Below are 72089 nucleotides of genomic sequence, written 5' to 3'. Positions count from 1 at the left end.
TGATTTTAAATGTATTGGCTGCCCAACTCCAGTGGACTGTGATAAAGGAAAAAGTTGGGAACTGCTGATCTATGAGAAGCCTACAGCAGAACACGTGTGCAGTTATGAGAGGCATTTGATCTCTCCATGAATTTATCTAATCCCCTTTTAAACTTGTCCAAATTGTTAACCATCACTACATCTGGCAGTGTTTACTTCCAAAAATAGCAGATTTGAGTTTTGTGAATTAAAATAAGCCATTTCTTTTACCTCTCTTGAATCCTAGCATTCCATTTCATTAGAAAATGTGGAGTTCTAATATGTCCACTTTTACCACCCTACATGGTAAATATATCACATCTCCCAGCTAAAGTATTCTAAATTTTATTATCTATCTTCATGGGGAATTACTCCTTTAACAAACAAACAAATAAGCAAACAAAGCAAACATCAGTCTGTCTTTTTTAAAAGGAGAGTTTTAAAAACATAAGATAACAATGAAAATAAATGCTGACACCTGATACTGATCAATGTTGATCAATCATTCTTTTTTACATTGGTGTTCTATTGATATGAGCACATATCAATATTACAGTGACTTTTGACATGAATGATGTTTATGATATATTTATGATAGCCTTCCTTTATGTAATTTCTTCTACCCAAAGGGGAAGAGGGAGAGAAAACCCTCATTAGGAAGAACCTGAAGCTTCTACACGTTCCTTCTCCTGAAGCCAATACAATTACTTCAAAGTAAATAGTTCCTATTATTAGCACAGCATAGAATGTTACAGTGTTTTGCCTCTGCTGTCCACTTGGTTCAGCAATTTTGAATTCAATAGTCTTAATAACTGGCTAATAAGGAATAAATTGTACATTGTATTGCACTTGTGCTTGTGAAGCTTGTTACGAACAAAGCAGACACTACAAGGGGGAAGAGGAAGCAAAGATGGGCAGTTCAAGAGAGACTCACTTGTAATAATATTTATTCAAGAGTCCCACAGAGTTGATTGAGACTACCCCCATGAAATTCTGCACAGAATTGTAATTTCTTTTTGCCTTGTCCTCTTTTTGTGTGGGGAAAGAAATGAAAGTAAATTTGTATCTCTCTCTCTCTCCCTTTTCTGACATTTGTAGAACCAAAGTGTTCCATGGGTGGATATATGGGAAGAAGCCATTTTAAAGACCACCACTGGTCTTACACCCTTCTTGTATTACAGATGGATACCTCTATTCAGAGGAGATAAGTCAGCATATCTCTTTCACTTATTTGATAGGGTACCAGATCAAGGGTACTGAACTCAAGACAATCACTAGATGCCATCAAAGGTTAGTTTTCTGTATCTCTTTGCTGCCAACTGGTAGTTGTCTAAACCACTTCAGCCCGAATATAATAGCTCCACATTTGGCCTCCTGGTCTTTCAACAGATCTCTAGCGAGGGAGCATTGAGCAAGTTAGCCACTGAGATGTTGGAAGGTAGGCAAATATTTTCTGCTGTCTTCTCTCTTCATTTAGTCTTCCCACAAAGTGGGAAGCTTTATTTCTCTGACTTCTTCTGAAATTCTTCTGAGCCTGGAGGAAAATCTTTTGAAAGCAGAAACAGTTTTGTTTTATAGAAGCCAATGTGATGGCCTCATTCGCAATAACCTTTAAATGCTACTCTCCAAGATAAAATAACTAAGAGCACTAAAAGTTTGTCATTAAAGAAAAAAAAATGTCAGCCAGCTCACTGAAACTTCAACACCCAACGCAGCCCTTTGCAAAGCTGCTGATGTCTTTGCAGGTTCAAAGGGAAACCATTTCTATTATTTATTTAATGTTTAGCATCTATTCATTTACACAGCAACACAAAAGAGATTCACAGCAAAACTTTCAATCCATTTGAAGAATTCAATTCCTAGAATATAAACATGGGGAAAATGGGGGAAGGGAAAGGAGTGAAGATGAGGGAAGCAGTGAAAAGGACATAGAAGTATAAAGATTTATGAACGACAGTGCTGCAAAGTTCAGACTAGGTAGATAACATTTAGTGCTGACATCATGCCCATTAAACGTTATTCATCCCAGCAAATGACTGCTTTTGAAGGGGAAAAAAAGTTAAGATGGCTCATTCCTGTTATTATTTAAATACTCATGTAGTTTATTGCTAGAGTAAATAGGTTTATAACCTTCCAAAATGAAGCACAGACATCTGCTCAAAGCAGTGCTAAACATCTGCTTATTCCAGCAAAGCATATAATTATATTTAATGGCACAGAAATGTTTGATGGGTTGCATCCAACTTTCCCAGTGAGACAGTTACACTGGGAAACTATTTATTGGATTAGGCCAATAAAATATCAGGATTGGGCATGATGCCCCTTCCCCCCAGTAAGACAGGAGTAGCCTGATATTTAGGTACTAAGACAGATGCTATTGAGATTTGTAAGTTTACATGTAAGCCAGTTTTTAATTAGCATTTTTTTTTAAACAACAACAATCCTGACTGCTAAAATGGGTATCTTCTACCTTGTCATAAAATTTGAGACTGATATTTAGATGCCGTAATTCAGTTTCACTCAAATTCCCAAAATATGGGAGACTGGAGGCTAAGGTTTCCTTAACCACAGATGGTCTCCATTGTCAGTGTTTACACTGAGTTTTCTTATAAATTACTCCCAGTGCACCCACACGTTTCCTGAACCTTTTAGTCCCCAATCTAAATAGGGAGGGTTGAGCACCTAGGACCAACTAAGAGGTCATCTACATGTCTCTCTAACTGTGCCTTGAAGATGCTTAGCTGATACTTGTTGAAAGACACCTCTGCATGATGTCACCTTCTTTTCATCCTCAACTTATACAGTAGCTGAGGCTGCCTAACTTTGTATTTTATCTGATCCAGTGTGAAAATTGTGTTTTCCATCTTCTCCCAATGTAAGCCTTGCTTAATATACAATCTGCTGGGCTCTAGAGGCAACTGTATGATGATGTTCCACTGGGATCTGCCCACTCTTATTGGCTGTTTTTTCACAGCAGCTTACCTGACCTCTTCCCTCTGGTCACTGCCCTCCACTGCCTTTTTCGTCAGTAACATTGGACTGACCTGACATTTGGCTGCTGGTGGAAGCTACTCACACTACTCCTTTTTCTATAGATATGCTCTGCACTCTTGAGAGAGAGAGTTCTACACCTTTCCTATGGAGGAAGAAACTCTTTAAAAAAAAAAAAAAGGGGGACTTTTCTGCTCAAAAGGTTAATTTCACCAGGAAAGAGAATTGTGTGCTGCCAATAAACGTATATAGTGTACTGCTCCTCACTGCTATGTGTTCTTATGCCAGCTCCTGTGCTAAAGGATTGACAATAAGATTACCAGGAATGACATTGTTCTTCATTGTTGGCCACCTCACACGATGGGAGCAATCATGGAGTGTGATCCTCCTGGCACTTCTGTTATTGATCCTTATACTGGCTACTGTCAGGTCCTGTTCAGATAACATGGGTGGTTAGGGCAGCCATTTTCTGTAGTGGACACCACCCAAGTATTAATGCTTTATTTATTTGTTTGTTTGATTGATTGATAGCTCACCTTTAGTTTGCACAGCTCAAAGTGGTATACATAATGCTCCCTCCTCTTATTTTCCCTACAACTACAATCCTGTGAAATGGGTTGGATTGAGTGGGAATGATTGGCCCAAAGTCACCTAGCAAGCTTCTGGGTCTAAGGGAGGACTAGAACTAATAGACTCTCAGTTTCTAATCTAGCATCTTAACCCTTACACCAAACTGGCTTTATGATCTGCCAAGCAAAAAATAAATAATAATAATTGTCCAAAATGAAGCATTTCCAAGAGAAAGTCAGGGGTGGGGAGGCATTTCTTCAATAAGACTGGCTCTCTTGGCTTCTTGATTGATTTTTTGTATATTGAATTTGGTTGGGGCATAGCATTTTGCCTATTCCACAGATGTAGCTAGTCCCAGACCAGATTTGCCATGTTTAACAGCCCCTCACTTAAGCCTTTAACAAGAAATAGCTGTACACTGATCACTCATTGATTGTCTTAACTCTGTAACATTTATTTTTTTACTTTCCTGGCAAAAATCTTAGGTCTGTATTTCAAGGAAGAAACAATCAACATGAAACTGAAGAAATCATTTCCTTTATTATTAACTCCTCCTAAAATAACATGAAATTACTGTTCTTTCACCAAATAAGTCACCCACTTTCTTTTTAACCCCCTTAGCTGCATCCCCCTTCTCCACCCCATTCCTCTAATTCCTACCCAGTTCCCCAACCCACCCACCACATCACCTTCCCAACCACTTAGACTGATTGTGAACACCGTTCACAGGGGATTGAAGATCGTCTTTTCAGTCTAAATCAGTGTCTGCGTGTCTGTGGGTGTCTATGTCTGTGGGTGTATAGTATTAAGCTCATGTTTCCCCCATCCCCAGTCATCCCCATACCTTTTAAATATCTATAGAGTTAGCAATCATTCTATATCTAGCCTAATAATCTTTAACTATTATCAAATTTTACTTTAAAGAATAATTTTCCTTTACTTTCTCTTCTTTGTTTAAAATAATGAAGTCTACTCCTTTACTTTCTTCAAGTCAGCTAAAAGATTATCTTCTATCAATATCGAAATAAGCTTTGCAGTTGCAGCCCAGTAGATGGCTCCTTTTGCAAAAATAGGAGCAGAATAAAACTGACTTTCTAACTTTACCAACAGTTATTGCCGTTGGCTTCAGTTAAGCTGAGAAACAGGTAGTTTGAGCTACTACTGAGAACTTCATAGAGCCAGTGAAGGATTTATTTCCTGGACAACTCCGGGGGGGAAAAAGCAACTTCCAGCAATTTTAGAAGTATACAATAATGCCTACTTTATAACTGGAGTAGAAAAAGGAAATGTATGACTTTTTAACATTGTTTTCATCTTGCTGTTGTTACAGGATCTGTCTAAAACTTGACTCACCAACCAGATTGCACCAAGCAATAGAATTTTAGGATTTTCATAGCAGAATCTTTTGCTTGATTTGATTTGCTTTGATTTGGCATTATTTGCATCTTTAACACTCAGTGTTCTGCTGACCTATTTGATGTCAACCGTATTTCACTTTGGAGGAAGGATGAATCACTGTAGATGGTCAACAGCCTGATAAATAATGGCCCACCAATGACTCATTTATCCGTCACAAACCAAGAGATGATTTCTGTTAGCAAAATTTGAGAGTTTTTGACTCACCCCAATTCGGATTCAGTCCGGCAGAAGATCAGACATGAAAATACCAGCTGAGATTTTAAAGTTTTATTGAAAGATTGCCAATAGAGTCAGCTGGGTCTCCCCTTAAGACAGAGAAGAATCCCGATCACACCCAAAGAAGATTTTTTTACATGTTTCTTACAAAGAGGTACAGAAATTAACAAATGATTGGCTGAAATTGGCATAAGTTTTGGATCCTCCTTATTATTGGGGGAAACTTATCTTCCTGATGACCTATTGGCTACTAGTCAGAGTTCGGGGGCACCCTCCTTTGATCTTCTGAATTATATTGTTTCCTAGAATGCATATTGGGGTCACTTCCTCCCATATCTTTATGGCCTCGACACTTAAGGAGACAGGATGTCTGCCTAAAGCCTTTCAACATAACAGAGATGAGGGAAATGTGTGAAGGTTCATGAACATCAGTTTCCTTGTTATCCCTTTGGATTTCAAATGTAAGAAAATAAAGATGAGAGAAACTGAGAGCCCTTTTTCATAAGGTTTCAGTATGCCTCATGTAACCCCAGTCTCTACTATGCCACAACATTTGAGTTAAGGTTTCTATTGCCATAATTGCTCTATATTTTTCCCTTTTATTTTTAAGACAGGCATAGTGCTTGATGAGATAACTGAAAAGTTCTTAAGTTTTCCTGTGTTTGTATATTCTGCACAGCCACTTTTCTTTCTCATGGGCATGTGGTCATCACCCTGCATGCCATGGTATGTGGGAATGACCTTGGGAGGCAGAAGGAACCTCTGCAGTCTAGACAACAGTCTGATAAATGAAATTTCAGTCTGAAGGAGGAGGATTGGTGAAAACCTTTCAGAAGGGACTGTTCCTAGTTTTTAGGAGAGTAAAAGTGAGGGATGGAAGGGGTACTTTGAGACTTGTAAGATCCTGTTAATGTAAGCTTACCATAAATATAGAGCTAGTATTCGACTTCCGGGGAAGCAGTGGCAAACTGAAGATGGCTTTATTTTCAGCAGAGCCAATGACTGTGACAGAACAAGAAGCCAACAAATGAATCGGCGCCTCAAAATTCCTCCCTGGACAAAGGGAAGGACTTGAGATTGCCCATAGAGCTCCTTACAGAGGCTCCCCACAATTAGATAGTAAAAGTCTGCAGAAAGGATAGTTGCAACCCACCTGCCTTCTATAGAAGAACTATATACTGTGAGGGTCAAAAGGAGGGCAGAGAGGATATCTGCAGACTCTTCCCATCCTGGATATAAACTGTTCCAACTTCTTCCTTCAGGACGGTGCTACAGAGCACCATATGTTAAAACATCTAGATATCAGAATAATTTTTTCCCTTGTGCCATTGCTCTGTTAAACACTATGTGACTCGATATGTGCTGGACAGTGGCTTCTTCCTTTGAAAAAGTTATTTTACTGTGTAATGTTACTGGTTATTATTTTTCTGTTGCTATCCAAACGTACTGTTGATCTTGCTGTTCGTCACCGAAGACAAATTCCTTGTATATATTTTATACTTGGTCATTAAAGTATTTTGTATTTGTATTGTATTAAAACAGTGGTCTCCAGCAGGTTTTAGAGCTAGGGGAGCCGGAAGAGTTGGCTTGCCCAAGCCACGGTTCAAAGCCTTCAAAGAGACACTGGGTTTGCCTACTGCCTTTCTTAATCACTTCTGGAAATGGCTTGTAAATTGCTTTTTAGATACTAAGAACCTTCAGAAAGACAAGTTTTATTTCACTGGGTGATTTTCCTTCAATCTTCAATGAAAGACGTTTCATGTAAGTTTAAGAACTTAAAGATTTTTTTTTTTAAATAAGCAGCAAAAGGGTGATTAGAATGTTGATTATAAATGGACTAAGGGGCTAGATTGACTGGAAATAACATTTTGAAATTAACTATAAGAATCCCTCCTGTGGCTTCTTTAAAATCCTATTAAAATATATGAACTTGAAGTTAAGTGTAAGAAATACTTCCATGGGGAAGTGGTGTGGATCAGAGAAAAACATGATAAAAGGAGACCTTGAAGGCTGGTTACTAGAGGCAACCAGAAAGAACTAAAGATCGCAATTGAAGGAGAAGACCCATTAATACAGAATGGAGAAAACTATTTTAACTCTGGAAGAATTCAAGAATATTTGGCAACAATGTACTCAGAGCTTTCCCTTAAGATTGTCTGATACTATAAAAATGGATTTTAAAGAGGAGCTAGAAGAGGATACAACTGGGAATCAGGCTGTTTTGCATATGGATTTAAAAATGATAGAATACAAGAATGATATTCACAAATGTTACACAGAACTTACAAAGGAAACCAGTTGATGTTTTAATAGCTAAAAGGGACATACAAATAATAAATCAGAAGAATGACTTTGATGTGTGGATTTCAATGCATAAGAGTGACTTAGTCGATTTTCTTATTTTGGACTTACAAAAGAGATGTGTTATACTTATGAAGGAGTTTCTGAGAAAAGATAAAGAAAGAATGAAAAGAAATCAGCTTTTGGGACATTATTTAAAAGGAATAAACATCAAGGGTTTTAAAACCAAAAAGAAGGAGTATAAAGTTGGTTTGTTTGATCAAGGTTAAGATATATGGTATTTTTTCTTCTAGTAGTTTTTAGTGGATTTTTCTTGACCAGGACTGAATGACCAGGCCTTAAAGATTTGCCATTAGATAAGATATAGGGAGATTTTTTTGCCATATGATTAGAGAAAGAGATGGGTTATGATGTTGAATTGAAAGAAAGTGTTAAATTTGCAAAGGAATTTCTGAGAGAGGACAAAGAGAAAATGATGAGAAATTAATTTCTGGGATATTATTTGAAGGGTTTAAAGATTTGGATTTTCTGGTAGTTCTTAATGGATTTTTTTAAAATTAAGTTTGAACAATGAGTTTTTATAGGTTTACTTATAGATTTAAGATAAAATATGGGACAAATATTTTTTTTGGCATTGTATTTTCAGAGAAAATGATAAGTTACTGTATAAAGTAAAGTAAAGGAAATGAAATTGATTTACTTGCTTAATGTTTTATAGATAGATAGATAGATAGATAGATAGATAGATAGATAGATAGATAGATAGATAGACAGATAGATAGATAGATAGATGATAGATAGATAGTTATTTCAGGTATCTCTTAATGGACTTTTGCTAATTAAAATTTAATGATGAGGTTTTATTATTTACTAATAGATAAAATACGAGATATGGAATGAAGAGATCTTTGGTTCAAATGTTAGAGGATGTGATAAGTTACTGAAATTGTTTGTACTTGTCCTGATGAAGGGGAAAGTCATTTCTTTATATATTTTTTTTCTTTATTCTTTTTTCTTTTTCCTCCCCCACTTTTTTTCTTCTTTTCCCTTTGCACTTTTTATTCTTTCATTTTTCTTTTTATATTTTTCTTAGTTTGTATTAGTTTTTTATCTCTGTATTTTAAAATTTAATAAAAAATTATTACTAAAAAAAAAATAGAGCTAGTACTTCTGGTTGTGCTTCTTGTCTGGACTACCTTACAAGGCTAACATCTTGCAAGTCTCAAAGTATCTCTGCTGTCCTTCACTTCTATTTTCCCAAAAACTAGGGAGGGTCCCTTATGAGACACTTTCACCATCTCTCCTCCTTTAGACTCAAATTTCATTTATCAGACCGTTGTCTAGGTTGCAGTTCTTCCTCCTGTCTCCCAAGATCATTCCCACATACAATTATACTGCATTACTTTTACCAGAATTGAACCTGCCTATCCAGCCAGGTCAGCTAAAGGCAGTCTGCTGAAACTCTCCCCTCTTTCTAAAGAATGACGCAGGGCAGGGATGAGATGGCAGACCTTACCTGTAGTAGGACCCACCTTGTGAAATATACTTCCCCAGAAGCACATATAGTCTCCATTTACTGCAGTTCTTAATTTCAGTATGTCTTTGGCCTCAGCTGATTGATTGTGGGCACCTATCTTGGGTTTTGATCTTTGATATTAATTTAGGCTTTTATCACTAAGGATTCTTGTTGTTGTTGTTTTGAAGTTGTCCAGCACCCCAGATTCCTTCAGAATTAATGGTGAAAGTGGGATTTATAAGTTCTGTAAGATAAAGGCAGAGAGAATTAATCACTTGGTGACTCACCAGTCGGAGGTCACACAATGTAATATTACAACTAGGGGAATGAAAGAACTCCACTTCTATTGCATATTCAACATTTTATTTTCTTAAAGTCTTGTTCTGTTTTTTTCATTTATTCATAAATATTACATCCTTCCTTGACTATTTATGGTCCACCAACTTCAAATCAATAAACCTGCATAATATAAATAAAAATTAGTTGCATGAAATATAACAGTTACATAAAATAAATTAAATTTTAATTAACATAATAGCAACCAGGAAGCAAATAATTTTGGATGGCCTAGTTGATTTTGCTGTGTTAACAATTGTTGCAACTTGTTCAGTGATTAAAATATTGAACCCTTTGAGGACAATGGTCAGTAAGACATTGAAAAAGAGCCCAGAAATAACAGTCTTAAGGGAGATATATTAATATTTGCCTGACCTTCTTATTAAAAAGTACACAAAAAAAATAACACATCGGACCAACTTCATTTTTCTAGTGTTTATTCTTATTTTTTGTCCATTCATTAATATTTGTTATTCCATATTAATTAACTTTTTTTTTCTTTATTTTTTCTTGTAGAGTAGATGACGGTAGGGTTAGGAGGATGTATTGGCCTTTAGATTGTGAGCTTCTCTCTCTGACACTGGAGAGATGCAATCATCTACCTACCCACCCATGGATGAGTATGAAAATGTACTCATTTGTATTCATTTGTTCCCTATGATTTTAATTTCAGAATAAAGAACAACTGAACCCATATGGCCCATATTTAATTTGAAGGCAGCACATATCTCTGATTACGCCATATGTTGACTACATATTAACATCTTTTGTGGCAAACAATGCCTGTTCAGAGTAATAGCAATTCTGGATAGGTGGACAAATTGCTCATGTAGGGAGGGGGGAACACTATTAGATAATCTCCAAGTTTTTGTTAAAAAATAAGTCAACTATCACCTCAGTCTTAGCAAGGCTATCCAGTGAATAAGGATCAAGCATGCTTCTTAGAGCACCCATTCTCTGTGGACAGCAGAACTATAAGTAACAACTTCTCAATGACATACCCTCAGTCCTACACCTTTCCACAGAAGTTGGCTGATTATTGGTTCCTAGTGGCTAATAAAACATATTTATTTATTATTTATTATTTCCATTTGTATTCTGCTTTTCCACTCCTATGATGTTGCAAAATGTATAATAGGGTTTTGTCTTAAATTCAAGTCTTCCTTAGACAAGATCTTTCTCAATTCCAGCATGTTCCTATATCCCTGTTGGTTGATCTTCAGTCCTGAGTCCATGGACTCTCCTCCTGGTTTGTCCTTCAGATCTGATTTGCCTTTTAGCTCTTACTTCTGCTTTGTCTCTTGGTTCCTCCTTTCCAGCTCTTGGTTCCCCTCAGTACCTCAGGAAAAATGAACTCATAGTCTAGCCTTGCCAGTGGCACATTTTGCAAAAAGTTTGATTCAGATGTTTCTAATATGCCAGAATCTTCTAGAGGTAAATGTCTCCCACATTTCAGTTCCTAACCACCAGCATTCTCCATGGCCTAAACAAGCCATCTGTAGTTTGATCACATTTTGCACACCTATCATCTTTGTCACTGGCCTCATGAGATTGTGCATGCTTTTATTTACTGCCCAAAGCCATAGGCAGCTGGCAGTGCCAAATGGTAGTTGTTTGCTTTTCATTTCAGCACTGAAGCAAATATTACAGCTTCTAAGTCTCTTTTCTGTGGTTTCTATTGTCTTTTGTAAGCATTGTGCAAATTGTCACACAACATTTGGAAGGCATGTGCTTCTAACCTTAGAGAAAAAAATGTCAAAGAAACCATAAGAAACAAGATAGCAAGGCATTAGGTGGAGACAAGGCCATTTTCCAACTTTCAGGATTTCTAAATTCATCTGTGAAGCTTTCAGGTCCATCTCTCAATGTTTCCCAACCATCTGAGAATATTGCAATAAGGTAAGCTGGTACCTATTACGAACATGGAAATGAAATGCCACTTTTGTGAATTCCATGCATCTAATTAACCGCAGCCCTCTGGTGCAGAATAGTTACAAACTGGCCCATAGTGCAGAACAAGCTGTCCACTCCCTGATCTATTCATTCACCCCTTTGGCAGGTACCTACCCATCAGGGAACAAACAGGCAGCTAAGCCAACATTTTCATTTTCTTGCAGCCAGGAATTTTCAGCAAAGGCAGATGGCAGTCAGGAATAAATGTTGATGTTGATGGTGGCCCCCTGGATTGATATAGTATGGAAACAATGTGCCAAATAATTTGAGTACCTTCTGGCCACATACCTGTTCTGTTCCAACAACTGTGCTATACACAATGCTAATATTAGCAGTGGCCAGTGCAAAATGGGAGAAAATATGGAGCCTCTTAGAAGTTGTCCATATCTTCAGGGATACTGAACTGCTTGTTGTGTACTGTTGGAAAGGCTAGACAGATGTCCATGTTTGTTCTCTGCCTCTTATTTTAGCAAAACTTTAAACTTTACACTCAGATTCAGATGCTTAGGTTTCAATGAAATCTGGAAAAGACATAAACCATTGAACACTAAGTGATACATTTATCTGCCGTGTTTGTTTTATACTGAGAATTATTCAAAGTGATCACAGAAGCAGGATTTTCTAGTCCTTTATCTATAGATACTGTATATGTTACAGAGTAGAAGGGGGAAATATCCTACATGAAAAAATATCCCCGCATAAAGAAAATATACAGAAATACATTGTGTGTGCAAAGTTGGGTATTTGCAACATGACTATTAAATTAGGAGTACTGTATTTATCAGCATATAACATGCACTTTTTTCCTTAAAATTTGCGGCTGAAATCCTAGCTGCGTGTTGTACGCTGATACTCAAATGGTGGGGCTGGGAATGTGGAGCCTTCATTTGAGCCAGGTCGCTAATCGGGGCAGCTCCGCAGAGCAGGAGGTGAGCGGCAGGTGAGGAAACTCAGGGATTCGCGCAAGCGATGGGGAGTGCTGGTTTTCACTCGCTCACCCGCCACTCACCTCCTGCTCTGCAGAGCTCAGGTGCTCGCACAAGCGATGGGGAACGCCACCTCTCTTCATTCAAAGAGGCGCCTTTTCTTTCATATTACGTATTTACCTTATAAGTGGTATAAATATTAATGAACAAAACAGTTGCTGATGAGAATTAGGCCCTACAAGTTGAAATTTTGTATCTCTTGATATATCATCATGGCCTACAAGGAATCAACATGCATGTTCACATATGAAGATGCATCTCATGCTATTTATTTATGAATTACCAAAATACAACTGTTCTCAAATGTTTCATGTTTAATAAGTAGCACAGAGAAAAATGCTAAATGTGGCTGCTACTGTTCAGTCACATCTCCTATATCTTCTTCATATCTAGTAAAATAAGATTTCTGATTCAGTGTCAATCACTTAGTATTTCTTTTCTTCTTTGTTGGCTACCACTAGTAAAGGGAGAGAAAATGAGGAACACAATTACATCATATCACAATCCCTCAAACACAAGACATTACCAGGACAATATCTGAAGCAAAAAGTCAAGGATAACCATGTGCTTAAGTCTGAAACAAAACCTGGCACTGAATCAGTCATGACATACCTGTATGATATTTTCATATATTTAAGAATATTTAGAATCAAATACCACCTACGGAAATTTGTATTCTGTACTCTTGGGTCAATAAAACATCTGGTACTTAAAAATACTCTGGGAAAAAAGAGAAGAAAGTTATTATCACTGCTGAAACTGCCTTTACAAAATAATAAAGATGCTTTAGGCCTAACAAGCTCCTCTGGTGTTTTTGGAAAATGAATTATTGGAGATACTCAGTGTTCCAGGAAAATGAATCACATTTCCATTTGCTCTTTCACTGTCTAGCACAGTCAGTCACATTAAGGCTCACAAGAGGAATGAGAGAACAGTTTCTAAAGCAATGTGTTTAAGACAGGATAATGTCACAGTGAGGAAGCCCTTCATGGTCATGGGGATTTGCTAGCCTGAAATTGTATTTATGTTTGCATATGCTGTTAAGGATGCCTATATCTAGACACTATATATCTTTTGCTGCTTTGTAGGAAGCTACATACAAATCCTGGTCTGTTTTGTAGAATATTTTGGGAACCATTCTTTGCTTCATCCTTTGTGAGAGGCGGTAAAGAAGCATTACATCTCCTCATGCAATATATCCAGCTATCTCCAGGATAGAATGTAACATGTGATCCAAGATAACCACAGAGAGAGTTACAACTTCCTTAGATGTAATCTAATTTAATCCAATCTAATCACAATTGGAGCAATGTATTTCCCAGCATCTTTGGTCATCAAATGAATACTGTTTGTGAGGGCAAAAAGTTATGGCTGATAAAAAAGGAAGTCTTGTTGAGTTCAGTTTGATTTCTGGTGATTCAGCTCCAAGGAGAGCTGACTGAGTCACCCATTAAAGCCAATATGTGACGTTAGTTGCTGGACTGGTGCAGTCTTGTTGCTTCACTTTGGCTGCTTCTTTTTAATAATTCCTCTGGCTTTTCAGTAATCTTCTGTGCATACACAGCGTATGTACAGAAGCCTCTGGTCTTGTAGCAAAGCAGCCAGTAGAGGCAGATCTGGATCATCTCAATGTTTCATGGGGCAAAACATGTCACCTCTATGACAACTTGACACACAATATTAGAGGTGCCTTAACATATTCTTTCTCTAATGGGATATATGCCATCATCTTCCAGCAGTACCCCTCTTAATTCTAAGTAGGACAAACATACCAGATTTTGTGCAAAAGAATTAATGGACAGAAATTTAGCATCAGGACTCAGAACAAGGACAAAATAATATCAGAGCATTTCAGCGTCCCAGAACACTCTAGGTCTCAAAGTAGCCATTGTGGGAGGTGTGTGTGTGTGGGGGGGGGTCTAACAGCAAAACTGAGTGAAAGATTGCTGACATACATCAAAAGATTTCAGGCTATCACAAAAGGTTTCAACAAACACAATGGGCTTTTAACTTATTACAATTGTTAATTGATAAGGTACTTGCAATCTGTTTCACATGGAACCTGCGTCTGTATAATCAATCTGTCCTCCTCCTCCTCCACTGCCTCTTCCCAATTAAATCCTAAATCAGTTTAGCCACTCCATGCATCTGATGAAGTGAACTGTAGTTCATGAAAGCTTATGCCTTTTAATAAAAATTGTTAGTCTGAAACAGTGCTACCAGACTGCTTCTGATTTTTGAGCTCTAAAGTGAATTCCATCCGCTCCCCTGCTCATATCAAAAGCACTAAGGTAAATCATTCCTGTTTTGCACAGTGGCTACATATTCACCCTCTCACTCCATACTGGGAATTATTTACTTTCAGCATGTGGGGAAGATTTTGCATATCTGAACTGACCCTTATTCATCTCTATAAATACTGCTGGCCTCACTGGAACTGACTTAACAACCCTCCAAACTCATCTTTGCATTTGAAATGCTGATAATATTTTGAACATGCACAGCAACTCAACAATGTGCATGTGCTAATTAATGATGTTTAAATGCAAAGTGTGATTCCAGCCTTTGCTGAGGGATAACAGATTGTTGAAGTTAGTACTTTAAAGCCTCTTAGGCAGGTCACATCACCAGATCCTATGGAAACAGTACCAGACATGCTGCAACTGGTCCTTGCTCATATCACATAAAATGACGTTGCTGTTCTTCATTATCACACACTAGAAAGTATGCTTCATTAACCATATGGAGTTTCATGCCTTTACCCACAGTTTGAGGAGTGATGCACATCAGCAGAAGAACCGGGACTTCATCTGCAGCTTTTGCTTGAAAAGATGGCTCTAGAATTATTTTGGTGGGTCAGAATGAGATCATGATTGGCTTTCATTTCATCTGGAACACACACAGTGCTTCCTGTTGGAGATGGCAGAAAGAAAAAGCTGCCATGGCCAAAGGCTGCTGTTGCACCTGCAGGAGAGCCATCAATTGCATGCCAAACACAGCCGCCTCTTCAAGGAGCAGCAAACATTCACAGGCATGGAGGATTCCAAAATGTGAGCAATAGCTCTGGTGGAGACATCAATTCTCTTCCCTCTGTGATGTTGCCTCTTTTTCCACTAGTTTTGTTGTATCAATATGCTGCTGGGAATCCTGATGTATAAAAGAAGAGAGCCACAAGCAAATAACAAGGTGACTGTGTCACTCTTCTCAGGTAGACCAGACAGGAAACACAACCAGATGAGCTAGTTCTAAGGTTTAACAGAATACTGCAAGTTTGATAGTACACATCTCCAAAATCTCTTTTACTGTCTGAGAAGTTAGGGAGCTTCCTTTCTGAGTCTCTTTCTCTGCCCATTATGCAGCTGCGGGCTATGCCCTCTCTTATTTGATCGTTCCCTAGGCAGTATCTCTTCCCCCATCTCCCAAGATTATTCCCACATACCATAACAGACAGCATGTATTAACCTTTATTTCTATGGAAGTTGTCTGGCAGAAAACAGAGCAGCTAAACTCCATTAGGTTTTCAAGAGATCGCTCCACTGTGCTTCACTTCATACCTGTGCTCTTCTTAGTATGAACAGCTGTGTGCTTTCTCTCCAGTTGATTTTAATTCTGTTCCTCAGTCTAAGCACTCAGAAAGTGGAGCAAAGGGGTGTAAAATATGTTTGGAGGTCAAGTACGAGCCTCAAGCTTTGAATCCGTCCTAAATTTGACTTATGGGGGAGGTATGGTGAACTAAGGACGATAACCACAGCAAAGATCAAGGAACTGGTGAGTAGAGCACTTCCATGGAACCTCTCCGGATAAGGAGAGGTTAGGAGATCACCCACATGTGCTTCAGATAGCTGTTTCACGCAAGGAGACCACGGGACAGAGGTTTTCCGTGGGTTTGAGCACCGGGAGATGACAGAATCAGCCATATTGCTCGCAACCAAGGTGGAGTCTTTTAAAGCACAATAAGTTTGCAAACCTCACTTTCTAATCACTTTTGGAAATTGCCTATTAACCATCTTAAAGCTATTAGAGACCTTTGGAACGACAAGTCTGAAAAGTCTTGATTGGGCAAGTTTATTTTCAGCTCTGAAGAAAAGAAAAAAATTGCCTTAAGTCTTGAATGAAAGAAAATTTTAATCATAAGCTTAGGTCAGGTTCAGCCCAAGAAACCCCACGAGACAGTACTGGAACAGCTCAGTTACTTTATTAGCTCGCACCTGCTAGACAGAATCTCGCCAGACTAACTCTAAACTCCCAAAGCCTGCAACTAAACACTACAAATTCTTTAGGGTGGTGCCAGTCTCATCCTCTTCGCTTTCCCAGGCTCAGGCTGTGGGCTGAGGAAATGCTTCTGTCCTTGAACCTCCATAACACTTAAGAATTTCAAAAATCTGAAATAAATAGCAAAAAGCTAAATAAGACCCTAACCCTAACTCTAACCCTACTAAAAATTCTTAATAAAAGATAAAACTATGCCTCGGTGAACTGTTCCTCTGAGAATGTTCTACAAAGAATTTCACTTTTTTTTTTTCAAATAGAAAAATTATCACTTTCACCTATGATCAATCAAGGAAATTGAAATTTTAAAACATGTTAAGAGCCTTTCCTCATTGGTTTATTACTTATGCATTTGCTATATCATATTCCACTTTGTTGCAGAGAGCTCAAGATGAAGTACATGAGGTCTGTGCTCTGGCAGAGGTCCAAAGGCAACATGGTACTTCAGAGAATACAGAACACAAACGTAGTCCCTATCTGCAACTTATTAAAGCAGTTACATCTTTTCCTGGAATCACATGGTTGCCCGTAGTGCAACCATGGGCAAAGATGTGTTTGCTTTAAGGAGTTCCACACAGGGGCTATGTGCATGTTCCCACTTGCTCCAAAGTATCTTTTTACTTTTGAATGTGAAGCTCTGCAGAATTCTGATGATGTCATATATAAATCAGTTGAAGGCTAACATGCTGGCTTTTTTCAGCTGGGGAGGCTACAGATGGGAAAGGCAGAGGGGACATGTTACTGCAATGTTGCTTTTTGATATTTGGAGGCAGCATGCAGCCTTTGGAATCAGGTTGACCATTCCTGTGTTATGGACTACTTTTCAGGAAAGGTTCTAAGTATACAACCCAATAAAATGACATTATCTTTAACCAAAGAAGATTCTGGTCATTTAAATTCACCCTTGTTCAACAATGAAGATAAACCCCATTTTCCCCTTATCCAGGAACAGAAAGCTCATTTGGATCTGTGAGAGAAAAATTTTAGTAGCCTTTTGTATGTTTTAATGTTAGTTTTGATTACATTTAAAAAAGCCAAGTTAGCTGAAATATGGCCTGTAGGGCAATACCAGGAAATAAGTAAACTTGCAAGACTAAGCAGACTTGTTGATGGGAACAGACGTGACAGGGACGAATAGAACAGGAAAGTATGGTAAAATTAGCACCAAGGAAGTTATAGTCCAGTTGCTAAACCTAGGAGTCATGTCTGTGGTTTGTGGTTTTTGAGGATAAAAGGGATTGCATCTGAGGGGGTCGGCGCCACACGGCTAAGCTGTCTTACCTGACCGCTTGCTTGTGATGGTGGGCATTGCAATGTGAATCTAAGTGAGTGCCTTGTATGCTATTGGTTGAATTTTACTTGCTTATTGAACTAACTTTTAATAAAGCTTTTAGAACTTTGAAGTGACTTGTTTTATGGTGTGTCTGCCTCCCGTGTTTAACGTGGTTTTTTCCCTGACAGATCTGACTTAATCTGATGACAGCATTTTATGTGGAAGAGGATGCATCATTCTGGAGCAACACACAGCTAATGCTGGAATGGACCATTAATCATATACACAGATCCTGCGGAACAACTTTTTCCATTGCCTACAGGTAACATCTACATGACATCTCAGACATTCCTTTAAAACCTCAAATGGTTAACCCAGGAAGAAAGAAAATTGCTCACAAAAGATTCACCAACTGATACACACACACACACACACACACACACAATCAGATCTTTTTGATCTGCCCTCTGAATATTATGAGTTGTGCTTCCAGTGTTATGCACATGCATACACTCAGCTCAGAATGACAACTCATGCTTTCCAGATATCCTTGCATTAGCCTCCTATATCTCCAGCTGAAAAGACCTTATAAAACACAGGGGGAAAGTAAACTAGGAGAACATTGTCCAAGTTGACAACAGTGGGAAAAAGAAACTAGTAGCCTGGTTGAGGAAACTGATGGATTTGCCAGTCTATCCAAGGAACAGTATCTAAAAGCCAAATGCAGCACAAAGAAGAGTAACTGACAACATAGTTTATATTTCACATTTATATTTTAATCATTGCATATTGTATATATTGCATTATATTTATATTTGATAATCTATTTTATATTATAAAATATAGGAGCACAAGGAGAACCATGGAGGGAAAACTCCTACTCAGCTCCCCACATTTTTGAGTTTTTTCTCTTACCAGATGAAAAGAAAAGAAGTGTTTTTTCTAGGATAAGCATGTATTTTCATTCTCTTCTTAAATTTGTCATTTGGCAGAACCTATGTACCCCAGCCTTACACCACATCAGTCTGACTTACCAGTTCTACTTGAGTTGCCAAATATGGACAGAGTTGGGACAGGAAGTTTGTCGTTTCTAGAAATTGTGGTGCTTTGATGAACAGCAGCCTGACACACTTAACCACCTTCCACCCCAATCAGTCTGCCCTTTCAGATCATAACATTGCAAGGACATCTTAACCTTCAGAGGGCCAATCTGATCTGAGTATGCGTCTCTTAAAAATATATATTTTCACAACATTGAAATCTCCAAGTGTAACTCAGCTGCAATTCAAGATTTTCTTCATTATGGCTTGCAAACAGTTAAAAGATAAAACAAATGTCCTTTTTGCTAACCATTTTCTACGTAAAACTAGTGATGGAAATATTTATATATTTATTTTATAGAAAATAAGACAGTCAATAACAGTTATCAAAGTCTTCTCTTATCCTTCTCCATTCCCAAGTACTGCTTTCAAATGATTGGTGCTTCTAAAAAATAAAGCTATTCTACATCATTGCACATTTTTATGGAACAAAAAGGACCGTTAGGTAGCTTTGTAATCAGTTCCTGCAACTGGTTGGTTAGTCTTCCAGAGAAGATGATTGATTGACTGATTGACTGACACATTTAATTTGTTATATATGTTATATTTGGAATTCCAGATTCCATAATAAGGCCTTTCTTTCTATAATTCTTTCCACCTACTTTCTTTTTCATTCTCTTTCTTTTATACCCACATACACACAGCAGCATTCCCAAATTATTCCTCTATATTATTGTCAACCATTCCACTAGCATTTGCCTAAATATACATAAAATAGACACTGATTTGGTTCACACATTGCACTAATCTATGGAATACTGTCAGTTATTTGTCAGATAAGGCTGGTTTGCTAAGCAGACCATAAATCATGGTTTACAAGCTATACTGATGGGTTCCAAGTACATGCTAAGCCAAACCCACCAAATCGCATTCTGGCTCAGAGTGATGTGTCAAATCAGTCACTGACTTTATCCAACATATCATTTAAGAACTTAACCAAACATAAAACTTAAAAACAATTAATTCTACTAGCTTAACCTTAACTGATTATTGATTTATTCCCCCCTCCATAACTAGCATGTCCCTATTTGTGCCTATCATTATAGCAAGCAAATGATTTGACAGAATACTGTAATATTAATTAATGCAATGTTTCATGTTTCAGTTAGAACTGAAAGCCTGAGGTTCACATTTCCAATCAATCATGGAACTTTCTGAATTATATTAAAACTTACTCCCCATTTCTCAACCTAACCCACCACACAGGTTTTTTGTAGGATAAAAATGGAAATAGGAGAATCATATAATCTGTTCTGAACTCCTTAGAACACTAAATTCCCAGCCAGTGGCTTAGTTGGGAATTATGAGAGCGGGAATCCAACAATCTGAAGAATACCAGATTGGAAAGGCTATTTTACAGGAAAGATAAGATACAACTATAATAGATGCATATGAAAAATATACAGTTTGGCCTAGCTTGGTCCAACTTGAAGAATTTTAACCTTCCTTCATAAAGTCTTGCATATTTGAAGTATACCTGCTTCTTTAAGGAAGCTTTATCAAGTTTATTATTATGCAAATGTTTCCCTTCATATCAGACATAGTTACCATGGCCAGGTCAGCTAATTAAATCATTTCACAGGAAATGTGCTTTCTCCCTTTAAATCAGTGCATTTCTGAGGTGGCCTTTTATGATGATTAGTGCTACGATATGCATATTAATAGATATCTGTTAATCTGTACTACAGATTGGCTGATCTAAAACTTCTAAAAGTGTCCATATTTTGTGAGACGATGAGTCTCTCCTGAAATTTAAAGCAAGAACAGGGGAGGTCTCAGGGATAAGGTCACACAATTGGATTATTCATGAGATTTCAGCTGATTTTTAAAAAAGAGATTCATGGGAGATTGTTGTCACCATCACACAGTTGTGTCCAGTGTCTGAAGAGACTGTAGTTTTCTGTGGTGCCCAGAGAATAAACTTTCATGGGATTGCAGTATAACTCCATGACAGGGGCAGGGTTGTCATTCCATGCCAAGTGGATTTATCACCCCATTGTTTGACTGCGGAAAGGAAAGTGGCCCTACTTTGCTCTGAACAATTTCTATGAATTAAATCTTATAGGATAAAAGATTACACATAAAAAGAGTTAACAGATAATCCACCACAGGTATGACCAGCAAAAGCAGACAGCGCTGAAAAGGAATGCCAGAAAACTTAACCGCTTTTTGTATGATTCCAGCAGGGCGGATGAGGAAGAACGATAAACCTTCCCCAGTCATCCTTATTACTGTAATATTACCTCATTATCACTAATATATAAGCTATTAGGGTAATTTAATTAAATTAATTTAATTGCTGTCCTTGTCTGGTCCTTTTAATGAGATATTCACTTCTACATAGGCTGGAGGATGTGAAAATTGAAATTGCCAACAAAGCCAGTTACCGTGTAAGAGCCACAAATCTAGAAAGAAAAGAACAATATATACAGCAGTAGTAGCAGCAGACATTCTCATTAATTTTAGAATGGATCTATTGAATTTATAAGTATTTTTCCCATCTCTCTGAAGTATCAGAAATGGCAAGAGGTATACAATATAAGAATAAAAGAGAGTCCTGCTATATTACATCAAAATCCATTCAACTCAGTATCTGGTTTCCAACAGAGGCCAGCCTGGTGCCCGATGCCCCTCACATGACCCCAAGCAAGGGAAGACAACATTTTCCATTATATCTCTTCCTGTTTATGAGTCCTGTATGTACCTTCCTTTCAGAAGTTTTTGCACAGTCCAATGAGTTGTCTTCAAAATGGCAGATGGAGTTTAATGTTATGATATGCTAACTTGAATTCTCATCCCATCAACAAGGGCTACTTCCCAGTAACATGCCCACAATGAACATCAGGGATGCTTTTTAGATAGCAAGCAGGAGGCAAATGAGGACATAATTGTTCCAGATCCTGTACATGGAGGGGGGCTGAACCCATAAGTCACTCCAATGTTTGAAGTTAACCAGGCTGTTGACTTCAATGGACAAAAGCAATTGAGCAAAAATGCCTTGCCAAAGAATACAGTGAGAAGGTGGCCACGGGAGATGGATAGTTCAAATGGATATTCTGCCTCTGGAGCTTTTAGTCTTAAAAAGGCTCTTACAAACATACAGTTCTGATCTTTGATTTCTCCTTTGTCACTGCACTTAATATTTTCCCCTGATCTCTGACCTACATGGAGAGAAACATCTTATCCAAGTTTTCTGTTGTTCTTCAATTTATTTTCCATTTAACTCATGTGGGCGGAGGGAAGGAAGGATAGGGTGGCTCTTGTCTGAAGAAGGCCAAAGGAAAGATTGCATGAGAGGGCCAGTGTGTGTCATAAATTCCAGAGAACTTGCCCAAGAGTGTCAAGATTAAACAAACATGAACAAGAACAATACCTCCCTCCCCACTTTGTTTACCTCAAATCTGCATGATATCAGAGAGGGCAGAATGGATTCCATCAAGGGAACAATCTTTACAACCTCTTCTTTGAAAGGGCATAACTGCTGAAGTTGCTGCAATGAAAAGCCCACATCTTTTCTTGTCTCCCAGTCACCTTTAGATATAATCTAACTTTTTGGCAGAGACTCTCCAATTCTGAAAAGAGTTCAGCCTCTTCATGTAAAGCAACTGGGTGGCAGATCTGTTGAAAACAAGACAGTTTTTTGTCCTCATCTCTTTTCTCTTCCTCAATGCAAAAAACTCAGCTGGACCTATGAAATCCAAGTACTACTCTGAAAAAGCAGGGGAGTCTAATCTAAGTATTGTGAAGGGATATGTCATAGACAGAGAGGATTTGTTAGAAGTGTATTCTTGCTTGTCTTCAGAGCAGCATTGTGCATTGGTCATTCCTATACGATGCATGATACAGAATCAGTAAACTTTAAATAACTTTACTGCATCCCAGCTGTGAATGATGTAAAGGCATTTCTTAAAAAAGAGGACTTTTTAAAAACATAACCACAGGAAATACCTTTTATAAGCCAATTGCTTTTATTCTTCTTGTTCTTTTTCTTTTGACTATTTCATCTTTGGTATCCAAGGACAGCCCTTAAACTATGGCAAGCTTTGAAACAGCTCTTCTCTTCTTGTTGACCTTAAACGTCTGGCACAATCCACACTAGCAAAGGAGCCAAGTTAATATGTGAAGTCTTGCGGTCACATTGGTATCTCCTGTTCTCATACTAGACAATAGGTGTGCAGTCTGACGCTTGAGGGCTAAAAGCTGCCCCCACATCTTTTCCCAAAATGCTGCTGAGTCATAAAGTAAAAGAGTCATAGCGGGTTGCAGCATCCTGCCAATCTCAGTGGATCTTGAGAGAAAGTTAAATAGTTTAATACTTGGTTTAATACTTGTTAAATCAGTAGGAAATCCCAGGGCTGCAAGTTAAACTGGTAGAAAGTAACAGGAAACCACTTTTGTACTATTCAAACAAAAAATGGCATAGGTGTATTCATATAGTTAGCAAGCATCAAGCTCAACTCAAAGGAATCTTCCTGTAATGCAGGGGATCCTAAACTTTTTGCCATCACACCTCCCTTTAGTGTAATCTTAATGTACATACCTCCCCTAAAAATCCAAGCACCAAAAGGAACACAAATGAACAATGAAATCTATACAATGAAACTTGGAAAAGGTGGATTTATTGTAACAATGAAAAGGTTCTTCACACCTCCCCTGGATTTTATGTGTACCTCCCAGGGGAGGTACACCTCACGGGTTGGGAAATGGGATAGAAGGGGGAAATTTTAAAGCACATGGAATGAATCCTATTGTATATATGTAATTTATTTATTTTACTGACATTTCCATTCCATTTTGTTTTTGTCCTGACCCCACTTACATTTTGGAATTGCAGCCCTTGACCTGCCTCCCTTGTCTAAAACGGTTGCACAACCCTGCACTAAAGTCATAAACAATGTGCTCATGTTTTTATTAGCAGTGGTTTCGTTGACAACTGTGTGTATCCTTTGAAGTTGGCAGCGCTTCATTGTAAACCGGATGAAAAACAGGAAGCTCTCAGAATTAATGTCCTCCAAATATTCACGTCAAGAAAAGCCTGGGGTTGACTAGTAAATATTATCTTGATGCCTCCAGGAGGCTGATTTGTTTTAGGTAGTGGTTATAAACAACGTAGGCATACTGCAACATTTTTGTTCTTGGGCTTCTCCAAAGTTGCCAAGTCTTGAATAGAAGCCAATCTGATACAACTTGAATGTGCCCCTGCCTCTGTACAAGGAATGATTGGTATGCAATTTATTATTAGAATCAGCCCTGCTAACCCTTTACTCAAACTGCAGTCAAAAGATATAGGTCTTTGGGTGGTGGGACTTCTGAACAGACTGAAAAATGACAACAGCATTGCTCATGTTAAAGCTACAATAAACTAGTCACATAATTTGTCAGGCATTAGTATGCAAAAGCAGTTCCATCTTATGTTAGCAATCATCCTTCTTCCTACAGATCTCAAACACTGCAGTTCTCTAGATGTCTACTTAAAAATCAGTCATGCTAAGATCTGTGGCAGATAGATGATAGTAGTCAGCTGAGATGTTACAAGTGATATGGACATCCTGCTATAGTTTCAGAACTACTGAATTACATTTTTCATAAATGAAAAATAGACAAGTCAGAGTTGTTCATTCTCTTTCAAATTAGTTCAACCCTGGTTGGTCCATCTGAATGTGTAAAAACACTTAATAGCTAGAATAATTTTAAGGATTCTCATGCCAGGACATTGATTTCCATAAACCTGTCCTCAAATGGACTAGAACATATTGTATATAAGCAGTTCCACCAAACTACTGAAGCACCTTCACCCAAGAGAAAGCCATCTATTCACATTATCATCTCTTTTTCTCTGTCCCAGCATGGATACTATTTATTGGGAAACTTGATGAATATTCTAGCTGATGGTCATTTACAAATTCCCTCCCCCTAAATAATCTTTGCCATTTTGTAGGTTCTGCTCCGAAAGGGCAATGCTCTTCAGGCAAAAGTTGTTTGATATGTTCCTCTTTTAGCCATCTCCATTTTGCTGCCTGCAGCTTCTAACTGGAAAAGTTCAAACAAGGAGGAATTTAATAATTAAGGACATGACACAGTCCTTTTCTTGTTTCCTCATTGTCCATTTCTTGCCTACCCTCGGGGAAGTTGCAAAAAGAAAAGAGGAAAATTAGGCTTTGCTTTGTTCCCGGTTCTCAACCCTCCTCCTGGTCTATTTTAGGTGAAGTGACACTGTGAATATGCCTCTTCTAACCTTTTCTGTAATGATTAAAGAATATTTTTTAGCACTGGGAAGATGCTTGTCTGAATCTTTTAAATGACAAATAAAAGAGGTCCTTGATCCTTCAGAATGATTACAGGGACAATTGGGGCGCAAACTGTGTCTCCAAAAAGATGAAAATCCATTCTGATGAAGCTGAGGATGAAGCTCTGAATCTTGTACTGTAATGCAGTTCAACCTGTTAAGAAGAAAACCAGATCATCACATAGTATTTGCATTTCTAACTTAAACTACCTATATTTTCAGGAAGCACAAGTAAGAAAAAGTACATTACAGAACTGCCTGGAAGTATTGGGGCTGACCATAGGTAATTCCCAAACACACTGCTTTGCTGATGGTGTCTTAGACGGCTCCCTCTTTAGCAATTTCAAGGAAGTCAGAAATAGCATACAATCAAATAAAAGGAAGAAAGCGTTTTTCTTTTTTAAAAAAGAAGGAAACATTAACACTCCACATATGAATATATTTATGCAATAGTGCTGGATCATTAACAAGAATATTGCTTATGACCCATAGTGTATAAATGTGAAATAGTATTCTTACGTTTCTGACCTTTTTTCTATTTTTTCTTTTTATTTATCTATAAAAATGTGTGGTGCTTCAATCTTGTGTACAGATAATCATGTATTTAGTGATTAAACATGTATCACTATTTAATGGAGGAGTGTCGATAGCTTCTCATGTTCTGACAAAGTTGGGGGTAGCAACATACTACTCATTTTGTCCCATCATGAAGTATTTCCTCTCTACAAGTGAATAAAATGTCCTATCTCCATTCACTTGCAAAGAAAGTGGAATCACACTCTCACCAACAACACCAAAGACACAATTACATTAAAGATTTACGGTAGGAAGTAAGCTTTACTCCCACCTGTCTATTGTTTCCCTTAATGAAAATGAATAGAATATTGACTGCTTTTTTCATTTGCACTAGGAAAAGAAGGTTCCTCCATCTACCCACATGGCTTATCTGGGTATTCTTTGTACCTCCATTTGGAAATCTGTACTGTTGTCTTGGTCATCCATGGCCCAAATGTGTGTCATCCATCACTATTCCTTCTGATTTCCAGGCTGGGTTTCTGAACTTAACCTGGAATCCAGTAAATTGAGATTTGTAACACATCATGATCCCTGTTCAGGGCACAGATAACATGCAGTTGTGTTTGTTTGTTTATTTATTTATCGTATTTAGATAGCCACCCATCTCACAGACTGTGACTCTGGGTGGCTTACAATAAAAAACTATCCCAATTGGATTCCTACAATATATTCTGCATGGGGCTGCCCTTCAAAGTGACCTAGAAGGTTCAAGGAATGCATAATGCACTAACACAGAATATCATTTTTTCCCATTATGACAGAATTACACTGACATCTTTTCAGTTACTCAATTCACCCTTTCTGAGTCAAAGTCAAGAGTACAAAAGCTGTGGCCCACTGCATATCACTTAACTACAACTCCCAATATTCTTAAAATCATGCTGGATTGGGCTGCTGGGGACTGTAATTCAGCCATATCCTGAGGACCTCAGATTCTATTCTCCTATTAAAAGCAAGCTGGAATGAAATTATGTGTCCAAATCTATGTTTCTGTGAATACTGTGAAAGTAACATGTAGGAGAATAGCGTTCCTGGGCCCTAGCTAAGTATTTTGTTATGTTCATCCCCGTTACCATCATGGCCCCCATTTGGAGTGCTTCAGTTCAGGTGGTTACCCAAGCAATTCCACTCTATTCCTACCATTTATGCACATGTACTATAGTCTATAGAACTATTGTCCTTTTATCACTTGTCATTTTTTTCCTCCATTTTAGAATCATGGGTGAGATAGACACATTTATGTCCAAGGTCAGTTGCCTCAAACAGCTCTATTTTTGGACTGATGTATGTGGGCTGCATTCATTTTCTCTCTGAGGAAGGAAAGTTCTCCAACAAATCCTGCAGACTACCTCTTGTGGATGTTGTACTGTCTGAGCCTGCAGCTCCTCCAAATGTTACAGAAATTAGATTTTGGTTAAACATAATGGGAACATTTCAGAAGCAAGAATTATCTGCAATGTGGAAGGAGGCAATTAGAAGCATTTAAACAGAGGACGGACAGCCATCTATCACCAAGGACGCTATAGCAGCTTCCTGCATGGAATTGGCAACTGGTACTAGACAACTCTAGAATCCCTTTCAATGTTATATTTCTGGGTATTTGTTTATGCAATGAATTGTGCTTGTTCTCCAACAATGCCTGTTCCCAGTGAGTTTGTGCTATCAGGCTACAGTGCATCTCAGCATTTATTTATTTGTTTTGCAGCCTTTCTAGGCTGTCCCAGTTTACACAGATTCTGGGTGGCAAACAAGAAAACAACAACCCAATTAAAACAACTAATACAGTAAAGCTCCTGCTGGGGGGAATGCGGGGGAGACACGTCATGGCAACTCTATTCAGCTTGGGCCAAAGGCCCAATGAAATAAAACCATTTTAACATGTTTATAAAAAGTGGGGGGGGGGGGGGGAAGAGTTCTCTAAAGCGGGGAATATACTACTGAGAAGGCCTACCACCTCTTCCATAGCCCACAGGCCTCGGTAGGTAGGAGAACAACTCCAGCAGGCGTTCTCACAATAATAGAACCATGCAGGCAAATTCTATTGTGGTGAGACGTTACCTGATGTTCTGGTTTTCAAAATTACTTAGAGTAATGAGATGCTGGGATTACACACCCTAGGCTAAAGGACTTGAGTATGGATCTCTATATTATACTATAGTCTTTGAAACTGGACTAGAAAGTTGGGAAAAAAACAACATGCTGTATCAAAACTATCCTTGTCCAAAACACACATAAATTGTGCATTCCAAAGAACATTCCTGAACAATTTGATAGCTTCTTTGACAGTGTAGTGTTCTGTCTTCTTTGCCATTTCCCTGAGTGGTTATGAAATCAGTTTGCAGACTCCAAACAAAAGGAAGCAAAAATTGGAAACAGCACCTTGTCTCATCGTGTGATTTACATACCCTGAAACATTTAGATCAGGCATCAGTTGTAGGTGAGGTCTTGGAGTTTTCTATTATGATTAAGAGAGCTGGTACAGTGGTTTTTGAGTGTCATCCTAAGACTGGAAAGACCTAAGTTTGAATTGACCCATTAGGCTTCTGTGCAACATGTCCCAGTAACTATCTAGCTGCCTAACACAGAGGTTTCTAAACTATGGCTTGGGACACCAGGAGGAAGGGGGCTTGCAAGCAACTTGCGGGGGGGGGGGGTGTCTGCAGTTATTTTTTAAACCTGTTCAGGTTTGCACAGGCAAAGTGACTATGAAAACTCTCTCTGGGCCTTGTTCCTCACTTGATCTGTACAAGCTGAGAATATATGGATTAAAATGTAATTATTAAAAGTAAATGATATATTTATTTCTTGCCCAATTCTAATTCCAGATAAATTTTTAATTTTATTGATGGCGCAAAAGGGGGATTGCCCACATTCTTTTATGATTTTAGGAGGTGGTTGCACTGCAGCCTCTGACCTATCCAATCTCACAAGGTATTTACATAAATAAAATGGATGAGAGGAGATTTGTGTACCTTATTCTGAAGTCCTGGATTGTGAGACTCAGCAGAAAGGGTGAGATAAAAATGGAATGGATAAATGAATGAGTAGAATAATATTCCTAACAGGAAGTTATGCCTTCCTAAATGCTAGAGAAAGAGAAGGACATATGGCAGAACATTGTCTGCTACTTGAATTACTGATAGAGAACCAAGAACACCCAAAAGTAAACAAAAGAACAAGGCTGCAGATTCCAGTATCAGAGCAAAACGATTTATTGAAATAGATTCCCAGAAATATGAACACAAATGTTTACTCAGACCTTTGCTTTGGCTGTGGAGTTCCTTGAATGTGACTGAATTTATTTCTGTTTTCTGATATGATCAAGCATTTTTAAATCAAACAGAACCATCTTCAGATGGACTTGAACTGATCATGATCATCACCTACATAATGCTTTGGCGTTCTCAAGGTTTCAGATAATCCTTACATTACAACCAGCAACCTTCTAAGGGACGTACTGTATTTATTATTATAAAGTTTTACAGAAGTTACTGACAATTTTAGGTGGCTTCAAGGCCATCTCAGGATTTTATGACAAAGTCGACATTAAAACAAGGGACTTCTCAATTTGTGCCTCATTTTTTTAGTTTTCCTTCGGCTTGCTTTTACCTCATACGTTTTTTAAGTTTTAGAACGACTATAAAATCCTGCCAAACCTGTTGAAGCCGAGGCAGAAAAGGAACGTTGCTTGCTAAAGATGGAAATGTCCCGCAGTAGACAGCAAGAGAATTAGGAAGACTACAGGTTAAAAAAAAAAGAAAAAGCTAGTGCTTATCTAAAAACCAAGGCCCCTCCCCTTTGCATGTGAGCTGAATGTGCTGTTTCCTTTTCCAGTGGTAAATGGTCAAGAACCATGCTGGAAGCATCTGAACAAGCAAGGCTTTCTCCTGTTTGCTTCCCCAGCTTTTTTTGCTGCTTTGCTTCATTCATCTTTGGACGTGGATAGGAACGCAGACTGTCAGTGCAAAAGAACGGGGGGGGGGCGCATTTCTGAATGCTTAAAGGATGACTCTCCTTAACAGTACAACATCTGCTCCGCGTGAGTACTCAAAACCCCTCCTTTGTGCATAATGACAAACGTGCAGCTCTTACGCTTTAGGTGAAGGGTTTAAAAAAGAAGAAGAAGGGGGGGGGGGAAGTCTCTCTTGCTCGCTCGCTCTCTTCGAAAAAAGTTACTTTCTGAAGTATGTTCTGGAAACTTCACTCCTCTCTTCCCTGCATTTATGAAAGTTGGTGGGTGTGAGAAACAAGCAGAAAAGACGAAAGTTGTTATGCATGTGTGCCCGGGACAAGGCAGGACTCCAGCCACAACACTTGTTTGCAAAGATCAAATGGAGTTAAATGTTTTAAACGGCGTAGCTGAAAGTGTGATAGAAAGAGGAGCTGAAATGAACAATTAAGCGGTTGCTTTTCTATTCCGCCAAAACCAGAGAAATGCAGTTGTTTAATGCATTGCATTTATTTCTCTTTGCCCTCTTTGGGGTGTTACTACCTTGCTCAAATACAGACAGGGAACTGTCTCTCTGTAACATGAGAGCCCAGCCCCAAACTGCCGGTCTATATTTAGCCACAATGCATTTTTGTTTTCCAAACCTTGCTCGAACTGGTGTGCAGCCGCTGAATGACAGCAAAGCGAGGGGGAGAGGGGTTGGGAGCGCTTCCTGTTTCCAGAATGTCCTGCTTTGCTGAAAAGTCCAGGGAGATTCAGGTGGGCGGTTAATGAGCACAACACTCGAGCCCAAACGAGACCCTGAGAACCCAGAAGTAGCTGTGAGGCAGGGATCATGTTGCCAGCCGGGGAAGGATGGGGATTATCTGGAACTCGTTTCATAACGTTCAAGTACAGTTAGTATTTTTACCCGTTTTGTTAATATCAGGGTATGTCTCTCTGCGGTACAGAAGTACCGTATACCAAAATTAGGCCCTGCCTCACACTTTAACAGAAAAAAAAACACACAGCGGAAGGGCAGATCCTGCACAATGAAGACTGTCAATATCTCTTGTTCCTGTCACATGTTTGGTATAAATTGCACCCACAGGGTTGGTTGGTTGGTTAGTTAGTGTTTTTTTAATTTTATTTATATATATATATATATATATATATATATATATATATATATATATATTTCGAATGTAGACAACACCCATCTCATGAGGAAGTTATCAAAGGGTGAAGGCAAGGTTTGGTCTATTAGAGCAGACACATTAACATAAATTAGTTGTGGTAGACTAAGTTTAGACCTCATCCAAACTGTCAGATTAAAAAAAGATGGCATGGCATTGAGGCCCATATCCAGCTTCAGTGGAAATGTGAAAACATGTTTTCAGGCTGTTAGGTGGAGTTTCAGGGGAAGGATGCAAAAGATATTCTGCTGTCCTTCCTTCTCTGTGGTAAACATTAGCAAACACACCACTTTTGCAATTATAGCTCTGCGTTTTGGTAGCCCTGACTGAACAGCCTTTATTTTGACTTACTAAAGTAAACCACAAATAGTTGCTATTCTGTGATCCTATGGGCATGTGCACCCTTGGACTAATTTCTAAATCCATCGGCACATAAGTAATTTGGACTTCTGGCACCAGCAGTCTGTCCCATTTCTAGAACCCTGCTGGGTGAAGAAGAAAGGGGAGGAAAAATGACAGATAATGCAAAAAAGAAAAAGGGGAAATGGGGAATTGAAGAGGTGTCAGAGACAGAATGCACCAGCGGCCTCACCTTGGCTTTGAATCTACCCACTGCTCATTTAAGCCCCACCTATTGTTTCCCCAAGAAATTCTTTCCAAAGGAATGTAGCCCTTGAAAGAAAGCAGTTGGGTCCACCTCTGGTGAAAATAGATTTTACCTGTTCTGGAGAAAAGAAGCTTCCTTTGTTAGATGGGCCTTGCATGGTGGCAGAGCTAAAATACAGAGCTGCAATATACAGTAGTCACCAGTGCTTAGGAGAGGCCAGTGACCCCACTGACCTCTATTGGGTTTCCTCTTTGCAGTCTTCGGTTATAGCTGATTGGAACCCAAAATAAATTGGGTTGCATGTTTTCAATAATTGTCAATGTAGCTCTCGAAAAGTTGTAGTTTGCACGCAAAATAATTCCTTAGGAGTTTCAATTGATAAGGAAAAAAGGAAGTACATAGGCTTCCTTTTAATATAAGAAGGCAGACAGCATTCGCCTTAACAACTGAGTATCAGTGCTTGCAGCTGTGCCTGACCCGGTAATCAGCTGATACCATCCCCCAGGCTTAGCTTTTCTCTAATCTTGAAGGAGCTGTTTCAGCTCCAGGTTTGAAGAAGTCCAAGCCAAGCTGGCTTGGTTCCTCTTCCCCAAGTAGTCCTGATCCATGTGGACTTCCTGAACTTTGAGGACAGAACAGGTCTAGCAGTGGAGGCTTAGAGAGAAGTGTTATGCAGCTACAGCAAGGGAACTGCCATTTTCCCTCCCCAGTTCCTAAATAACAAATTGCTCCAGAAGAGTAGTATCTCAGAGACTTTGACTGGAATTAGAAAGGTGTCTTCCTTAGGCTTTCCCGTGGCTTGAGCAATTCTTGGGGGAGGAGGGGGGACTTGGAGATACGTTATCCACTCAACCCGAAAAACTCACTTCACTGGGACATATGGGCCCTTTCAGAATACTTTTCTCTTTCCCCTCAGCTCTGATACAAGCTTCAGTATCTATAGAAAGCCAGGATGCGCCCCTTTAATCCTCCTCCAGTGCCTTCACTGCCTGCATGCCCTTAACATTCTTCTGTCATGCTAAATACAGAGTACTGGAAGGGGCAGACTCCTGGCTTCGTTGCAGCAGTGTGGCACTGACGGGAGAAAACATGTAAAGAGAAAATCTGTGCAGTGTAATACATAGATGTTAGGTAAATATCTGTCTGTCTGTCTGTCTGTCTATCCATCCATCCATCCATCCATCCATCCATCCATCCATCCATCCCAATATGTAAAAGAATTTAATCCCAGCATTTGCCAAGCCATGCTATGTGCCAATGCCATGCTCGTAGTTTGTCTTTGGAACAGTTTCTCCAGCATCCATATAATTAGGTGCATCCTGGAACTACAAGCGCAGAAAAGGACAGGAGGTTATCTAATCCAACATTATCTAAAATCCAGCCCATCTGCACTATGAAGCTAAACATTCACAACAAAATATTCCTTATGATCAAAGAGGGCCGTGTATGTACTATTCGGTTCAAATTTTGAGTTGCCCAAACCATAACTTAAGGACAGCATCTAGAAAGAAAACACATAATTGATGCTCTGCTGTTCTGAAAAGCGTATTAGAACAGCTTTTCTCTGTGTCCTTTTTTTTAATGTCCATGAGGTATTTGATGTGCCACCCTGCATTAAGGAAAAAAATAAAGAACAAACAAAAATGTTGACCTGGAGGCAGTAAAGTTATGTATCCATGAAATTTTTTATATGGAAATCCTTTAGGACATTAAAATGAGTTTTAATATGTGTTTAGTTATTGGTTTGTTCTTTTTTAAAAACACACACAAACAAAATTACTGCTGATAAAATTCTGTTGTTTGGAAGCTCATGCCTCACAATTTGGTCCTAGCAGTGTGACTGCCCCACCTCACAACAGGATGCAAAAAAAAAAATTCAAATCAGCAATATGTTTTGTTGTGAATTGTTCTTTAAAAATATATTGCTGCAAACTGCCCTGGAAGCTCCTTTTGAAGCCAGAGATAATATAGACATCTTTTAGAAATGTATGAGAAGTCATGTAGGAATTGCCTGGTTGAATGTGACTACAGGCCTATCCAAAAGTCCCCAGAGAGATGTGCGCATGGGAATCCATGCCTCTTGCTGCCCCTCATCTGGTGCAAATGAGGGGTGTTATGAGCCCCACTTAGTGGTGATACCAAGTTGGAGGCAGTCATTGTGAAATGCCCATTGAATGATACCCTGCTGTCTCACACTCACTTCCCATCGCTTCACTTAAAAACAAAAGGAGCAAAAAAAAAATTGTTTCCTGTCTCATAATAAACAGAAGTTTTGCTTCCTTTCATAAAAGGAAGGGAGGGGTGAAATATTTTCTCCCTCCCTTGCTCCCTCCCTCCTCTCTCTCTCTCTGTCTCTCCCTCTCCCTGTTTATCTTCCTCCTTGAAAGATGAACAGTTAGCTTGATCTCCCATCTCATCTGCCTTCTTGCCTGGCACCATTTCCCCAGGTCTACAGGACTTCTCCAGGCACTGCTGGAAAGTGGAGCCAGGGTGACTGTCTGAAAGTTCATTCTGCAGCTGTGCAAAATGTTTTTATAAGGAGGGAGGGAGGGAGGAGAGAGGGGGGAGAGAGAGAGAGAGAGAGAAAGAAAAGAAAGAAAGAAAGAAAAAGAAAGAAAGAAAGAAAGAAAGAAAGAAAGAAAGAAAGAAAGAAAGAAAGAAAGAAAGAAAGAAAGAAAGAAAGAAAAAGAAGGTGATGCAGTGCTGTTGTTTGGGGGCCTAACCCTTCAGCATGTAATCTGGCCTTAGCAATGCTGTGTTCTCATTCTCAGAAGAGCAAAGAGATACAAACCATTGTTGATAATGATGGAATATGAATGTGGGTGTTTTATGACAAACAAACGTGCAGTGTTATTAAACTCAGAAGTTTCATTGTGATTAGGCAGTGCCATATGTATGAAAACATCATGAATTTTTCATTTCAATTATGCATGTTTAAATTAAAAGTCAGAGTCTTCTCAGCTGGACTTTTGATTAGGCTACTTACTGAATGCACAGAATTCATATTATACATATGGTTACAGGTAGTCCTCACTTAGGACTACAGTGGGGACCGGAATTGCCATCTCTAAGCAATGCAGTCATAAAACGAGATGTCACGTGGCCATGTCATTTAGCGATGGCAATCCCAGCACTCCCTGTTACTGTTGTTAAGTGTATTCTACTGGTCATTAGCTGAGGACCCACCCCAAATCGAGCCATTCCAGGCTTGGTCCCTCCCAGCCTTGAGCCTTAGTAAGGTATGGGACTGCCTCCAACTCCCTCCATCTGTCTATCTCCCCCCCCCCCGCCATATCCTGCCTTTTTGGCCACCCTGTACCCTGCCTTGTGGGGTGGCAAGCAGCCCCAGAACCAGGCGGTTCTGGGGCTGTTTGCTACACCTCAGGGGCTTCTTGGCCCTCCTTTCCTCCTTCGCTCACTCACTTCCACCAGCTCTCTCCTTCGGTCCTCTGCTTGCTCACACATACTGTGCCCTCCTTCACTTGGTCGCGTGCACCATGGCCTCCTTCCCCCTTTGCTCGCTCGCAGGCACCAGTGCCTTCTTCCCTCACTCACAGGAGTGCCCTCTTTCCCTCCTTCGCCTGCTCACACACACCACCGCCCTCCTTCCCCCTTTGCTTGTTCACATGCACCAGCACCCTCTTTCTCTTCTTTGCTCGCTCACATGCACCACTGCCCTTCTTCCCCCTTTGCTTGCTCACCCAATTGCCCTTCTTCCCCCTTCACTTCTTCACATGCATGCACTGTGCCCTCCTTCCCTCCTTCACTTGCTTGAGGACTCTTCAGGGGCACTTCCGATGTGCTCTCTGCAGCTCATGTTGGAAGCTGCTAGCCATCTGTGAGGTTTTCTCCTTCCTCCTGCAAAGCCCCAGAAATGCAGTGCAGCTGTGCAGTGTGTGCGAGCGAGTGAAGGGGGAAGGAGGGTGTGGTGTGTGTGAGTGAAGGAGGGAACAGTGCATGCATGCAAGCAAAGGGGGGAAGGAGGGTGCACTGTGAAGGAAGAGAGGTCAGGGTGGGTGGGAGAGACTTACCTGAGCAACTTGTGGACCTCCCCTGCCAGGCTCCCACATTTGCTTGTGGGAAGCTGGCAGGGAAGGTTGCAAATGGCGATCACATGATTGCAGGGTGCTTGGCAACCAGTCGTAAGTGCGAACAGGTTGCCAAGCATCCAGATTGTGATCACATGACCGTGGGGGTGCTGCAATGGCCATAACTTCGGGGACCAGTCCTAAATCCATTTTTTCAGCCCCATCATAATTTTGAACAGTCGCTGAACAAATGGTCGTAACACGAGGACTACCTGTACAGAGTGGTGTACCTCAGCATAATGAAGCTTCATGCCGCCTTAAGTATTTGGCATTAGTACTTTTTGTAAACTGGAAATAGCATGGTTATGAGAAAGATTTTGCCTATATTCTGGCATAAACTGTATAACTAGGAATAGGCAACTTGATTATTCTCAGCAAAAAATTAAAAGAGTGGCCCCTTCTGCTGTATTCCAGTTCTCTCAGTGACTCTGGACAGCCTCTGTTAGTTCATATACGCAAGACTGGAAATAAGAATAAGTTATAAAGAAAATAAGGGCCTTGGCTTTGCAATGTGCATGATTTCATACAAGTGCATTGAACTGCATGTTGTTCATGGTATCAACACATACTGTATGTCTTCAGCCAGGGTGGGCAATATACAGTTGAATGTAGCTTTGGAAAGACTAAAGTGCCAAATTTCAGTTTTCTCCCATTTCGGAGTAAGAAACACATAAACACTGGAGTTTAATTTTTTTTTTTAAATAACACAATAAAAACAAACACTATAAAAAATAAAATCTCCAGTTCCCCCAAACGGGGGGCGGGGGATAGAAAATCCTGCCCTGCACATGTGTTATTATTATTTATTAAAATTGTATACTGCTCAATAAGACATGCTCCCAACTACTTTGCATCATTAACCCAGCCTTCTCTCCAAAGGAAGTATGCACTTTAGCAAAAACAAATATTACTCATGTTGTGATTTCCCAGTAGAACTTTAGTGCATTATATAATTTCATCTATTTCTGTTTCAAGATGATATCTGGAGGATTCTGTATAAAAAGCATCTATTAAATATGTATGTATTTTTTAACTGCATGTGTAGAAAATTAAATAAACCCTTAGCAAGGACAAGATGGTTTCCCAGATAGTTACTCCGACACACTAAGCATACTTTTCCCCTTTTAAAACTTATATTCCACCTTTCTATCCAAAAAGGGCACTCAAGGTGGTCAACTGAAGATAACAAAATATGAAGAAAAATTAATTACCAACAAAATTAAAAACAGAGTTAAAATAATACATAAAGCAATAATGGAAACTTAAAACATTCTTTAGAACTCAGGGATGGAGGACAAAGAATGAGTCTCTCCCAAAGTCAGCTTAATGTGAAAAAGAAAAGGGAAATTATGTTTATGGTAGAAATCCACTTTTCAGCAGTAATAGCATACTTTTCAAAAAAAAAGGTTTAACAGACAGCAATTTTCAGCAGAATTTGTCATTGTAATTCAAAGAGATCCCTGTGGTGAAACATGCATTGGAGAACAAATTATATGAGAGACTGCCCTGTTTTGGAGATTTTTGCAAAGCCAACTGGCTTTTCTAGATGTCCACGTACCTTCATTCAGCAAACAAGCAATCATTGTTTCAGAAATGGATTTAATGACAGTAATTATGACAATGTCTTGGGGTAACTTCATTAATATGAATTCTTCATACTGTTTCCTGCTGGTTTTGTATGTCAGGTGGATGGCACTAGAGACAATCTGAGCTAGGGATGGAAATAAATCATTCTGTAAAGCTGCTTCTGTTGCACTTACCACACTCATAGAACCCCTAATCTACAAGAAAGCCTTTGTTATTCCTTCACCAGAAAATACATTTGCCTGGATTTTAAAGATTATACTGATGGCCATCTAAATTAGACAAAGTGGTTTCTGTTCTTGTTTGCGGAAAAGACCCATTCATCAAAACATAGCCCACTGGTGTCCAAACATTCATATCTGGTCTATGTTAATCAGGAATAATTATGTTCCAACTATCTAAGAGAAAATGTATTATATACTCTTCCTGAATGGCTCTGTAGTATTTTCAGAAAACAGAGAAGTAAATAAAAGTTGCAGGCTGGATTTGGGACACTTTAGGGATATAGCTTTCAAAAATGCAGTTTCTTCCAGGAAATCTCTCTCAATGAAGCTATGAGTACTGTGTACCAACAACCAGTTCACCGATTCGTTTTCCAACTGTGCGTTCGAAGAGTCAAAAACTTAAAAGGCAACCTGGTACATGTCACAGATTTGAAATGTCCTCACTATCTTATTAACACTGGCATTCGTAAATAATAAAGCATTTGAGTTGATTTCCATTTGATTTGCAGATATGAGAACTGGGACATTTCAGTCAAGATAACTATACAGGTAGTCCTCGTTTAGTGACTGCCTCATTTAGTGACTGTTCACAGTTACAGCCATGATGAAAAAGTAACTTTATGACCAATCTTCACATTTACAACCTTCTCAGGTCTGTAAAGTAAAGGAGAGCTGAAGTAAGATCAAAAGCACAGTCACGGTTTCACTTAGCAACCGCTTCTCTTAACAACCAAGTTGCCAGTCCCAGTTGTGACTGCTAAATGAAGACTACCTGAACCAGTCTTTCCCCATCTTTGGTTCACATGAATTGTTGAGCTACAATCTGAGAATTGACCATATTGGCCAGGGCCTAAGGTCTTAAGCAGGTCTTTAAAAATTTAAGCAGGATTTGACCTGTTAGTACTTTAATGGAAGGCTGCTAAGAAATCCCAGGGCTTTACCTTACACTGGAATATTTTTAAAAAATCAGAAGAAAGCAAAGCCACCTCTTCCCATAGTGCTGCAAAGCCTTAAATGGTTATGTCCATGTCATCTTCAGACTTAAGGGAGTTTTTTTACTTTATTATTCCTACAAAAGCAAGGCTGGGAACAGCTGAAATCCAATGGTTTAACTGTCTTCACAGCTTCAAGCAGACTTTTTCCCATTGCTTACTAGTTACTTGGTCAGTTCAGAACTGGCACATGTTGTCTTTCTTTTTGATGACTGCACATCTCTTGCAACTGCTTTAAAGTCTGCAGCTACTCTTGGGGCTCCCCAATCTCAAAGGCTCACAGTTAACAAAATGTCTTAGAGGTTGAGCTGCTGTTCTCCTGACTTCCAAATAGTGTCAAGGGGTTTTTCCCTGCCATTCACTTATTTTTTCAAAGATTGTCCAGTCACTTTCAGCATTGAGAGATTGAGACTCTGTAAGATTATCATTCTGAAATAGGAATATGCAACTTTATAGGCAGAGGTTTACTCTTGGTCTTTGAATGAAATGCTGCAGGCTGGTTTCAGGAGACCAACTCCCTCACTTTTCAGCAACTCTGGAATTGCCCTTTGTTCCTTCAGTTGAAGTGGGGAGAAAGAAGTGCTTCTAAGAAGAGACCCTCAAGAGTTTAAACAGAGTATTTTTCTTCTGTAATATGACGGAAAGTGATTTTTGAACACCAACAAAGAACAGAGAAGAGTATGGAATTACACTAAGCTTTATAAAGGATTTCATTATGTTATACAAAAAATAAGCAAGCAAACAACATTTGTATGAAAGAATAAATGAACAGATATAATATACAAATCATAATCAGTATAAATGCTGCTTGATGCACGAAGAGTGATTTATCAGTGTAACACACCTTTAATTCTCATAAAGAAATTCATCTTGGACAGTTCAGACATCTGCCTCAAGGTCACAAAGCTAAGGCCGATCTCGGAGTAAAGCTGATCTTAGGATAAAGTGAGCTTATTGAATGCATTCTGACAACCCAAGACCAGCTTAACCAGCTGCTTTTTAAAATCCAAGGACTGACTCAATACATGTAGTAAGCAAAGGCATTTTCACATGACTACAAATGTTAACATCTCTAGTATATCAGGGCAGAACTGACTCAATAAAATATACATATATTTGTGGATTTGTTAAGCCCTAATAAAAACACTTCAAAAAGTAATAGGCAGAGCTAAGATAAGAACAAAATGTTTAGATACTACCCCAAATGACTGGGCACTATACAGAAGAACCTCAAAAACCAATCTCCCCGTGCGCAATGATCAACCAAAGAAATTAAATGATCATAAAATCCAAAACATAAAATCAGACATCCACCCTCCATCCTCACTAGATGTTAAAGCTGTCAAAAGCTTGGCTAAAGAGAAAAAAAAAATAAGCAATTTTCTGAAGGCCAGGAGCAAAGGGGTAAAGCGTACCTCTGGGGGCAATGCATTTCATAATGTAGAGTCTACTGCTGAGAAGGTCTGACTTCTAGTTTGCATCCCCTTCACTTCATGGGGAAGTGGGATCTGAAGCAGACCTTCTCTGGCAGGACAGACAGAATCATTATGGACATGGTAATCACTACAGTAATCTACCACCACACCTTATAAGCACTTTGAATTAGGCCCAAAGGCCAGTGCAGCAACTACTGCAGCATCCATAAAATAGGCATTATTCTGCAGTACTGGGACCTGCCCACCAACAGTCTGAAGCATCCAAGGCACCTTCAAAGATACCCTCACATACAGTTCATTGCAATAGTCTAATTGCATGGTTTCATTTTGTTTATGTTTAGTCTTATTCATTTCACTTGTACACTGCCAGAAGTCAACAACTCCCAGTGGTTGATAGCAATAGTATAAAAGCCAGAGTTAAACCCATGGATATTGCAGTCAAAATTAAAATCATCAGCACATCAAACTTGGTTTTTAATTCTGTTTTGAAAGCCAGCAAAGAGATACGTTTCCTCAACTCAGCAAGGAGTACATTCCTATAATTAAAATTACATATAATTAATAGGGCTGTGCAGTGCTTCAGAAACCATTTGGGAAAGATGCCTCGAGGCACCTGGAAGTGTGAACCTAACACCTGTCTGCAGTGTTTTAAAGCAGCCATCTTTTCCCAGAATTGCACAGCTGCCCTATGCAGCTGCCACATGATCCCAAGAGCAGACATGGCTGCTTTAAAGAGTTGCAGTCCTTTTCAAAGTCAAATCCAAAGCACTGCACAACACTCACAGCTAATATGATTACTCTCTAGTTACATATCTAACATTATTTCTTGGCATTCTCTTTTTAAAAAATGTATCACTTAGCAGCAACATGTAGAAGTTTCTGGATGTGCACACAAGGCTTTTAAGGGATACAAGGGTCCCTGGGATTGTGCCATTTTCTTCTGAAAGACAACCTGTAGTAATCCATCCATAGTAAGACAGGGCCATTACTGTTCTACAGCCTTGTGATCTGTCTGGAGAAAAAAGAATAGACCAATAAAATATTCAAACTTTAGCTTGAACTTTGTGGAGCCTTCTCTCCATATCTCCTGTCTTATCCCACCAAATCCCTACAGGGTTTTACTTTGAATATTGTATGCACTTTTTAAAACTGCTTCCTTTTCCTCCAAGGTATTCTAGAAATGCAGTCAACAATAAGGAAATCAAGGAAAGTAATGCCACTGGAGAGGAAGGCATAAATCTTTCCTTTTCAACTTATGGCCTGAAGTGAGGATGGGTTGGTTGGTTGGTTTGGGTTTCTCTCAATCTATTCAAAAGTTACTTGCTTTCTCCAAGCATCTCTGCTCTAGACATTTCCCATCCCTGACTCCTACTTTTGCAGCTGCCAGATAGGACTTTTTTTTTCTCATTTCCATTCTAGCACTAAAAATAAAATAAAATCTCTTATCCCTACAGATCAACAGAATGTATCACTCTCCTTTTAATTTTTCAAAGCTGTCTTGGTGGATTTGCTTCCTAAATTGCAAACGAACACGGGCACCTCATTTGGAGCTTCTGTCTCCAGCCTCTGAGTGGGCTCAGTCAGGCTGTGGGGAAGGAGGAATTGCCTTCAGGAACTAGATAATGAGTGGCGCGTCTGTATCCTAAACAGCATAGTTCCTTGTTGGGAAAAACTAGCTTGCAGTAGGAATTATCCCGAGATAGGAGCAGAGTGCAGATTAAAAACAAAACCAGCTCTTCTGAAAGACAGCCTACTTCCTATTCCCTTTTGAGGTCAGCAATTGTAGAAGTTCCTGTGTGCAAAAATCAGATGGCAGAAACAGATACAACTTGCCTAATTTCCTCTAATACTACATGGGTCTCCAATTCCCACACCCAGTGGCAGGTTTTTTTTCCTGCCGGGGGCTTGAATATTCAACTGAGTCCCACAATACATAAACATGTGCAGCCACTTATTTTTTTACTGTCCTGTATTACTGTATTTTTTTTCCTCCTGGCTGGGAAACAACAACTAAATAGGTGTATTATCCTTTCAAAAGCCACCCGCATTCTAAAATTTGAGGACTTTCTGATAATGCAGAAATGTTGAGGTTCTCTGGGAATTCTTGAAGGCCTTTAGGCAGGAGTTTGTCTTCATGAGGAAGGTGACAAGAATGAAAATCTATTTTTGGAACAAGTATATTCTGGATGGCAGCACATCCCTGATTTTGAGGAGAAAATTACTTCTGAAGAAATACTCTTCTTTTCTCCATAGCCAATTAGTGTGTTTCCTCAGCCAGTGGACCCTGGCTTAAAAAAAAAAAAAAAGTGAAAATCTCTCTACTGAAATCCAAATCTACTGTAAACCTTCTTTACTTTGGTAACTTTGGGTTTAAAATGTGAAGATACTGAGCAGACACAATGCTGCATGGCAAATAGAGTATCTAAAAGCTATCTCAGGATTAATGCAAAAATACTGTCATATTGTGGTGACTCAGGTCCAGGCTTACTTCTAGCCAATTGATTGTGCCTCTGTCTCTCAGCCAAGGATTAAAGGCAAATTAATGGCAGCTACTGGTGTTCACAAAAACCAACAGAGAATCAGAATCAAAAGCTTTTCAGTCTCTGATTAAAAGAACACCTGGAGGAAAAACATGTGCTCCATCTATGTCCTGGACTCCCCATATGGCTAAGGAAGGTTTGCCATAGGCTATAAGTATTTCCAATTCCTCATTTTCCAGGGTAATTTTGAAGTTTTTTTCTTAGTTTAGATGGGAGGGGGCTATAGGGGAAGGGATGGGGATAATTTGCATCTCAGAGGTGTCCCACTTCTACTCTGTCCCGTAAATCTGTTGCTTCTGCTGATAAAGTGTTTCCTGTTTGTATTCTTATTTTGGGGTACCCATTGCCATCACTGCTGTTCCCTTTCAGAGCTTAACAGTTTGAGACATTTGGGAGCTGGGGCAAAAGTGACAGGAGTTCTGCTAGTTTTCCCTTCTAGCCTGAATGACTGGTCGCAAGCACAAGAGAAGAGTGGGAATGAGTTAAAAGACAACCCCCTGATATTCCTCATAACCTCTCTACCATGCCTGTGACCTGTCACTTGGGTTAATTATGAACACAGGTGTACTGGTCTTCTGGAAGACCAGTAAACCCATTTCCAGAAATAGTTTGGCTGATAGGTTGGTAGGACTGAAGTGAGATATAGGCTGAAATAGGAGGGAGCTCCCACAGTGCATTAAGAAAGCTCCTTCCCACTTCATCCTTGGTCCCTCTGCCTCAATGGCCTGTCAACCGAGCGATTTTGCATACAGGTCAGGAGGTACATCTGTGTCCAAAAATTGCCCAGCTGAGGAGTTGACATGAAGCAGGATGGAAGACCTCCACACTGGTGACCTGTCACTCAGGTAGCCTGAAAGGTTGCTGAAGCCTCCATCCCACACTCGCCTACACTCACCTCACATTAGTCAAAGAGGCTGATGGATGGTGGTTTCCCCCATTGCCTGTGGATGCTGGATGGTAGGAGGAAAAAAGCCAAGGAAATCCACCAATCACTCCCATCAAAATATTCCTCATTAAAGCTATAAGAAAGCTCGTCATTACTGAGGCAGATTAAAGTTTGGCATTCAGGGCAGTGCACATTACCCAAGCCTACTTTTTCTGCTGGCTCAAGGACCTGTGGAATGTCGCATCGCCCTGAGGAACAACCCTAAGCTGAATCTAATTGCAGCTTCACTGTGCTCTCCAGGCATTTTTTTTAAGGATACCTAAATATTCTCAAATACTTTCAGTCAGAAATCAGTGTTGTCAGGGTCGATTAGGAATAATCTCTCAGATAATCTGGCTGGCCTGGCCAATTTACTTCTCCCTGAAAAAAGCAGAAAGGGCAACAATTGCTAATTTCGTTGATGACATTGGAGAATAGCGATTTCCACTTGAAAAATAAATATTGACCGTGCCTGGCTCTCAGCTAAGCTGTGTGTTTCTGGGTGTGTTGAATTCTGTTAATTGATGGCAAAAGGATATTGCAAACCCAAGTGGAATTTGTTTTGTGATTTTTTCCAATTAACTTTATTGCACTTAATTGTCTTAGTCTGATAGAAAAATCATGAATTACTATTCAGCAATGTGGATCATCTAGGACTTCCTACATTAATTCACCAGGAGAACCTATTGGTATTTCTCATGATGCCAAAGGGGCTCCATCTCAGAGTGATCTATATGTCTCCTCCTCCTGTCCTTTTTGCAGAATCACTGATCCTTACCCTGCCTTCAGTTTTCTCTGCCTTTCCAATCTGAATCCCACTACAGGTGGTCCTTGCTTACTGACCACTCATTTGGCAGCCATTTGAAGTTACGATGGCGCTGAAAAAGGAGACTTACTACTGGTTCTCAAAGTTGCGGCCGTTTCAGCATCCCCACGGTCACATGATCATGAATTGGGCGCTTGGCAACCAGCACACATTTACAACAGTTGCAGCATCCCACAGTCATGTGATCACCTTTTGCAACCTTCACAGCCAGCTTCTGACAAGCAAAGTCAATGCAGAAGCTGGCAGGAAGTTGCAAGTCATGGTCATGTGTCGTCACACTTAATGACTGCAGCTGGAACTGACGTCATAAGTCGTTGCTGTCACGTGATGTTTCACTTTACAATGGCACTTAGTGATGGAGTTGCTGGTCCCAACTGAAGTCAGTAAGTGAGGACTACCTGTACTCTGTTCATGTGGCTGGAGGATACAGGAAGAGATGATAATGGAAGAATGTAAATCTTTACTGAAAACTTATTGGAATGAACTGAATGTGAGGGTACCTTTGAAGATGCCTCAAACCCTTTATACCACACAGGCAGGAGAAAAAGATGCAACAATTGGAACCTTGATTTCACTATAAACAGGGCTTGCATTTGATTCATAACAGTCACTGGAATTCTCTTGTAACAGTTTCATTCGTTTTTCTCACAATAAAGCCTACTTATCAAAGTTTTGCATCCTTGAATGCCTCCACCAAGTTTTAGTTCTGATGCTAGCTAAGCTTGACATTAGAATTCAGTGGTTACCCCATTTCACTTTGAGACTGTAGGAATCTCTGTTACTGTACAGAATCCACTCCTACTGAATTGAGGAGGCTGGTTGAGTTGGATCAGCTGCATCTTAACACTTCCCACAAATGGATTGTGTCAGTTCCATGAGGTGAAGCATCGTGTTCAGTTGGATTATTCTGCCTTGCAAAGTGAAGCAACTCTGCAAGATAAAATAATTGCAAAACACGCAGGTCTAGAAAATATATTTTAAGTTGCACAGATCAGAGGTCTGTTAATTCAGTTTAAAGATTGGAAAGCTGGGCGGTAGACACATGAAAGCCCATCTTTTATTAAATAACTCGTTCAAAGTTTGTGTTCAACTTTGGAGGCCTTCTTCAAGCTGCCCTTGGCCATTTTAAGATATGGAAAAATAGCTTCTAAGGGACATATGATCCAGTCATTACTAGTTTTACATGTATTCATGCCAGGCATGACCAGATAATCAAAGCCCTGCCCTTTTTAATGTGTATGCAGTGCATATAGTGCACATTAAAAGGGGGCATGTCTTTGATCACCCAGTCATCTCCACCATTTTGAAGCCAAAGACCTTCACTGTAGTCAACCTTGAATTGGACTTAAATCCATTATAGACAATATCTATATCAGACTGCAATTAAGGAAAAAATTGTATGCAGTCTCCCTAAATGTGCAATTTTTTGTATACACCTTTCTCTTTTATGTGCATTTTTAAAATTTTTGGAGAACTAAACTGCAAAGCATTAGAAAAGTAAACAGTCCAAATGATAACCATGTTCCAATGTGTGTGTATGTCCAAGAAGTCAAAATTAGATTAGTAAGCTCTAAAACATGGCCCAGAGAAATGTCTATTTTTAGCACTAGACACAGCTTTCCTTATTTACTTAGGCCTTTCACTGAGTTGTAATTGGCTTTAAATATCATTTTATTGTTCAGCTAGATTGTAACAACATGTCATGGTTCTTTATTTTATGTGATGTTAATTGACTGGGTTCTTGTAGCATTTTGAGCCACAAAATAGTCAACTATATTTAAACCTAGCATGTTGTGTGAACTCAGTCTGTGTGATTATTTATCATTTGGTGCATTCTGTGAACCTAGAAAATGGGTTAATTGAGTAAACCATAGTTAAATTACTAATGAAGAAGCATGTAAATACAAATACATTTCATTAAATCCTAGTACTGTATTGTTTTAATATTGGATGTGTGCTTCCCAGAAGTTTTATACTGAATAACAATGTATAACAAATTAAATCAACCTGGTGCCCTCTGGACATATTGAAACAGTGTAAGTCCAGACATAGTGGCCATTGTCCAAAACATCATAGTCCCAACAAATCCAAATGGTATAAGGATGGATAAGGCTTGTGTGTCAATGCACAACATGACAATGCCTAAACATGTGAATGATTATCAGTAAGTATACGTGTGAATAGTGGCTCTTTGTTGTAGTACAATAAGGACTTCGCATTGTAGCTCCTAAAATTTAACTTCGGGACTAGGTTAACCAGTGGATCCATAGTTAGAGGCAAGCTGCCTCTGAACATGCAAGGGAAAATGGCTATCAAGAAGGGGACACGCTATAGGTATATAAAATTATAAATGCTATGGAGTGAGATCTCCCCCTCTTGTAATACTGGAGAGAAGAACTTGAGGCTACCAATAAGAGCCTCAAGTTGTACTCCCTCCAAATATCTAGCCTGTTTTATTCCAAGAACCTTTAGCTCAACACTCCTTCTTAATCATCTGAATTTGGTTTCAGGATCTTCTATTCCTTAACTCTTGTTTAAGAATATGTAAGGAAAAGAGCTTCTGGACCTTTTGTCTAACCAAGAACTATTGATTGGTAAGAAACTGTACATTGCTATAGAACAAATTAATCAGGATACTTCTTGATATATTATACCAATAGGTTATCATTAATTCATATATAGGAGAGCTCCTTTAATGAGTACAAGATATCTGGTTCCATTCTCCCATTGATCCATCAGTATTTGCTTCCATCCTATTGTTACATGCATTACTTACAAAGGGAAAATAAAATAGCATGAGAAGTAGAAATCAGCAAAGGGGATGTGCAGTTATTAGGAAAAATAATGTAGTTGTATATGTTTTTACATGCATGGATGTGAAAGAATAAGCCATTTTAAATGTGACTCTTCATGCAAGAGTCTTCATTACTTCTATATCTAAGGACAATTTAAGGTTGTCCCACTCATGGAGTGGTGATGCGATGAAGGCAGCATCAAGGGGACATGGCAGAAAAACAACATTGCCAGGACATGTCTAGTTGTGCTAGCTTGCTTCTTTTTTCAAATCAGAAGAAACATGGGGGACTTGCTTTAGGTTGGGATTGATCAGGGACTGTATTCTCAGTTTGGATCACCCCCTCCCCACTCCACATCTACCATTTACCTAAGAAATAAACTCCAATTAACTTCAGTGGGACCTTCTTTCATATGCAAACTTCAGTTGCTTTACCCCACCCACCCCACTTTTTTTCTTCCTAGACAGCCTCTTAATCTTTCCATCCTTTTTGGAGATGGGGGAAGGTGCAGGATGAGACAAGGACGACTGTAGCTAAACTGTTCTACTAGTTAGAAACAAATCAAGCCTTAAGACTTCAGAGGCATCTGATTCTTTTGGTCACAGGACTTGTGATTGACCCAAGGGCTTATAATGATCTTGATTGAATGCTTGTTTGGTGAGTTTCCTGTCAGGATAAAGTCATGATGGATGAGGCTTTAGCAAAGGGACCAGCCAAGATCAGACAGAAAGCGGATGTGTGTGAATGGTTTAAATGAGAAATAGCCTGAGGGGAACATATCTCCTCTTCTCTCGGAGGCTTAGCCTTTCCAGAAAGAGAAGGGCAGTGTTTTCTATCTTGTGCTGTTAACAGCATTACCCAGACAGGAACTCAAACCTATGTTATGCTTCTATGCTCCCTGCTACCCAACCCTAGGCAGTAACTGAGTGGATGAAATTATGAATTCCGCGTATCTGCTCAGTGGTATTGCTTTTCAGCAAAGCCTTCTCTTAAATCAATGAGATGGCGTGCACTGAGCACATTCCGCCCTTGCTCCTCTTTTTTAAAATGGTGCATAGACCAGCGCTGTGACTTACATATCCTGACAGCTGCCTAGAGGTGACCAATCTGCGTATGTAGAGGTGAAACAGTAGCTTGCCTGTCTGAAGCGTGACATGACTATTTTTGTCAGATGGGTAATTGCCACTATCACCAGGGCGCATCTGCTGCACATGTCCTGCAATTAAAGATCATGCTGGTTATTAATTCCACCAGAGCTCCTCCACATAGACACACACACACACACACAGAGAGAAAAAAATTAACTTTTTGATTGTGCAGGTTAAGGGAAATAAATAAAACCAGCCATTGTTAAATTAGAGCAAGGAGAGGGAAAGCAGAAAGGCCATAGGAGTGTCTCAATAAATATGTCTGTTTTAACCAGATAATATTTTCATGCACTGTACATTCCAGCAAAGTAAGAGAATCTAATAAAGATGGTGCTGAACAGACGCCGGGTTGGTAACACTTAGGTGTGAGGAGATAGCTTCTCTCGTTACTAGGATGAGGACATAAGGGTCAAGCAGAAGACAGCACCTTAAGTCGGTTAAGCTACTTTAATTGCACTAGCACAAACACCAACTTATATTGCACCCAAGCAGAAATATATCTTGCCAGGACGTGGCCAATTTTTCTGGCCTGGGTTTTTTGTTTTTGTTTTTAGTCTTTTTTGGATGGATTAAGGGTAGAGATTGGAATAGGAGGGTTCCCTAAAGCAAGCCACTTCTTTCCCAGACCTACCCCCTCCTCCCCCAGATGCACCATTTTTTCAGGCCCTGTTTAGCCTTGGGGGTTAATGGTGGCAATGAGAGTGAGGGACTCCCTTAAAACCACCCCAGATACCTGGTCAGATCAGATGTACAGAAATCTAAGATGGTGACATTATATTTAGTCCAGAATTGCACATACAGTGGTACCTCGGGATACGAACTTAATCCGTTCTGTGACTCTGGTTGCAACTCGAGTTGGTCTCAAGTCGAGGTAAAGTTTCCCATAGGGTTCAATGTAAATCTGGTTAATCCGTTCCGCCCTCCGAATTTGGTCGCAACCCGAGGCGAATTTCCCCAGAGGGTTCAATGTAAATCCGGTTAATCCGTTCCGCCCTCCGCCCGAATTTGGTCGCAACCTGAGGCAATTTCCTCTCAGAGCCTGACTCCCGCCAAGCGTGCTCTGCATTTTCTTTGGAGCCATGCTAACACGCACACCAAAAACCTTCACAAAACACTGCAAAACACACCACGAGCCTCACCGAACATGTCCTTGCTACCGCGACCTCGCCCACAGGAAGCCGCGACTGCGTGACAGCAGGGAAAATGGCCGCGGATCCGGTTCGTAAGTAGAGGCAAGTTCATAACCCGAGGTAAAATTTTCCTGCCGAAGCTGGTCGTAACCCGAAATGTTCGTTAGTAGAGGCGTTCATATCCCGAGGTACCACTGTAGCTAGGAAGAAGCAGCAGGTCTGAATGATCCTTGAAAGGTCTTCAAGTAGAATGCTTAATGTCTCATCTCTACCTTGTCCCAGCTTTGCTGGGCAGACAAGTCGATGACTGATTATACTCCAATGATAGCACTGGGTCTGAGTTGTTCATGACATTGTTCCTTATCAGTGGGGAGGTCTAGGTGCATATATCAGGGTTTCCTTGCCCATAAAATAGCACAGAATTGGGAGGCATGCAATTTACAATTGTGTCATCAAAACATCAAGCAAGAAAAGCCATGGAGGAATCTTAATCATGAATGCCAACAGGTAGAAAAAATAATAGGAAAAGGAATTTGAAAGATCTTTTTAAGATTCTCAGAGGGGTCTCAGAACAATTTACAGCTAACAGAATAATAAGAATAATCATGGAAGAGTCATGTGATGGAGCTATTTGAAGTTAAAGGAAGAGGAAAAGACGGTACTAAAATGGGATTATAGAATCTCAGAAACCTTTATAGAAAAAATATATTCTGGAGTTGGGTCCACTAGAAAATAAGGGACAACAAGCAATAAGTCATCCTGTGAAATGGGAAATTATGCATCAAAGGCATTGAATTGTTTAAAGCTGCAGGAGAAGATGTAGCTGCATATCAACTGAAACTTACATAGAAAAAAGAGATACAAGATAAGGCACAAATTACAGAACCACTTCACTAATTCTTTGCATAAGCAAGTTTTATTTAAGAACTTTCAGAGAAGAATAGATCCTAACATGATGCAGGCAGGTTTCAGAAAAGCAGAGGAAGGCAAGTTCAGATAGCTAATTTAAGATAGATAATGGAGAAAGTGTGTACATTTAAGAAGGAGGCTAACCTTTGTTTATTAACTATAGCATGGTCTTTGAATAGCTGATACCAGCATGTGTGAATGTGTGAATATTTTAAGGCTAATGACTGTTCTGGTTCTTTGTGATAAACAAGAAATTTCTGTAAGAACTGTAAAAATATTGAGACACAGAATAGTTCAGAAGAGGAAAAGGAGTGAAACAAGGATGTATATTGTCATTTTATCTGTTTGACTTATAAGAACGGTAGGATTTATAAGAGATGAGAGTGGAATCAAAATCGGAATTTGAAATTTAACACTCTGAGATATGCAGATGACACCTTTTTATTAGCTGGAGGTAAAGAGGATTTGGAAGAGTTAATTATGAAAGTAAAAATAGGATATTAAAAAAACAGGTTAAAGTTAAATATTAAGAAGACAAGTATAATGTCAACCTGCATGAGTATTGATCTTAAAATTGACAAAAAAGAAGTGAAGATTGTTAATAATTTTAGGTTTGAGGGACTCAAGAATAAATAGGGCACTGGGATAGTAAAGAGGATTAATGCTAGGGAAGGTAGCAATGGCATTATTAGAGAAAATAATGAATGATATTTTTATGATAGGAAAGATCACAACAGTAAAAATAATGGTCTTTCCCGTGGTGATGAGCAGCTATAAAACCTGAAGATATAGAAAGAGAAAAGGAAGACACATACTTTCAAATTATGTATTTAGAATGGAATACGAGAAGAATCAGTCATCAGTCCTGAAACAAATATAAACTGTCTGTTCCCTTGAATAGTGAATAGAAACTCATGCATTTTGAGCATATGCTGAAACATGTGATATGAGATGGAAAGGAAAAGACAATGGAGAGGGTAGATAAACAGGATCAAAAAGGGGCTTAAAATGTTCTTAAGAGCTGTAAGCTATTGTGAGAGATGTCAAAATAGTGGGCATTTGTCCATACCGTCACCAGTAGTACTCAAACCCAATTTGGTGTCTCATAACCAATATCAATACCAGGTGTGCAAAAACATATCAAAATCAAGTCAATGAAAATCAAAATCAAATCAATGAAAATCAAAATCAGAAGATGTCCTCTACCTGCCTATCTAACAAAGATCTAAAAGTTTATCAACTGATCTGGATCCATTAGATGTGATTTGAAACACCTTGGAATCTGCCCAGTATTTTTCCAGTATTGCCCAGTTCTAGGAAATTCAGAAATATTTACAAAAAAACCTTAGGAGTTTAGTCCAGATAGCCATTTTGAAGAGGCAAAGTATATATCTTAGATGATAATGTTGATGATGATGATGATGATTTATTTTCCAAGTCAAGAATCTTTTTTTATTCTAATAATTAAAAAATTAACTTTAAACAGAATGAAATTCAGATATACCATTTATCCTTTGTATAGGCATGTGTGAACTTCTGATATCTTTTTTTTTTCTGCCTTCAAACCCCCAAAGATTGTGCTACCAACATTCAGTGGCAAAATAATAATTTCAGAGACTTGATTATTTTTGCTTCAATGTACGTTTTTTGTCCTAAAAAACCCAAAAAATCTTTGCCAAATTAAATTCTACCATCAGAGCCCATCAGTAACTTAATCTAGAAGGAATGGGCTGTTAACATACTAGATAATAATATATTAATTGTAACAAAACACTGAGAACTGATACCATTTTATTTTGTAACTGGGGAAAAATATGGTTTAAAGAAAAGATTAGTTTTTAAAACATAGTTCATAGATTTTTTCATTTTCTGTTTTAAAGCAATAAGTGCACACACAAAATATACCCTAAAATAAAATATGCCATGCCAAAGGCATTCAATATTATGCTCCAGATAGGAAGATCATATAACAGTCTCTGTGAAAATGATCAACCAACAACCTTCCGTAACTCTAGGCAGCAATAATATTTGTTTATATATACCTGCTCTGTGAGCTTGGTACAATGGTGGCATAATCCAGAAGAAACCAATTTCTGATCCAACAAAACTAATTAAATCCAATGGCCATTGTGGATTGTTTAGTACTGCAAATGCATGTCTCAGAATGAAACTCGATAGTTCTTGCACTGCCTTCCCCAATAGCCTTTCAATGTAATGTGCATAGTAGAGCTGGCATATTTTGGTGGTAATGTGAAGAAGATTAGCCTGAGGTGAACTTGCTTTCATTTTTGAATTGTGACTAGTGAACAGTGAAAACAAGAGAGATCTGTAATAGCGTAAGGAAAACAATAGGAGGCAGGTTACAGTTGCTGAGGTAGACTTTAAACGTTCAAGGTTTGTTGAACCCTTCTAGAATTTTTCAGAAGTAGTGCAGACTTGAAAATCCATTTCTATCCATCAACACCCCACCTGTTGTCCCTTGCTAACCATGGCCTGGTTCATTTGGAACTCTTTCTTCCTACTTCTTTGACTTTCACTTTTGGCTTTGGTTTGCCAAGATGATCTTTGTAGATCCAGCAAACATTCACTGGATGAATGAATGGTCTTTCAGCAAGAAGTTGGACTACAGTAGTTTTCATTTCTGCAGGTTTCAGGCTTTTTTTGTCTATTTCTGTGATCTTGCATATATCCAAGAAGGTACTCACGAGAAAATTTTTGAAAATAGTAATACAGAACATATGTCTTCCAAGGCCAAGTTCCATTTCTTCAGTGAAGCAGATACTCAACAGCATGAGGAACACACACATTTCTTATCTGTACCTGTTTTAATCTGGGGGGGGGGTAAGTTTGATGATCAGTGATTTTTCCACAGTAACAAAGGTCCTGTCATATACTGCCCTGTCTCACACTCACACTTCTAGATATCTTTACAAAGGAAATCTACTTCACTAAAACTGGGGGACACACAACACAATTTCTGTTTGAGCAGATACAGAGGTCAGGAGAGCAATATCTATTCTTCCAGAAGCCTGGAATGAAGATACAGCCTTGCTGTTTTCTCCTACGATAATAAGGGTGATTTTGCTTGTACCTAGCTTCAAAGGACAGGGAGGCTACAGAAAGATAAAACACTTCCTATTCAGTGCTACATTTCACAGGGGATGTAAAAGTCTCCTGGGTTGTAGGGTTTTGTTTTCAAGATTCAAATCATCCCATAAGACAAAGCAGAAGTTTTAAACCTCCCTGAGTACTCTTATGGCATTGGGTAGTAAGTCAAGAAAGATGTGGTGGACTGGACAAAGAGCTGTTTAATTTAAGGAGCAAGTACTACAAGCAGTGCAAAGTTTTAGAGTATCATATGGTGTTTATATCCATTTGTGGTTGTGGTGGCCAATCCAGTGACATTTGAAATAACTTTCTCCCCATTAGATTTTTGCTCTACTCTACTCCTAGTTTCCTACCAATCATTTTGGTGTCAGAAATGGGTAATTTGTTCATCATTCTTAACAAAGCATGATTTATGTGTTGGAGATGAAACCTGGGAAACATAATCTCATTGCCTCTTCTAGCCCACTGATTAGGAGTAGATAACAAAGCAAGCATCTTTGCCACTTTTTCCTAATTGGAAGAGTGATACTGTTAGGCTGTCCAAAAGAAGGAAGAGCATACTTCTCCTTTCTCCCATCATGAGGACAAATGGCTCAGATATACAGGCTTTGAAAGGGAGCACGTAATCTCCTTAAAAAACTTTACTAGTCCTTTTGTAAATTAAGCGTTTCTCTCTATATCCACTATTTGGGCTTGGTTCTACCCACTTATATGTGTCCTGCTAAATATAGCCCCGGGTGAATGAAGTAAAGGATTCCAACTAGGGTTGCCTCAATATTTTCTCTACGAGACATTAGTGTGGTGGTAATAGGATGCAGAATAACACTTATAATTCATAATTTGTAATTTCTTGAGTTAGAAGTGAGTTAGATAGAAAAAAGACTCATAGTAATTAGGGATCTCACATGAGAAGGACACTTAGCAAAGGTAACAGAATAGGAACAGATGGCGGAGAATGCTCCAAATGACTCTGGTAAAATGACTAACAGTCAAGATAGTTGGTGGAAGGGTTAATAACTGCTACGTTTTGATGTATAGATACACCAAAATACTGTTAAAGTAACATGGTAATTGCAAATAGATTTTCACCCTATTGGATAGAGGAGAATTGGATAGCTTTGAAGCTGGTCTGCTATAATCCTGGGTCTGCATGTTTAAGAATTTCTCCCCCTCTCTTTAACCAAGCAATTATAACTTGGCAAGTTTTCCCTTGGATTCTCAGATGTGTAGGATAGTAGCTGGACTTTCTTTTGGTAACTGCAGGTTCCAGAAAGCAGGGTCATTCTGAAGCATTAGGTAGAATGACTCCTGAAAAAAATTAGACGGCACCATCAAAGAAGTCCTACTGTAGCAAGAGAGAGAATCTCCATTTCTGATGCTGCTGGAGACAAGTCAATCCTACACTTTGTACCTGAATAACATGAATAAAGGGAATGGGCATGTGAATGTGCCCGTTTTGCATTTCAGCATATTTTCCATTCAGGCCAAACAAATTCCTTTCTCTGATCTCCATCAGAAAGTTCCAAAGCCATGTCATTGGCATCAAAAGGCGTTATTTGAAAATCCACAATATATTGATTTCAAAAGAAAAGAAAACTAAGGTATCCAAAATTCCTCTTTGCATTCAGTTGCGTAGTTCAAGGATACAGAAGGTATGATGTGACATCAAAGCAACTAAGTGAATTTGCAGTCAAAGGGACAATACCATTTTTGCCTGACAAGTTTTACTATGTTATCAGAGTATGTCTAGCAATGAAATCAAGAGGAAAAAGGTAAGGAAGGGGTTAGAGGTCAAATACTGTAAGTGTAGGTGGGTTATTAAAAAATACAACCCATTCTTCCAGTTTTCTTTTGTTTACAGAAAATATTTTATTGCTGCATAGAAACTTATCAATATTATTTACGGGAAGATAACAGTAAAAAAGGAGCCTTTAGCAATAGATCAGAAGTCTTTTTTTTTTCCTGTTTTTTGAAAAGGAATAAGTTTCCCTCTATAGTTTTTAGCTTCTTTTTTTTCCTCATAGCTACCAGTCTCTCTTCTGCTGCTGCTTTCACTTTGTCCAAAGCAGCTTTTCCTATTTAGCTACCATCATCTTGCCAATTGATTGATTGTGATTGATTTAGAAATCACAACATCTCAAAGAAGGTACTCCTAATGAGAATTCCATTTGAATTTATCCATTGGTACCTATTGGCACAATTTCTTCCAAATCTTGGGTTTGAACGCTTCACTTGGGTATTCATGGAAAAATATACTTGGACCCATTTATGATGCTTTAGAACATCCAAAGACCAAGCAAATAAACAAGAATATTGAAAGTCACCGGATTTCATCAGGGCTGGCCTGTATAAGTATGAAATGTAAACAAGGAACTTACTGTTTTGCTGTTGTTTTTCTGGCCTCAATATTTTTGTCTATTATTATCTAAACAAAAGAGGATCTGTGCTCCTGAACTATATACCAAAGTGCATCATCTCGCCTGGATTGGTAAGTAATGGTACTGCATGGGTAACAGTCCCATCGCTGAAAGCAAATACTGTTTTTCTTTGATTTTAGAACACATTAAGAAAACTGTTAATCCCTAGGTTAATTAACCTCCTCTTTTATTTTTAGACAAGCCCATTGTTGTATTGCAGGTAGCAAGAATAAACCCAGGCAGTTTCACAGTATTTTAATGCCAAAGGTGGGTTGCTTAGATTATAGGGAGCCCATTAACATAATTAATTTAATTCATCAAACTTCTCACAGTTTAACTGTGTTGCTTTTGTGGAGAAACAGTCAGCAAATATCCAGGATTTTACTTGGTACAAATGCAATTAAATATTTGCATCTGAATGCAATTTGAGATCTAATCTAAATGATGAATGTGAGGCCTTTAATGTTTTGATTAGAGGGCAGTTAGGATGTGTTTCACATCTTTTTTTTCCCCATCCCCTTTAATTTCACCTTTTAAAGAGAATACCTTTAAAGTCACCTAAATTATTGGTGTGGTTGGGTTCCCCCTCCAAACTTGTTATTACTATTCTTATAGTAATTTAGCATATATATGGACACCAAATTGTTCTGCCTCCTGTCCCAACTGACAGATGAGAAATATTTCTTAAGAACAGTAATGATTAGTTTCCGTATCTCACTACAGTTGGCAATGAGTTTTTCTACCAGAATTGTGAAATTGCTGGTGTTGCTCCAATTACCCCTGTACTAATGTGGGGACCAGCTCCAGGAGGGCATCAGATTGAGCAGGAAGTATTTAAACAGGTAAATGGTGAAGAGTTAACTTACCAAGCTTAACAGGCATTTTCAACAAGTATCTGTAATATTGGGTGGAAATATTACATAAATGTCAGGGTTTGCAGGCTTTCTCCTCTAATTAAAATTCCCTTAGGTCATTTCACACAATATGCCAAGTCAAACCTGAGTTTACCACTGAATGTATCCTTAGTGCAGCCCTGCAGCCAATTGTGTCTCTCTAGTGTCATAAACCTAATATCTCTGGTCATTATATTTGTGAAGTATGTTTTTACCTCTCCATTTAAAACATCTTTGCTATGCTCCTGGAATGTAACAGGGTGAAGTGGTCCTTGGTAATCTCTCTGGCACTGCGAGCACGTAGTTTGAGAATTAAAACTGTAGAATGAAATTAAATTAGTGTTTTCTAATGAAAGTCAGGTGTTGAAAGAACAAAAGTATACATAAGGGAGAAAGGGCAGATTGCAACAGTGTAAGAAGTGTATTTTATCACTTAAATTTACATTTTCCAAATCCAGACATACTACATTAAGACACAGCAGTGTTTTGTTTTGCACCCCCCCCCTTTTTTTTCCCCTATGTGTTGTTTAGGTTGGGCGGCTGTTATTATAAGGGAGCAAATGTCAGAATTCAGAATCTAAGCATTCAAGGGGTTGGGTCTCATTTTGAAAGGGTTGGTAAACACAGTTTCTATCCTGGTGCCACATGCAAAGCATAATTGATAGGCCAAATTCCATGCATGTTTTTATGTGCATCCATATAAACAGTAGCCTCTACTTATGGGAGAGAGAAAGAAGAGTTCTTCTATAATTCTCAGAAAAATCAACTCTCTGAACTCCTTTCATTTCACATAGACCAGCCAGCCTTGGCTGTCCAGCAAAGGAGAGCCCACCGTTCTCTATTCCACTTTCCAATAGCTGATGAGAAGCTTCTAACATTTAGCAGGAAACTGCTTCTCTGCCATTTCTATTTGTTGGGTGTAGTCCTTCAGACAATTACCAGCCAGGACGCTGCTTCCTCTGCTTGTCAGGAAGAACGTCACAATAGGAGAAAAAGGGACACCAACAACCACAGAAGAAGTAGCTGTTTGGGCTTTCTATTCTAGTCAGAATCCCAAGAAGATCTAAGGAATAATGCCTTAGGTTTGTTTTTTTCCCCTCTTCTCTGTCAATATCAATCTCACCAGTCAGCTTTCTAATAAACGGGCATTTTGTGACTGGCCACACTCACCGTGACATCCCTTTTAGAATAGGGATCCCCCAGTGGCAGTCCTTTGTGAGTGTGCCAATGAGAGGCCTCTGGCCCAAACAGATTGCTTATCCCTGCTGCATGGGATTCAAGCAGCTTTAATCAAAATGTAGCTATCTGTAGTTCTGGCTGCAAACCCCAAACCATGGCAGTGATCCCATTATTTAAATACAGCTTTCCTCAAGTAAAGGAATCTTAATTGTGGCTATCACAACAGAAAGAAAAGGGAGGTCTAAGGGAATGAAAGACTCTCAATTTACTGATGCATTAAGTATCCTATTACTGTATATGATAGGAAAGAAAAAGGGGATTGTCTGAAATTTCCTCCCCTCCTCTGCTGCAAATGCTTTTGCTTTTTATTAGTCTGGGTTTCCCCTTCCCCATGAAAACTATAATTAAGGTTGAGATTTCATGCTTATTTTTTTTTAGGCACTAATAACTCTCTCAAACCAATTTCTTATCGCAGATTCTTAAAAGGCCATGGTTGGATTTTTCATATGCTTTGAAAATTGTGAAATTATCTACTCTGGCATTATAATAATCCAGTAGAGAATGTAATTGGGGTTCTGAGAGCCAAATTCTCCTCTGGTGTAAAAAGAAGACAAAGAAGAAGCAGGGCCACTGCAGCTGCTTACACCAAGTGACCCAGATATGCATCTTCTTCATTGCTTTTCCACAACCAATTGAGGAAGAATTGTTCAATTGAAGATGGCATATCTGTATTTGGGCTGTTCCATTTCAGACTTGGGGGGGGGCATCTCAAACTTCATTGCTCTGCTAAAAAACAAAGCAGATACCTTGAATAGGGAATTGGAAAGCTGTGGTGAAGGAAAGGTCTCATGTAGATTTCTCCTTATCATAAGCCCAATTCAGAAGTTCACCCTCGCTCCAAGTGTTCAGAAGCATGCAAAGGGGAGTGCGGAGTGAACTCCCATTCAACTCTGTGTTCTCTGTCACTTCCTTCTTGCCAGTCCTCACAGCCCTTCAGGAATTGTGTACTGGGGAAGCCATCTCTATGCTCTATACTCAGAACTCTTGTCATGTCTGTCATTATGTGAGAAATAAAGCTAGCAGGGGGATTGCTGTTACTCACAAATGCCTTCAAGGATTGGGGTGGGGGAATGCCTTCTTCTCTCTCAGATAAGTACCTTCTTCCATTTAGTGAATAGATCATAGCTCAGCAACCCAGAGACCAAGGGCCATACACCATTTCTCCACATGTGTTTGAGTCCCCCAAAATCACCATTTGGGGGGCTCAAAAATGCCAAAAACTAAAGTTATCAGAAGAATCTTGATATTAAAGTGCTGCCTGTCTCTGTCCCAAACACATCCAACATGCACACATATTCTCTCTCTTAGCATTAGACTGTTTTTCTTTTCAGACATAATTGCACCCACAGTGCAATTTTTCTGTGAAGTTTTGTAATATTTCATATAAGTTTTCTTAAGTTGCAAAGCAATTGTTTAATCAATGTTTTCTTGGGTTGCAGAGTTACCACTTAAGTATGGCAGTGATTTTTTTTTCTCTATATATAGTATAATATTGTGCAACTTCAATGTTTTGATAAGGCTTTTTTTTAAAAAAGTCTTCTCTTTGCCATTCCAATCCTTCATGTTCCTACGTTCATAGGAAAAACCTAAAGGGAAGGGGTGAAAGAAATCCTTGCTCCATTCTGTGTAGAGTAGCTGTGATTATTTATTACCTGAAATCTCCTGTCTAATTAAGTTTTGTGTATTTTATTTCTAGGTGCAAATATTGGAAGCTCTCCAACAGCCACAGATATTGCAATCATTGGAGGTAAGAATACAATATTACTCGAACAAAGACTATATTTCATCAAACAGTGTTTTGGAAGAAATGAAATAAGACTTTCCATCTTTATCCCAAAAAAAAAAAGGTATTCTCCACTGAATGGTTTTTTTTTTTCTTTTTTAAGAAAAATCAATGGTGTGTTGCCATGTAGTTCTATCAGTGGGGTGGGGGGTTTGTTCACTGGCACAACCCTCTCTGTAACCCTTATCACTGAGCCCTGCTACCATCCCCACATTGCAGGAAAAGGGATAAAATAAACACCTTGTTCCATGGAATTGGCTTCTTGCACAAATTGGGAGCCTGTGCACAAAACAGAAATAGGTGTGGGAATAGAAAATGTACTCTCCAGCTTTGTGGTACATCTGCATGTACACTCAAGGTTTCCCAATATACAGGTCACAAGTTAAATGCATGAAGACATGAAAAACAGAGAGGAGCAATAATTCAGGTTTCAGACAACTGCAGGTCGATTGAGAAATACCATTGCAGTGCTGAAGCTCATCCAAGACATCATGAGACATATTACATTCTATAAAATTGCTACTACCCCCTTGAAAAATGGAATGTTTCAGAGTCCCTCAGAATGGAATGTTTTGTACATGCCTATCCTTAACCAATATATATCAATAGAAACATTAGGAAACAAAGATCCTTTGAAATTACTGGTGTCAAGAGTGTCAGTGGAGTGGGTAAGAGAAAGAACATTGTTGGAAGTGCTGTCAAAATGGTATATCCAGTCCATCTTCCCTTAAGCTGTCAGATACAGGTGTTACATTATGTCATGCTTCCATGTATGGTGTTTTATATGACTTCCACAGGATATCTCTGTTTTTGCACAGTGTATATCCTGTGTGCTATTTGCAGTTACATTCACCACCAGGAGGCACCCTGTAGAAGAACATCTTGCTACCAGTGTCTGAAGATCCCAATAAGGATGAAACCAGTCTCCTGGTGGTCAATGTAACCAAAAGGTTGCGTGAAGGTAGATACGATAGATCATCAATTCATACCATTTATTATAGAAAGGAATATTATGGGTCCTAATGTATATGCTTTTGCCCTTACCAGGAGACTAAAACAGCAACAAAGTGATTTGGAAAATCAGATTTTGATAATTGTATCCCTGATGCTCACTAAAAAACACAAGTTATGTGAAAAAGGCATTTACTCAAAAGGAGGCAGCTGGAGAAAACCAGCCAGCAGTTGCAGCATAAACTAAAGAAGACTGCTGATAAAAAAGCAATGCTTGTAGATGGGGCTGCTGAAAAAGCAAAGCTAATAGCAGAAGGGCAAGACAATGTAGAAAAACAATTGGCTGGAGAAGAAGTAAGAAGAGGCAAGGCAGGTCTGGAGAAGATGGAGGTGGCAACAGAAAAGCCAATCATTTTGCCGAAAAGCATTCAGACTAGTTATATGCAAACTTCAGTGGTTCAGGAAGAGAACATGCCAATATCCTCTAGTATTTTCCTTTTTTTTCCCCTGAAATATACCAATCCAGCCACTCCAGAGTTGGTTAATTGTTTTCTGGAAGTGGTTCTTTGAGAAAAAGAAGTGATTTGCCTTGTTCTGGTTGCCTCCTGGCTCTCAGATAGGCCTATTCTGAAAATCTCCTCAGTGGAAATGAAGCTTCAGAGAAACTAAAGGAATTAAGAAAAAGCAAAAGAAACAGAGGACCGAAAAGTGTGGTTGCTATTGCTTTAATCCTAAAATAGGGGAAATGCAATAAGCATTTTTTAAAAAAAGTAGAAGAAACCTGTTTATACTTGTATCTTGTATACTAATCTTGAAGGAGAGAGAGAACTGTTAATAGAAGAGTATTATGTTGTTCAGCAGAATGTGACTAAAGAGTTGATTAGCCACTTCCCTGTTAGGGCAGCAGCAGTAAAACTAAGGAAACTAAGGGAGGAGTTAAGAGGAGAAGCAAATAAAACTTGAATACAGGAAAAAAAGAGGAAGAAGAAAAGGAAATTACAGTATATGTAAAACAAAAGAAAAATGCATCTCTGGTAACCCCTTCCAGCAAGCAAATATTCGTTCTGTTATTGGGCAGGAGAAGGAATTTTTCCGATGTGCCTCTTTAACAGTAACAGTGAATTGGTTAAAAATGTTTCTGTCACAATCAACTTTTCCTCTCAACAACTTTTCCTCTCAACAACAACAGACACCACCACATCTCAGATAACTATGCTGCCAGGGAAGAGAAGAGAGAGGCAACAGGGTCGTTGTAAGATCAAACCTTAATATATGAACTCCAACCTTGTTCATGTTGAGGCACTAGCAGCAGAATCTTAAAGGATATTTATCTATACCCCAAATAAACTTGGAACAAAGTTTCTCTCCAAATCAAACCTGCAATGAATGATTGTGTCTCACTTCCGCTGCTGTACAGTACAGCAATGTTTCTCAACTTTGGCAGCTTGAAGATGTGTGGACTTCAACTCCCAGAATTTCCCAGCCAGCATGGCTGGCTGGGGAATTCTGGGAGTTGAAGTCCACACATCTTCAAGCTGCCAAGGTTGAGAAACACTGCAGTAGCGAATGGTCCTATGCAGGTTACTTTGGTGCAGACATGCACTAGATTATTTCTAAGAGAACTGGAAATAATTCAGTAGATTGCTTGAGCCCATCTGATGATCAGAAAAGTCGCATGCCATCTTTCCTTCCAGTCTTCCCAGTCCTTAAAACTTCCTACCAATTCGTTGACAATCTCTCCTTCTGCTACTGCTGGTGCTAGTTGCTAAAATGAGATGCCTCACTCAGTTTCTGATCTATTTTGTTTCTGGTTTTACAGGACCCCAGATGTTATTATCCCCAAGCTTTGCAATGTTAAGTCTCTTCTTCTCCCTCCAGCTACTTCCTTCTCCCCACAAACCACAGGAGACAGGGATTATCAACTGTCTGTAAAAGAATTATTCCCTGGTGAAAACTGCAAAGGCAAAAATATGTTGAGCTCTAATCCCGTTAGCAAGAGATAGTATTAGCACCTTGTCATGATAACTGAAGTTGATTGCTCAGATGACTCCCAAAAGGAGTATTTTATGTGTTAACGTGAATGATTTAATCCTTTTTTTTTTTCAAATGCATTTGTGCTTGTTGTTTTCAGCAATTAACTACCTGTACTGTTAGTGCAAATTAGTGAAGTTCTGTGTATTTCCCTTTGGTTACATCCTCCGGAATATTAATTTCAACATCCTACATATCACTAGGAGAAATACTGAATTGTTCTACTTTCCTGAGGCTTATTAATACTGTGCAGTATCTAAAGAGCATTACAGCCTATTGTGTTTGGGGAGTCCACTGTAATCCTTTAAAAAATGATGAATTCTCTGTGAATTGAATAACATTATTTTAGTACATTCAACATCTTAACCGAGGTTCTAATGTTAATTATTGTGAACTAGCTCTGAGGAAAAAGAGATTTATTTAGACCCAACATTTGAGCTGTCCAACCCTTTGAAGGTGTGCTTCGCTCCAATGATGCTTTGAGCAAAGCACACTGCAAAGCAATGTGTCCCCCGCTTCTAAAAAGTGAAGTGAAACTGCCATGGTGCTTAGATTCACACTGCTTCTGTGGGTTGAATGTGCCAGAAGAGGTTTCAAAACAACACAGTGTTAAGCATCAAGGCACATTGCATAATTGCTGCACCTTGTCAAGAAGAAACATGGCCACCTTGCACAGGCCTATTATTTCTAGCCTGATACTATGCTAGCCTCAAAAATTGAACTGCCCGCATCTGGGACCACATCACAACTAGTGAGTCAAATAAAAAGTGCTGGATCAGTTTGTATGCAGGCTAGTTGGGTAGGCAGAGGTAAAAGAAGTTTGTTGCTGAGCAACATCTGAGGCGGAAGAGCATCTTTGCCCTTAGTAACATGCCTTACTAAACCAAGTGTTTCTTGAAATCTCCAGCTAGTTTCTGATTTCCCATCAGAATCTTTTACTATCTTCTGATTCACTCCATAAGCTGCCATGTGTTTAGTCAGAGCTATGAAATGAGCCATTGGCAGGGATGGTGAAGAAATAAAATTGTATAGAATGCCCACTCCATAAAGTGCAAAAAATTACTAGGACCTTCTGCTCATCTTCTACAAGTTGAATTGAGTTTACTCTCAGTTAAAACTTAGATTGATAAGCGTTAACAATTTACTTGTTTATTTGTTCAAATGAGTGTAAATTCTGGTTAGGCAATGCTTGGATTTGTTCATGCAACAAAGTAGTTGGAAGTTGCATTGGATTAGAGTCACTTTGTGTGAGATGGGCGGCTATATAAATATGATAGATAAATAAATAAATAAATATATAATCCTCACACAAATCTATAGCCAGTTCTCATATAGACTTTTTTTAGAGCTCTGTTTCATACTGCAGCCTTCTTGAAGCTGGTCCCCTCTTGAAGTGTTGGATAAGACAGTCAGAAAATCTCAGCATATTTGCCCAAATAACGATCAACTGATATAACTGTAAGTTAACCAGAATGAGAACTAGGGCATCTCCATTCCCTTGAAATTTCCTTGTTTTTTTCTTTTGCAAGTGCTCTTTCTCTCAAAGAAGCTTTATCATTACAATGTCAGGGCCCTTTGTTGATATGGTGTTGTTATCTATGCATGCTTTTTCCTTGAAAGACCTAACAGAAGGCATCCATGTAAAATAAATCAAAACGGGGGGTGGGGTGGATTTAGGCTAATTGAAATGGAAAAGAAAATGCAAATGTTTCTTCCTCCCTGTAGGTGTCATAGCAGCTGTGGTTTTAGTCTTGATTTGCCTCTTGGTGGTGATGCTGAGATACATGTACCGACACAAGGGCACCTACCATACCAATGAAGCCAAGGGAACTGAATTTGCCGAAAGCGCAGATGCTGCTCTGAAAAATGACCCTACCCTTCAAGATGCCATGGATGAGAACCGAAAAGAATATTTCATCTGAAAGCAAAGACAGCACCCTTGAGACACCCTTTGTTTTTCTCTCCTTCACAAGGGGCACTACATAAAAGAAAAAAAAGCACTAGGATATGGAGATTACACAAAAGAGAACAAGGGGACTAATTGAAATATTGCTGTTTAACAACAAGAAGGACTGGATGCCAGATCTATAGCTGTTTATTTGATTAGCCACACAGCTTAGTTCAGTATCAGATGAGCAGAAAGAAAAGTCTTAGGATGAGTGATTTAGCTGATAGCAGATAAAAGCATCAAATGTCAAATCCTGACATTTGGCAAAAATATCTGTGTTGATGGAAAGCTTCTTCATAGATACATTGATTCATCTCCATTGATACAATGCCTAGAAGTGAATTTACAGCAGCAAAAAAACAAGAATAAAACAAAGGCACCTGGCCCAAGAATGTTGGCCACCATTCATGTGCCTTTTTTTTTTTTTAAAAACATGCATAAGTTTATCAATGTGAATATGCATGTTTTCTTGGTCCTTCTTTTTTTATAAAAACGTCCTGAAGTTGTTTTTGCTTTGTTTTGTTTTTTAAAAGGATGGACTAGCAACCTGATTCTCACAGGAAAAGACTGCAGGAAAAGACTGAGGAAAGTTTTAAAAATGAAGAATGTCATTTCTGGATATTTCTTACAGTGGATGGGTTTATGGAGATTCTGTGCTGACTTCTTGATCTTTAATACCGTATGAATTATCCTTGAACTTGTACTTTTTTTCACGTAGTAGAGCTCCCTACCCCTCCTGGGCATACTGCTTAATTTGTAGAGTGATCTCAGATCCACAGTGGCAGTTTAAAGTTATTGAGGCAGTTCTACCTCAGCTGAGGATGACCTGTGGAAAAGAGAATTGTACAAGCAGAGGCAAAAACAATCATTCAGGTTCACGTAAGGGAGCCTTTCCTTCTACAGCTGAAAAAGGAGTGAGATGCAGAAAAAGTGCTTAGTTAATCTTAGAGCCAGTGAAGCCAAAAGATCTCTCCCTTTCCCTCCCCCCCCCCTGCTCTAGCCCACTGGCTTTAAATTATGCCCCACTTCTGTGACTAGTATAACTTACTAGTCATGTTAGCTGTTTAATAATTTCCCCATGGTTACATTTTGGCTGAAGCTGTGGTTATAATACTAGCAGTGATTAGTAATGTAGTTTTAGTAGGAATAATAGTAGCAGTAATATTAGTACAGTATTTTACTTCACTGCTCAAATTATACGAAAGCCTGGGAGCTTATACCCTCCTTGCATTTTGTGGTGGCCTCCTTTCTATTGTTTTTGAAGAGTACAAGAGAATCATGATTTAGCAGAAAATAAGAGAACGCGAGTTGGGCAGTTGTGCATTTCATTAAATTTCTGCCTATATTCTGCCTCTGTTCACCCTCCAAGTACGGTACAGCCCAGACTGTGGTTGCTGTAGAAATTACTTTGGCAGGCCAATCCAGCCTACCTCTGACAAAAAAGTCTAATGTGGTTTACAGCATGGACCTTCCTAATATCCTAAAAAAATCCTGTGGCCGTATGAAATGACTATCTTCAGGAATGCTTGTTGCAGGTACACAAATATGTGATGTTGCTAGGAAATTCTATCTGGCAACCACATTAGATGCTTCACTCCAGATTCATTTGAATTCAGTGAGTCAGGTAGTAGCAGATTTGGGATACCACTGAAGTGTGGATTGAGTTTAGGTATACATATGGAACCATTGTGAGCTACAGTGTTGCTTTGGCTATAGAGACAAAACCATCCAACAAGTTCAACTCCTGGTAATGTCATGGCATAGCCATGTAACTTTTTTGGTAACAACACTAGCCTTGCTTCTTCTGAGGTATGTTCTCATCTTCCTGATCTAATCCCATGTTGGGATTTCATGATGATCTCCCATCTTCTTTCTAGGCTCATACATACAATGGGAAAATCAATTTCTGAATGCGTGTAATTTCTCATTGTCCTATATATATATATATATATTATTTTTTTAATCACAGCCTCATCATTTATAACATGTTGCTTGTTTTTCTGTTTCGTTGACAACTCTGTAACCCAGGGTCTGCATCCTTTTGGCGACTGGAATCCTACTTAATTCTGGGAGTGGGGGGGAGTGAGTGAGTGCCACAGTGGATAAGCAGGGATGGAAAGTAGGTGAAAATATGTCATTCACTTGGGGAAGATGTCATTTTCCAGATTTATTGTTTCAGTTTCCCCCGACTTTTTTTTTTTAATTTGTTTTTCTTAGCCGCTATTCTTAAAGAAATATTAAGCTTATTTTAGAGCTTATACAATGCTTTTATTGTTTTTTCTGCCTTAATATAGTGGGAAGCTATGTTGCTGATTTTAGGCAATTGTGCCACCAAATTATAATAGGGCAGTTCAAGGAATTCCAGGTCTGCCAAAAAGTGCCTTAGGTAGCCTACCTCTGCCTTAACCAAAGGAAAAGCTCAAATGTCTTCTCTCTCTTCTCTCTCTCATGTTGGGATATTAAGATATAAATAAAAATTTTAATTTCCATTGGTTTCTTTCAGAAATATTTTTGGTGCCAGTGGCTGTTTCCATTCATGGTGAACAGTAGCTTAGAAGAGGAATCTTTCTCACTTTGTTTTCAGGACTGTACCACAAAAGATTAACCTCCATGGAGTTATTAAATAAACAGACAAGAAACATCAAAACACGTGAAATGAATGATTCATATATAATTACACTTACTCATTAGCCAGCAAAACAATCACAGGAATATCTTTTTCTCTTTTTCAGCCTTTGATGGAACATGGTTAAAACCCTCCATGCAGTTTGTTCAAGAACTCCACTTGCACCAAGTTCCCAGTCCTGCAGAGTTGTAATGGCTTTAGCTAAACATGGTTATACCTACGTGGTAGATCTTCCAGACCATCCTAAGTTATTGAAGTTAGGGTGTGAATTGGCCAAAGGGCACATTGCCTTCTTCACCACATATATATTTTTATAATCCTTCCATGGAGAGGACTTTTTTAGTTATGCCAGTGTTGTCCAGACTTGGCCACTGTAAGATGAGTGGAGTCCACTCATCTTAAAGTGGCCAAGTTTGGACAACACTGAGTTATGCACTTCCAGCAAACACGGACTCATTCTCAGAAAATCTATAGAAGTTTACATATATACAATATAGCATTGACATATAGCTTTGACATTGTTGGGGAAAAGAAATACATTCTGTATTTTTTTATGTACAGATAATTTAAATAGAAATACAGTACATCTTACTATAATGGGGAAGATGTTGAATCTATACAGGAATCTTTTTTATTTCTGAAGCACTGCAGTGCAGATGTTTTTTTCAAATGCAATTAGTAGGTCTATGTTAATTTTAGGTACTATAATATTCACTACATGTATAATTATTTGATTTCATTTGATCTCATTTTTATTTATTCAATTTGTATCCTGCCACAATCCAGTGGTTGTCAGTGGCTTACATGATGCAGTATAGAAATCTTTAAAAGATCCATGATAAATCTTGAAATAACACAATTTAAAAACAAGAAGAATTTAAAAAACCAAATAATTGAATAAAAAAAAGTTAAAGAGGGCCCATATAACTAATAGAACTAGAATGCTCTTTGGAACATCCACTGTTTTAAGCATCATCCTAAACGACATCAGGGAGGGAGCCAGTCTGATCTCTACCGGGAGCCTAATCCAAAGAACCATCATTGCTGCTGAAAAGCAGCATCTCCTGGCTTTAGTTCATTCCCTTCAATTTCTGGGGGCAAGGAGCTAAGAGCAGTTTTTTCCTAGATGACCTGATAGGTTGATCCAATTCTGGTTGGATCCTGCAGGTATCCACGTACCAAGTCATAAAGGGTTTTATAGGTCAAAATCATACTTTAAATGTACTTGCAAACCATTTGAAAGCACTTGTAGGGCCTATAGCATAAGTGTAACATACTTTTAGCATCAAATGCTGTAGCACACAAGGCACTCCATTCTGAAATAGTCTTTAAAGGCAACCCCTTGTAGTAGTCCAGCAGGATGGTAATAAGGGTGTGGGTTACTATAACCAGGTCTTTTTGTACCAGATAAAGTCACAAATGTCTCTCTAGCAATGGCTTCCATGTACTACTCAAACAGGAGCTATAAGTCCAGAAGGACCCTCAAACTGTGAGCCTGTTTCAAAACTAGTGCCTACCCATCCAGAAGTAACACTGGTTACAACAAAGAGTTCCAAAGTGCAAACAGGACCTCTGTCTTGCTTTGGTTCAACTTCAGTTTTCTGGTTCCATCCAAATTCTTTCCAGGCTCCTGGATAGGATATTCAAGAATCTCTCATACAGCCAGCAGTGGCGTTGTCAGGCTCAGTAACATCAGTATGATACCACATTTCAAACTGTTGGATGACCCCTCCCAGCAGCTTTGTGTAGAGTTGCTGGGAGTTGGGCAGCATATGCATCATCATTATTATTGGTCACACGGTTAGCCAGATGTTTAAATTGGATTTGGCATTTTTATTCACCGACTGAGTCCTTCCCAAGGACCTGGGATAGGCAGATGTTTTTTGATGGTGTTAAAGGTATCATCGCAGGATATAAGCTGTTCCAAGTTGTTGTTATTTTGAGGAGTAGAGGACAAAGGGCTGACCCCTGCAGCACTCCACAAGACAGATGCCACCAAGATAGCTTCTTTTCCTCCCCCCACGAATTGAAACTGTCTGCTGAGGAAGGGATAAAACAGTGCCTCTAGTCTCCATCCCCGTAGGCAATCCAGGAAGATACCATAGTCAATGGTATTGAATGCTACTGAAAAGACCAGGAGAGACACACTACCCCTATCTAGGTCCTGATAAAGGTGCCATCTCAGTCCCATACCCACACTTGAACCCTGCCTGAAAAAAGCCAAGACAACTTAATCTAAGGTGCTGTGTAGTTGATTTGCCAACACTATCTCAACTTTCCTACAAAACAGCCACTTACCACTCTGATTCTGTGACATATCCATACATTTTAATTGTGGGAATAGTGCAAACACATGCCACAAGCCACCTATACCGTTGTGATTGCAGAAAAAGCAGGTGGTAATATTGCCACTTCAGATTGCTTAACTTCAAGTGCACGTATGCAGAAATGAAATTAAAAAAATAAAAATATCAATCTTACAATGATTCACAGCTGTATACTTAGCATAAATGCACACTGGAAAAAATGCCTTAAGAAAAACATTTTGAGGTTTTTTTTAATCTCAAGATTTGAGTTCCTTTTTATAAATCTCTTCCCACAAGCTGAGGCCCAAAGAAATGGTAGGAAAAAATCATGTAAAACACATGATCCAGTTTTAAAACCACTTTTACCATTAGAGTAGGAAAACTGTAGCTCTTCACTACAGGGCAGTTGCAAAATCTGAAAAAGCATAGTATAAGTAGTTGGAGAAGATGGAATATAGGGAGTGCAGTGGTGCCAGGAGAATGAACTGGGGAGAGTGTCAAGTGGGCATGAAGTCCCATTCCCAAATAAGAAGGTAATGGAGTGGCCTGCATGCCGGCTCAGTCTGGAAGGTGTTGAAGGACAATTCTTTACCTTTAAAGTGGACCAGGACTGGACAGCCTTCAGTCAGAGGGCTGTTTGATATTGGCTGTCCTTGTCAGTCCTTCAAATATCTTCTATAAAGCAAGAGACGTGGCCAGTCTAAAACAGGTCAATCGTAGTTTCCCTATCCATTAATCTGGTTCCATCTGGAAGCCAAGGGATTTATTTATCTTTACAGAACTCATGCCCTGCTTGGTTAAAAAAATGTCATTTGAAATATGATTGGGTTGAGCTCTACAGTGAATCCTTGGCTTGAAGTCATTTGAGCCATGTGGGTCATATATTTCTGAACTTCAGTTTATCTTCATTTCCTCCTCCCATCATAGTGAACTGGCATGTTTGAGGGTTGCGTGCCTCAACAGAAGATACCTAATTGGTTTTTAAGAAGATAAGAAGTCCTCTGGTGGTTAAGCTCTTCCATTCTTCTGCAGCTGCTCTATGAAGGAGGAAGATATGCAACCCAATGCCAAGGGCATATCTAATCCAGATGTTTCCAACCTGAGGGAATATTATAGTTGAATATTTAGGTAATAGTTTAGGACTAATGTGTATACAGAAAGCAATCTGGCTGGATTTTTGTTGAAATGAATTGTTTTCCTAACGTTCACTTTCAGTGAACTAAAAAAAAAAACTGATATCAGAGGCTTAAATTCCTAGTGCAGTGAAAATGAATTTCGGAAAACAAATTAGTCATTTTGGGTTTTTGTTTCAATATGGCCATTTTTAGATATCCAGATAATCAGAAATCCAGAGAATATTGTTAACTGAGGCATAGTGGTCTGTGATTATTTCCTATGATTCTTTTATGTTGCTTTGTTTTAATCCAAAGAAACCTGTACAGGCTGTGGAACTGAAGTTTGCTCTACAGAATGAGGTGGTACAATTAGGGATGGTAAAATAGAAGCTACTATTGTGAATTGCAGGCTATGACCAAATTCATGTGCATTTCTCTAAACCAGCAATTCCTGCAAACAGAAAATAAATACAAAGGGGGGAGACGGGGCTGTTATTCTGATGTACTCACTTTTTTACTTGCAGGGAATTATTTGAATAAGGAAAATATTTAAACATGGTATTCACCACCTACAGGATGAAGTTTCTCACCTATCTTGTCATCTTGTGATCCTGGTCACTCAGGGTAAAACGCTGCAATTTCTGAGGAAAGAAGACTGACATTTTCCCACCTTGGCTTTTTGTTAAAAAATATTTTTTTACTTCAAAGGACAGAGAGAAAACAAAGACTTTAAAGTAAATAGTAACTCTTTCTAAAGTTCTTTTAAATCCCCTTGATAAATATATTTCCTTCCATATAACCAATGACTATAATTGACTACTATGCAAGTAGCTAGTCATTGGAAAATATTTGGATTTTTTACAGGGTGCTGGATAGATTTTTATAACTAGAATCTCTGAAAATGTTTCATATTTGGGGAGAACTAGAAATAAGGGCTCAATGCAGCCTAAAGTGAACAGTCTGCTACCCAGATACCCAGCAATCTTTCTTCCCACTGCTGAGTTCAAGTGCTAGCCAGTTGGCAGAAAAGAGTACCAGCATGAGCTTTATTTATTTATTCTATTTGTGTACAGTCAAATCAATAAAGAATCATGACAGTTTACAGCAATCCAGTAAAAATGTGCAACCAGTTAATATGTCTACAGTAAGCATCATAAAAATCAAAATTGTAACCAGTATAAAATGATAACAACATAACACAATTGAATTACAAGACCCAAATGAAACTGTAATTAAAAGGAAATTTAAAAATGGCAGCAATTCACTGGTCACCCAATTGTCTGCAGAACAAGTCCATCTTAAGTAGCTGCTGGAACATTGGATGGTGTGAATCTTAAGTCCAAGGGGAGGCTATATTTTAAATTAATTTATTTAAATTTATTGGCCACCCAACTCCAATGGACTTTCTAGAGCAGCAACTGAAAAACAGCGCTTCCTGGCATCCATTTCTCTTGCCTTGTAAAAGTAGAACCCGTTGTTTAACCCAGAAAGGGCTGATTCGGAGAGGAGAGTTTGTGCAGAGGCTGGGAAAGAA

General features: G+C 39.0%; 1 protein-coding gene across 2 annotated transcripts; it reads left to right on the top strand.

The window, feature by feature from the left end:
* Positions 1–29633: 29633 nt before the first annotated feature.
* On the top strand, positions 29634–66997 carry GYPC (glycophorin C (Gerbich blood group)). 2 transcript variants are annotated; one of them, XM_088146405.1, is made up of 4 exons: positions 29634–29849; positions 32570–32672; positions 59492–59542; positions 64286–66997. In XM_088146405.1, exons 2-4 carry the CDS (start codon positions 32666–32668, stop codon positions 64480–64482), a joined length of 255 nt encoding a protein of 84 aa, XP_088002531.1. In that variant the 5' UTR covers positions 29634–29849; positions 32570–32665; the 3' UTR covers positions 64483–66997. The 2 variants fall into 2 exon arrangements, with proteins under 2 accessions (XP_088002531.1, XP_007428375.1); XM_007428313.3 differs by lacking the exon at positions 32570–32672.
* Positions 66998–72089: the final 5092 nt, after the last annotated feature.

This window comes from Python bivittatus, unplaced genomic scaffold (assembly GCF_059951505.1).
Source record: "Python bivittatus isolate LINGU-HERP-01145 unplaced genomic scaffold, Pbiv_v1 ctg000480_np1212, whole genome shotgun sequence".
Lineage (NCBI taxonomy): Eukaryota > Metazoa > Chordata > Lepidosauria > Squamata > Pythonidae > Python > Python bivittatus.
This window is presented reverse-complemented; position numbering and strand designations above follow the sequence as displayed.

Bases quoted from the DNA above. Each gene is read 5' to 3' on its own strand.
- GYPC (XM_007428313.3), top strand. From the start codon at position 29,816: ATGACTCTCCTTAACAGTACAACATCTGCTCCGC. The intron at 29,850-59,491 runs GTGAGTACTCAA...TTTTATTTCTAG, and splicing joins CAGTACAACATCTGCTCCGC to GTGCAAATATTGGAAGCTCT. The intron at 59,543-64,285 runs GTAAGAATACAA...TCCTCCCTGTAG, and splicing joins AGATATTGCAATCATTGGAG to GTGTCATAGCAGCTGTGGTT.